General features: G+C 43.0%; 2 protein-coding genes across 3 annotated transcripts in view; both read right to left on the reverse strand.

Moving 5' to 3' along the window:
• TMEM14A (transmembrane protein 14A) overlaps positions 1–2,242 on the reverse strand; it is a 7,927-nt gene extending 5,685 nt beyond the window's left edge. The window contains exon 1 of one of the 2 annotated variants that reach the window (XM_083730974.1): positions 2,024–2,242. The gene's annotated coding sequence lies outside the window, so the exon portion shown is untranslated. Of the gene's footprint in view, positions 1–1,294; positions 1,513–2,023 lie in introns of those variants that run through there. The other variant, XM_083730975.1, reaches the window with a different exon arrangement.
• A 25,140-nt stretch (positions 2,243–27,382) lies between these two features.
• Positions 27,383–58,627, reverse strand: AGPAT5 (1-acylglycerol-3-phosphate O-acyltransferase 5). Its single transcript, XM_083730731.1, has 9 exons — positions 58,515–58,627; positions 57,982–58,223; positions 52,621–52,690; positions 51,323–51,438; positions 43,573–43,662; positions 41,253–41,343; positions 36,609–36,770; positions 32,397–32,520; positions 27,383–31,129 (listed from the first exon to the last, which is right to left on the reverse strand). Exons 2-9 carry the CDS (start codon positions 58,198–58,200, stop codon positions 30,904–30,906), a joined length of 1,098 nt encoding a protein of 365 aa, XP_083586857.1. The 5' UTR covers positions 58,201–58,223; positions 58,515–58,627; the 3' UTR covers positions 27,383–30,903.
• Positions 58,628–72,089: the final 13,462 nt, after the last annotated feature.

The following is a 72,089-nucleotide window of genomic DNA, read 5'->3' on the forward strand; positions in this document are numbered from 1 at the left end:
GGTTTGCCAGCAGTGGGGGGTGCTGAGCTGCAGTGGCGTAGCGTGGGGGGTGCAGGGGGGGCCGGCCGCACTGGGCGCAACATCTGGGGGTTAGTGTTAGGGTGCGCAAATCCACGGGTTAGGGGGCGCAAATCCACGGGTTGGGGGCGCAAATTACTTGCCTTGCCCCGGGTGCTGACAACCCACGCTACGCCACTGCTGAGCTGAGAGGGCGCCACTGGGGACACTGCAACAATGGCAAACAATGGAAGGCGAGAGCCAGGAGAGGGCACCGAATTTCAGCGCTGCTGAAATATAAAAGCCCAAATTCCGCCACTGCTCTTAGCTAATTCTAAGGTACCTTGGCCCTTTATCCCAAACTGCTCTCCAGAGCATAATAAACCTAACCACTTGCCCTACAAATCATGGAGATTTTGCAGTTTTTCCAGGCTGTGCACTGGCCACCCAACATTCTTCAAAAGTCTAACCTGGAGGTCCTGGAGGTCAACCTCCTACCTAGCAATTTAACTTCTGAAACTTTTTTACTCTGCTTCCCTGGGCCAAATTGTTTTTGTTATTTACTTTTTCAGTTTGCCCTTGGATACAAGCTTCCCTCCCAAAATGACCAGAAAGGGGAGCCCTGTTGCAGAATCCGATTGTAAGACTACAACTCCCATCAACCCTAGAACTAGCAGGACCAGTGGCCAGGGACGATGAGAGTCGTAGTCAAAGAATCATGGAATTTGATCTAAGCCTCTGCAGTGAAGGAACTTCAACTAAAACATCCATTACTGATGGCCATCCAACATGGGCGTAGCCAGGATCTATAATGTTGGTATGTGTGGCAGAACTGAGCTATCAGCGATGTGATTTGTCAGTTAGCGGGTGGCGCTGTGGGTTAAGCCACTGAGCCTAGGACTTGCCGATCAGAAGGTTGGCAGTTCGAATCCCCGCGACAGGGTGAGCTCCTGTTGCTCAGTCCCTGCTCCTGCCAACCTAGCAGTTCGAAAGCACGTTAAAGTGCAAGTAGATAAATAGGTACTGCTCCAGCGGGAAGGTAAACAGCATTTCCGTGCGCTGCTCTGGTTTGCCAGAAGCGGCTTAGTCATGCTGGCCACATGACCCAGAAGCTGTACGCGGCTCCCTCGGCCAATAAAGCGAGATGAGCGCCGTGACCCCAGAGTTGGTCACGACTGGACCTAATGGTCAGGGATACCTTTACTAATATTTTTTATTTATTTAGGGGGCGGAGCAGCTCCCCCCCCCCATGCCGTCCAACCTCTGCTCAAAAATCTCCTCTGGATGGAGAACCCACCACGTTTGGAGGGAGCCTGTTCCACCTGCGGACCCAAGGCTGAGAAAGGCTGCTCTGGACTCAGGATGACTTTGCGCAGCAGCAGGAAGATAACCCGTACATGTGACACCTCTTGCAAAACGCGACCTCCGCCGATCTTCTGAGCGCGTGCAAAAGTTTCAGTTTGGAAAACACAGGCGGCGCGCCTGCCACGTTTTACCACCAGCTGAGAGGCATTATCTGGGCGCGCCGGGCCTCTCTCTCTCCCCCGCCCCCCCAGCCCAGGTTTTCACCCCCAAATCCTGCAAGTTTCCCTTTGCTCTTTCCGCATATCCCTGGTAGCGGGGACGAGGCATCTCCCTTTTGCCCCTGCAAAGAGTTCACGCGAAAACGACACCCGGAGCAGCAACAGGGAGTGGGAGGCACCCGAGGAGCCCTCGCCGGAGCAGGAGGAAGTGACGGCTCTGCAAGGCCCTCGGCCCTGGCCGGGCTTGTCCATCGCGGCCCGGCGGGCTGCCATAGGCCAGGCGAGGCTATTGCACCGGAGAAGGGGAAGGAGGGAGCTCCAGCCCTGGCTGGCGCGCCCTGCTGTCAGTCCGGTGCACGGTGCGGGGCATGCAAAGGCGGCGGCTGTTGCTGCTGCTGCCACCTGGCCCTCTCCCTCCCAGGCCCCCATCTCCCGGGTGGGGCGGGGGGGCGCCTAGCAAGCCTCTGCCCCGCGCGGCCTCCTTTCTCCCGCTGCCCACTTACCTGGCTTCGCAGTGCGGCCAGCGCCTCCCCTGCCTTCGGGATCCGCCTCCGCCTCCATCCGCATCTTTGCGCTCTCTTGCGCGCCTCCTACTGGCCCAGAGTGCGAGGGAGGCTTCGTGGGTGGGTGTGCCTTCGCGGGCCTCTTTGCAAGGCAGCGACGGCCCTCGGAGGGGCGGGTTTGCGAGGGGGTGTGGGGTAGGGTGGGGGTAATTCCGAGCCCTTTCTTAGTACGTCCTCTTTATTTTCTTGCCCGGGTTTTTTGCTCCTTTGACCGAGGCCGGAGCGTTTCAAGGCAAGGCAACAGCGCCACCACGTGGGTGAAAGTAAAAAGCGAAAGTGCCAAGTCTAAAAGGAGGTGGTTCGAAAGAAGTCGGTTTAAAGAAATCAGTGTAAACTTGCAGCCTTTCTCAACCTGTGGGTCCCCAGATGTTGTTGAACTACAACTCCCATCACCCCTAGCTAGCAAGGCCAGAGCTCAGGGATGATGGGAGTCCAACAACATCTAGGGACCCAGAGGTTGAGATCAGGTGAGACCCAATGCATATCCGCCAACATTTCTCCGATGAAAATAGGGATGTCCTAAGGAAAAGTGAGGGACGCGGATGGCACTGTGGGTTAAACCACAGAGCCTAGGACTTGCTGATCAGAAGGTCGGCGGTTCGAATCCCCTTGACGGGGTGAGCTCCCGTTGCTCAGTCCCTGCTCCTGCCAACCTAGCAGTTTGAAAGCACATCAAAGTGCAAATAGATAAATAGGTACTGCTCCTGCAGGAAGATAAACGGCGTTTTCGTGCGCTGCTCTGGTTCGCCAGAAGCGGCTTAGTCATGCTGGCCACATGACCCGGAAGCTGTACACCGGCTCCCTCGAACAAGAAACCCCAGAGTCGGCCACTACTGGACCTAATGGCCAGGGGTCCCTTTACCTTAGGAAAAGTGGGACATTCTGGGTTCAAATCAGAAACCGGGGCAGCTTCTGTAAATCCAGGACGCTCCCTGCAAAATAGGGGCAAATACCACCTGTGCCTTGCTGAACAAGTTCAGTACAGTGGTACCTTGGGTTACAGACGCTTCCGGTTAGCAGATTCTGCTAACCCAGAAATAGTACCTTGGGTTAAGAACTTTGCTTCAGGATGAGAACAGAAATTGTGCGGCGGTGGCGTGGTGGCATCGGGAGGCCCCATTAGCTAAAGTGGTACCTCAGGTTAAGAACAGTTTCAGGTTAAGAACGGACCTCCAGAGCGAATTAAGTTCTTAACCCGAGGTACCACTGTATATCAATTCCACAGCACGTCTCCATATCTGGTCAGTGGTGAGAAGACTGGTGCCAAGCCTAGGCTAAGCCAGTGTGGCATAATGGTTAGAGTGCTGGGCTAGGACCTGGGAGACCAGGGTTCAAATCCCCACTCGGCCACGAAGCACACTGGGGGACCTTGGGCCAAACACTGTCTCCCAGCTTTACCTACCTCACAGGGTTGTTGTGAGGACAGCATGAGGAGAGGGAGAGCCAGATATGCTGCCTTGATTGGAGAAAAAGTGGTGGGATATAAAAATAAAAAATAGATAATGTTCCACCTATGAAAAAGGACCTGTAGATTCTATGCAGTCTAACACTGTGAAAAAAATTTGTGTGTGTGTGTTATGGATATGCTCATGAAACTGCCAAAATAGATTCCCAAATATAAGTTCCATCTCAGCCTTCTCCGATAAATCAGCTGATTAATGCCGATGAATAGACAAATGCATCATCAAGCTGCAACCAATTAAATCTTGCACCCCTATTATTATTATTTCCCCCTAGAGTCCGGACCATATAGCATAGGGCATATTTGCAGACCTTGGGTGCAAATGCTTTAAAATAACTAGAACAGTCAATTAATCTTTCTTCCAAAGAAAAACATTGTTCTTTTTCTTTTCTTTGTTTCTGCTTGGCAATCCATTTTTAAATTATGTTCCCAATTTATTTGTATTCCTACTACCACCAGTAACTCTAAAAGGATTAGAGAATAATTGTATAATAATTGTACAATAAAATTATACAAGTTGGTGGAGGGAGAAAGTGGATGCAGAGAAGTTTTCCTCCCTCTCTCACAATAACAGAAGCTGGTATCATCAAATAAAGCTGACTGATGGGATATTCGGGACTGGCAAACGGAAATGATTCTTCACACAATACATCATTAAGCCAAGGAATACACTTATCACAATGGCCCCAAGCTTAGATGTGGCTAGACACATTTGTGGAGACTACTAGTTATGAGGGCTATATGCTGCTTCTCGGCCATCTTCTTTGGCGATCACTCATAGCCGAGTGAGATTGGCTTCCATGGATATGTTCTTAACAGTCTGTCCGCAAGTGACAGTAGAGTAGGGTTACCAGACATCCCCGGTTCCCAGGAACAGTCTCCGGATTTGCAAATCTGTCCCCGGACAAATTCCGTGCCCAGAATGTCCCCAGATTTGCAAATCTGTCCCTGGGAAATGTGGCAGCAGCAGCCTGGAGACAGCCTGGTAGGGCAGTTGGCTCTGGCTGGCTTCAGGAGCTGCTCGCTGCTGTGGCACCTGCCATTTTTCCTGCGCCACAGCAGCAGGCAGCGAGCAGCTCCTGAAGCCAGCCAGAGCCAACTGCACTACCAGGCTGGCCCCTCCTGGGCTACAGCAGCCCTCCCGTGACTCCAGAGCCTCTCCTGATCTGTCAAAAGGAAGTGGGAAGGGGGAAGGAGATGGGGGAAGGCTTGGGAATCAAGGGCGGGTGGTGCGCCGTTGCCCAGTTTTAAAAAGAACTCTGCGCATTTATGTTTCGCAGGGTGCGAAATAAGGGCTTTGCACCTCTATACAATATGCATGTGTGCTTGGGCCCAGGGTCTTTTGTCTCACCATCCCCACTACTGACTCCCTGTTGCTACTCAGCTTCAAAAAAAAAAAAAAAAAAAAAAAAAAAGTGTCCCCAGATTCACTGAAAAAAATCTGGTAACCATACCGTAGAGGTCAATTCCTGATCTGCACATCCTTCCACAGTGGGGAAGTCCAGTGTATGTGGCAAGGGGGTGGGAGGTTTGATGAGGAAAAAAAGGTTTTGAGATCATTCAGGCTGTTCTGTAACCACAAGGATATTTCTTATATTGAAAATGCATTGTACTATTAGATAAGGAAGTGTGTTCTTTCTTTCCCTATAAGCCTTTGCCTTTGCTTGTTTGAGAGAACAATAGGGTAAAGGTAAAGGACCCCTGGACAGTTAAGTCCAGTCAAATTCCAGGCTGAGGGAGCTGGCGTTTGTCCACAGACAGCTTGAGGGAAGCCACAGTGCACAGAAACGCTGTTTACCTTCCCGCCACAGCCATACCTATTTATCTACTTGCACTGGTGTGCTTTCGAACTGCTAGGTTGGCAGGAGCTGGGACAGAGCAACGGGAGCTCATTCCGTCATGGGGATTCGAACCGCCGACCTTCTGATCAGCAAGCCCAAGAGGCTCGGTGGTTTAGTCCACAGCGCCACCTGCATCCCTTTTTAGAACAGTAGTTTCTCTTTGTATGCTTGTAACGAAGGAGGCTCAGGTAGTTCTGAGACAAACACAATCCTATGGGCTATTTCCCCACAACAATCCACAACTATTGCTCATGTAATGCTACCCATTTTGGTGGCATCAAGAGCATTCAAACTGTGTTGTCGGAGCAAACCAGAGGTTCCTTTTCTCCTGTATCCTGAATTCAGTGGTTAGCCAGAAGCCCCTAAGAAACACAGAACTCCTGCTGGGTGGGCCAAGTATCACATCAGTTATTAGGAGCTATCTTGCCAACAACAGTAATTCTGGTAGCAAATGTTGACATAGTGGTAAATATTTCACTAGTGAACCTCCTGCAATTGGGGGACCAGAAACAGAAGCCAGGCAAAAGTACAAAGAGTGGAGCCAACCCTTAAAAACCTCTTATTTATTTTTTTAATGAGCCATCTGAAGCCATTTGTACTCAGCTGAGAAAATATTTGTCAAGATCGGTCCCTGTTATTTGTTTTGTGTGCGGTATGACAATTCCTTTGTTCTGAAATGTTTCAGCAGAGGCTGAGAATTTTAAGCGTTATTTAAATCCTACCTGATATTTTCATTTAATTATGCCTGAAAGTATTCCCCCCCCCTTGATGGAACAAAGTTAGCACTTCTTCTAAAAGTGTGTAAATACAATGTACTCCTAAAATATCCCCCCCCCCAAGACTTGGGGATCAATTTCTAAAAGTATTCAAATTGGTTGTCTTTAACAAACAAACAAAGAAAGGAAGGAAGGAAAAAGTACCCAGATGTGTTTTAGTTCTAAAAACTGCAAAAATATATAGAATTGCATACAGTGTTTGCCATACTCAGAGCAGACTTATTCAAATTAACAGACATGTCTAACTTAGGTCCATTATTTTAATGTCCTACTATGAGATGAAATTAGTTGGGCACAATTCATAAGATGCCCAAGCAGTTCATAATTTATTGTTACAGTAAAATGCAAAATTAGAATTGAAAAAGAGAACAAACTAGGCACAACCAAATGAGCCAACACAGTAATATGTCAGTGATCATTATAATACTGAAAGTAATTTAAAGAATAAGAAATAAGGAAATGATTAACTAACTCATCCATTCAGTACTTCTGCACGGCCATTTGAACCTTCTAGGTCAATACTGTAGAGTGCTCCTGTTGTCTGGTTGAACATTTTCTTGTTTAAATGTCTTACTGAACCCATTTCACCTTATCTAGTATTAGAAGAATACTAGTATGGATGAATTCAGACTCCTTATTTCAAGATTTTAAAAAATGAGTGTGTGTAGATGCATTCAGCAAAGTCTACAATTGGCAGTAAACCCAACTGGGGCCAGTATAAAATCAGTGCCATGCATGGAAGTCTTGCTGGGAAAGAAAGCAAAACAATCTTTATCTGGGAGCTACATGTGTATGCTAAGGACAGAACTATCCCATGATGAAACATAATATGTTCTAGCCATAATTTCAGCCACAAAAGTTATAGTTAAGAATAGAGGTATAATTAGCATGTTGTGTTTGCAATGCCAAAGTTAATACTTTGTCAGTGTTTCCATTATAAGCACTAATTTGAGGCTCTGCAGATTTCTAACTTTGGTCCATTACTTTCAGTGAGTCTACTTTGAGTATAACATAGATGGAAATCCTCTTTCTCATAATGTGGATCCATTGTTTTAGGTCTCACCCTCTGGAGAAGCAGCAAATGAATTTGGTCATTATTATTTTTATTATTATTATTATTATTATTATTATTATTATTATTATTATTATTTCTATACTGCCCTATACCCGCAGGTCTCAGGGCAGAAAAATATCAGAATATAAAACCACAGAATACATAATCAAAATAAAAACAACCCAATAACCCTCCCAACACATTTTAAAAGGGCATTACCTATATGACTGCCCTTTATAAATAATAAAACTACTATTAAAGTAAACATCATATTTGCCTCCTGTATTTCTGTGAGTTTCCAGTGCATCGCAATATGGGTTACTAATAAAATACCTTGCATCTCCCTGTTTCCCCCACCCCCCAAAAAAAGATTTCTTGAATATTTCCAAATTATCCTTGTAATCCAGGTCTTAGACTTTAGTTAAATGTTCTGGGCTAAGATCAGAAGATCAGAAAGAGACAAAGAATTTTTTAATAATAAGATAAAGGTAAATCTTTTTAATAATAAGATTTGTACTTAGGAGCAGCTTTTTGAAATATGATGCCAGTCTTTTATCCATGAGACTAAACAAATCTTATTAACAGGGACACGAAGATGTGAAGGTGTTACTTTGGTCAAAGAAAGGAGGCTCTGTTATTCCTTGGATTACATAAGACTGAACTTTAAGCAAAAAACAAATAATTTTACATCCCAGGGTTGTTGCAAACATCCTTTCAGAACAAAGAGATGCAGTCCAACCCACACATCAATCTTAGTGCATCACGCATGTGTGAAGTCACATGCGCAACACGCAATGCAGGTCCAGTGGCCGACTCCTCCAGAGCCCTCAGCCTCCTGTGTCACACACGCATTGTCACGCATGTGTGTGATGTATGAGAGGTTACACACACACAAAATGTGCACCTCCTTGCCTACTAGTACTAGTCAGGTGTTTGTGTGGGAATGTTGAGGATAGTAGGAGAGCATATATTGATTAAATAGTATCCTTCCTCACTCACGCTAGTGAGCTAATAGCAGAGCCCATTCCCAGAAGCAAGTTGATGGATTCATTGGAACCATATAAATTGAGCAATCCAGTCTGGCTTGTCCAGATTGGATTGTTCCTGGTAAATTTCCCCTTTAGTAAGGTAAAGGGACCCCTGACCATTAGGTCCAGTCGTGGCCGACTCTGGGCAAACAGGAAATGTTGTATTTGACTGCTTATGTGATGTCACATCGCACAGTTTAAGAGTAGCAAATGGAATTAGTCCCTGGCTAAGGGTGACCCCCCTCCCTTCATGGATCACTGCCCTGTCGTGGCGAAGGGTCTTGAATAATTCAGAGAAGTTATGAGCTATGCCATGCAGGGCCACCCAAGACGGACAGGTCATAGCTGAGAGTTTAGACTACAGTCGTACCTTGGGTTAAGTACTTAATTTGTTCCGGAGGTCCATTCTGAACCTGAAACTGTTCTTAACTTGAAGCACCACTTTAGCTAATGGGGCCTCCCGCTGCCACCGCACCGCCGGAGCACAATTTCTGTTCTCATCCTGAAGCAAAGTTCTTAACCTGAGGTACTATTTCTGGGTTAGCGGTGTCTGTAACCTGAAGCGTATGTAACCTGAAGAGTATGTAACCCAAGGTACCACTGTAAATGTGATCCACCTGGAGAAGGAACTGGCAAACCACTCTGGTATTTTGAGAAGTTTTGAGTGGAAAGTGAGAGTTTCCAAGGCATGCTCTGGTTCATGGGGTCACAGAGAGTCGAACATGATTAAGATGACTAAACAACAAAAACAAAGGGTGGCCTTCTGCTAGGGATGCTGTTGTTTCATCCTGCAATGCAAATCCCCCACTGAGCACAGGGTTTCATAGAATAGAGTTGGAAGGGTCATTGAATCCAACCCACTGCAGTGCAGGAATCTTTTGCCCAACGTGGGGCTCAGATCCATGACCCTGAGATCAAGAGTCTCACACTCTACCAACTGTTGAAGTAGATGTCCTCCAGTGTCCCTTCCAACTCTTATGAACCTGTGATCGTGCTTGCCATGGTGGCAGCCTAGGGCTCCTCCAATAGAACTGATCATACTGATTCCTAGGGCACCTTACAGAATCCAGTTAATGTGTTCCATGCATTGTTAGGATCGGCTGTGCATTTCCTGGCAGAAAGAGAGTCACTGCAGGATGGCTGATGGAAGCGTCGCCCTTCTGAAAGAACTATAAGCACTGCTGACAGAATTGCTGTAAGTCATGTCTTAGCCAAACAAATCTGGTCGACAAATCCGTTCTCATAATCTGGTTTATCGCAAAGTGAAATTAGTCTCTCTTGTAACAAGAAGCAAATCCCTGACCAATAATTTGAGCGTCTCCTACTGAAAGGATATGCTTGCATTTAATCCAGTTGCTCAAAGTTTGTTTTTCAGTCGGAAGGCTCAAAAGTTCATGCATTATAAAAAGAAGGGTGGACATTCCTCGCGCGGAGTGCAGTGGTTGTTATCCTGTGTTGCCATGATGTATTTACTGAGAAAATCTTTGCAAATAAGCCACAGCCCTCAACCCCTGAACCCTTCTAAACCAGCCAATTCCCATGGGGAGTTCAGGAGTTTTTATAGACAGATACTGTTTTCTCATGAGAATTTTGTTGGAGTTCATAGACTCAGAATTGAAATCAGAGGAGATTTATGAGGTTGTACTGCAACTATCATGTCTTTCTTTCCAATACGTGAAGAATGCATAGAATGAAGCGTGTCTCAGCTGTGGAATCGAGATAGAAAAGAATAAGAGCTTCATTCGCAGAGGCTGCAGCCTCAAACACACTTCTAAGTTCCAGGGTGCTCAGTTTTTGTGCAAACAGATACTTTTTCCTCATTAGTCTGCAGAGAGACCTGGAAAAGAAAACAAATGTTAAGTAGGTAAGAAAAGCTGTTTAATGCATCAAATCTTCCCTTGTTTTCAGCAGCAGGAGGGGGTGGGAGGGAAGTAGTTTCTCTATCCCAACTACTGTTAATTCCCTTGGCTATTTCTCCGACATTCCCGTTTTACAGTTCAAGTTTAAATCTGGAACAGTGTTTGCTTTTTGAGAGACAGTTGGTGCTTTTCATGTCATGTATTTCAGCTGGAATTTGGCCCAAGCCAAATATCGTGGCTTGAGCAAGTGAGCGGCAGCGGAAGTGGTCTAAGGAGGAAGGGCTGCTTCTGGAGACCTTCCAGCTTTCCAGTACAGTTATACACTTAAGATTAGGGCAATGGTCTAAACAAAAGAGAAAGGAAAAGAGTTCTCATCATCCGCTGATCTGATTTATTAATATAATCCTTGGCACAAAAATGGGAACTTGAAAAATAATCCCTCTTAACATTCTAAAACCAAATCCTAAAGCTTTTAACTGTCCTAAAATGGATGCCCCTTCCTTGAAAATAGTTTTTTTTTTGGGGGGGGGGGGACAGATGCTTATCACCAGAAAACCTGCATCCAATTATTAGCTTTTTTTCCAAGTTCTTGCCTGAACACAGGAACATTTAGAATGGCTGCCTATCTTCTCCAGGACTTCAGAAGACTTTAATTCTAGTATTACACTGTAGAGCAGGTGTAGTTATGCCTCAGACTGGGGGTTCAAACTGTCCATGCAAAGCATTTTTTTTCCTGCCCCCCACCTCAGATTTTGGTGTCAGTGGCATTCTGTCTGTCTGTCTGTCTGTCTGTCTGTCTGTCTGTCTGTCTGTCTATCTATCTATCTATCTATCTATCTATCTATCTATCATCTATCTAACAGTGCTGAGTCAGGAGAAGCCCAGTACTCTGATGGCGGTGCAAACCATTCTCTTCCCAGTAAATAGATCAATCATTTGATGAGTGGTGAGGGGGGGGGAAATAAGTATTAGTTACTAATATTGCACATTTGCACCCTGGGTTTGGGTCATCCACTGCAGGCATCTCAAGGAGCAGTTTCCCTATCATAACAGATTTTTTTAATGCAGTTGTGGCATCAGAACAGGACTTTAGGACAGAACTCAGCAGAATGAACAGGAAGCCCCCCCCCCCACTTCAAGGCAGCAGTCCTGACCGATCACATCAGTTGGCCATCTTCAAGTGAAAGAATCTCTCTCTGTGTGTGGGAGAGAATGAAACTGGCAAGAAATTCCTACAGGCCACCCCAGTATCTGCAGAGTGGTGCGAGATTCCAGAGGTCTTGGCACTTAACCAGGCCTTGTGTTTCCTTCGGGGGGGGGGGGGGGAGGCGAAATAGGCACAGAGGAGACTGCAGTGTCTTTAAGATTTATGGCTCTATTTACACATATGTACACCTTGATGGATGCTGTACGCAGGTGGTGCTGTGGGTTAAACCACAGAGCCTAGGACTTGCCGATCAGAAGGTTGGCGGTTCGAATCCCCGTGATGGGGTGAGCTCCTATTGCTCGGTCCCTGCTCCTGCCAACCTAGCAGTTCAAAAGCACATCAAAGTGCAGGTAGATAAATAGGTACCACTCCAGTGGGAAGGTAAACGGCATTTCCGTGCACTGCTCTGGTTTGCCAGAAGCAGCTTAGTCATGCTGGCCACATGACCCGGAAGCTGTATGCCGGCTCCCTTGGCCAATAAAGCGAGATGAGCGCCGCAACCCCAGAGTCGGTCACGACTGGACCTAATGGTCCTTTACCTTTACCTTTTCACCTTGATGGAGGGAGTGCAGAACTATATCCCATGAGTATAGTTCTCTTGTTACTTCTCCCATAGCTTCAGTCCATAGTAAAAGCCAGTTGCATTCCCTAGTCTCTGTGTTTAAGTCTCTCCCAGGCAGCCCACTTGGATTTCTGCCCCCTCCATCCTTCTTGCTCCTTCCAAAAACCTCATGCAAAAGGACACTATTTTCCTGTGGTAACACCATGCCCCCTGTAACCCCAGCAACCTTCCCCTCTCAACTCTTTTGTCTCTGCCCACTACTCATGGCTGGCAGGGAAAGGACAATATTTGCATTGTCAATGTCTCTCAATGACCTGCTCTCTTCGTCTTTTAATGGCACCTCTATCAGCTGATCTCCTGAACAGGAAAACTGGTATTTTTACACTGCTAATTTCAACGTCAGTTAGCTCACCTTAATTGTCTAAACACTGATTAAACCCCAACACCTAGGAATCTGGGGGTGGGCAGGGCACCCAGAAACCCAGAGGAGTCGGGGCACCCACAAATCTGTAACAATACTATGCAGGGGCAGGGCGGATCCTGATATACCAAGAGCTTCATGGAACCTTAAAGACTAATGCATTTAAGTATTATGAGGTTTAGAAATGCATTTAAATTTATTCATTTAACAACTTTTAAAGTTGAAGAAAATAAATGTTTCTTAATGAAATTTAGAACATTAATTTAACATTTAAAAATCTTCAAGCAGTATACGTACAACAAATGAAAAAAGTTACCAAGGAAGTGTCAATAGATGCCGTGGATCATGCAGATGGAATTTGTAACCAATTTGAGTTCATGACAGAGGCAATATATGTATGTCTCTGTATTGTCTAGTCTAAATCCCCTATGGGATGAATTTCCAAAGAAATTACTAAGCCCTTTTCAGGACATTGTTGAGAGATTTTCCTGCTAACGGTCTTCGCGGAAACTCAAGCAGGCCTCAGTGAGATGAGATTATAATTCAAGATTTCCATATCCCCACCACTGAGAGACATTCATAAAACACGATCTCTTGTCTCAGTGCAACAGGGTATCTGTAAAATATACTGTATTTAAAAATAAACAACTAGCTCCTGCTGACAGTTTGATGGTTTTTAAAAAACAGCCCTTTGATTTATTTACACAGAGATATATTCCGCAGCAGGCTGTCTGGGAACTTTTGTCTCCATTCTGGGCCTTGCGTCCATATATGATACGTGTGGATGAGATTTGGTTTTGAAGATCTCATTAGTAAATGGTACCTGAGGGAGGAATTTGCATGGGTCTTGGGGAAACGATTCCACTAGTGCTAATGACTATGTAGAGGTCAGATTGGTGTCTGTGGCATCAATTCCCTATCTACTGTTACTGACCTTGTCAACTTTCCCGCTACAGTACAGATCTTGCAGATCTGGGCTGGAACCGGGGGGGGGGGGGGGGGCGGACATTGGCATATACCTCTCTGCTCTCAAACATTGTTAATTAAATTCGTCTGTGTCGAAATGCATTCTTTAACCTCCACCTTGTCCTAAAGTTTGACTCAAAGTTTCTTCTTCCCGAGGTGCCATATGCTTGCCTTTGGGTATGGATTAATAACAGGATTAAAACAAATGTTCCAGCTATAATGGAATGGCAAAGCAAGTTACAGGAATATGCAGAAATGGCACAACTGACAAACAGCTTGAGAGGCAATACAAAGCAAGTGTTTACACAAAAATGGGAAAAAAAATAAGAGATATATACGAATTCATAATAGAAGTATGTTGTCTATGGAAGCATTTGATTGACCCTTGTCTAATGAAACACAAACGAAAGAAATCAAAAGGTACAAACTGTTGTAAGAATGTATTGGAAAAGAAAACAAAGGATAAGCTAATAATGTAAGGTACATTCAACATCAGAAAGAAAATACACATCGGGAAATGATAGGAAGTCCAACTACATTTTTAAAATTTATGTTAACAAATAGATAAGAAAATAAGAGATAGTAAAAATATAAAATAAGTTTAATGTCTGTAAACAAATGGAGTATTTCTTGTATATGCTTTTCATTTATACGGTTTATATTCTTGTCTAGTTAAGAAGATATACATTATGTTTGTTATATAAGATTGTCAATAAAGTTCGAGCTTAAATTAATAATAATAATAATAATAATAATAATAATAATAATAATAATAGGTTTAAAACGACAACAACAACTGCAACACCATTTTTAATTTGCATAGCTCTGCGAATACACTATGGCAGAGCTTTCCAAACTTCTCAAGTTGGTGACACACTTTTTGAGCATGCATCATTTCGCATCACAGTAATTCAGTTTTACTAGCAAACCAGAGGTTAAACTAACCCCTCTCCAGCCCCCCTGGAAGGGCGCAGGGAGCGTTTGTGCAACACACCTACACAATGCTGCTGACACACTAACATGTTGCGACGCACAGCTTGGAAAGCTCTGCACTATGGTAACATTTGCATCAGGGTTCATCTGATCAGGAAGCCAAAACTTCAGCTGAATCATCTGCAAGGTCTCTAATGGCACATCATGAGTATCATTACTCTCACAGTAATACAGAGGTGGAACCAGACACCCAGGATGTCATCCCAGTGCAACTCCTGACAGCTTACGTGCAGCAGTTTCACTTCCCAATAAAAGGTCTCCCATTTGGTGGTACAGTCTGAAGGACAGAGCAGAAATCCAGGGCCCCAATCAGCAGAAAGTTCCCCCAAATGCATCATGCTGGTTTACATCTTTTTTAAAAATATTTTTTCTTACAAAAGTACAGTGGTACCTCGGGTTAAGTACTTAATTCGTTCCGGAGGTCCGTACTTAACCTGAAACTGTTCTTAACCTGAAGCACCACTTTAGCTAATGGGGCCTCCTGCTGCTGCTGCTGCGCCGCCGGAGCACGATTTCTGTTCTCATCCTGAAGCAAAGTTCCTAACCTGAAGCATTATTTCTAGGTTAGCGGAGTCTGTAACCTGAAGCGTATGTAACCCGAGGTACCACTGTATGCGCATTATCTCTTTCTTTCAGGCTGTAGAGTCTTTTCTACGTCTATCACAAAAGCTACAGCTGCTGAATTGCTTCTTCCTACCCAGCCTTTAATGGGACGCAGGTGGCGCTGTGGGTTAAACCACAGAGCCGAGGACTTGCTGATCACAAGGTCAGTGGTTTGAATCCCCGCAACTGGGTGAGCTCCCGTTGCTCGATCCCTGCTCCTGCCAACCTAGCAGTTCGGAAGCACGTCAAAGTGCAAGTAGATAAATAGGTACCGCTCCAGCGGGAAGGTAAACGGTGTTTCCGTGCGCTGCTCTGGTTTGCCAGAAGCGGCTTAGTCATGACCTGGAAGCTGTACGCCAGCTCCCTCGGCCAATAAAGCAAGATGAGCGCCGCAACTCGAGAGTCGGTCACGACTGGACCTAAAGATCGGGGTCCCTTTATATTTACCTTTGCCCAGCCTTTAAGACCTACCGCCTTGGTCGAGAGGGTGTAAAAATTCCTAGTGCTTGTTTGCACAAAACCCGATTAGGGTGGACTAATGGACTCTGCTTGAAGCAAAAGTGCTCATGCTCCAAATTGACTTTTAACAAAGAAAAATTAATCCCACGTGTGCATGTTTGAGCGAGCTCTGAAATCTGCAACAGTTCCTCATCTGCATTATGCACACAGAGAGAGAGTAACAGCTCCCCGCCTGCTTACAGCACAGACAAGTTGGTGTAGCCGGCTGTGCCTAATTACGCTGCTAATTGTGGTCACATAATGCATAAATACTTCCTGGATCTGCTGTGTGGCACTCTACCGGGACAGAACTATATGGAGTTTCCCTGTCTGGCTCCTCTGTTTCCCACAACACATGTCTTGTATAGTTGTCTGGTGCTTTGGATGCCACAGGTGCGATATTCTTCACCATTGTTTTTGTGCCACGCCAGGGTGAAAATTTATGTTATATCCACAATTCAACAACACAGTGTTTGATCAGCTGCCTGGGCTGGAGGGAATTTGAATGGCTTCTTTGCAAAGAGGTAGAACAAGGATAACACTGCTCATATTTTCTATCCTAAATAGATCGAGTGCACATTGAAATCTGGGCCATCTCTTACCTGAGCAATGCATCTGAACACCAGTTGCTTGAAATGGCAGGAGGGATAAGTATTTTGTGTTTAGGTTCTGCTTGGGCACTACTCATGGGCCTTTGATTGGCTGCTGTGAGAATAGGAGGCTGGATAGCCTTTTTCAGGCAGGAAAAAAGCTGGCAACTCTGATTGGAATTCTGCAGATATAGAAACATTTGTCCCTCACAAAAAATCTTGGGATTAGACTGCTCTGGATATACGGCCCCCTGATCTAAGCAGCAGAGTAAGTGGTGATGTCAATACTGAATGTTTATAGTGAAACGAATAACACCCAAAGCAGCAACTTGGCATTTTAATTTTATTTATTTCATAAAGTTTATATACTACTGCTTGATTGTATTAAAAACCCCCACTCAAAATGGTTTACACATCTTTTTGGGCACTGCAAACAAGGAGAGAACTGCAATCTTTATTTCAGTTCAGTCAATTTCTGCAGCAGTTTTGAGTCTTTTTTTAAAAAAAAAAACTACACAGAAATGTGTATGAAATTTTGTGAACATTTCTCATAATGCACACCTAATATAGATTTTTGCAAGCTGCTTCCTGAAATATACATTGCTTTCACCAATAAGCACCCTCAGGTATGCCCCTGTCCCAAGTCTTGCCTCAGAAGAGCACATTTTGAAGCCCCTGAATCCATACAGGAAAAAGTAAGAGCAGTACCAAAAGCCCAGCAAAACTAGGCTGGTACCCGTCTAAAATAATTGCCGTGCTTGTTGTTTACTGAGAATCTGCCTACTTCTTTTCTTTTTTTCAAAAACAGAAACCCACCCCCACCCCCTGCTCTCCTAAACAGAAAGACCCTTCCCTCAGGCTGCGAACAGTATCAGTACTGAACTGTCAGGACGTGGATTGTGGAGCCAAATGAATAAATATGTAATCAAATGAGGTGTCAAACAGACAAGATAAGGAAATGAAGATAAGCAGTGTTTGTGTATGTCAGAGGGCACAGTAAGTGCACTTAATTCTTCTGCAAGCCATCTATTTTTAGGGATCTCATGTTACTTGAGCTCTTCTTTTCCAGCATAGTCCAACACTGAACCTAATACAGGCCGAAAGTCTTTCCATAAACAAACTATCCTAGATTTATCATCCAGGGACATTCTTCGAAGAATGGTTCCCGCTTTTCATACGCTTCCTGCTTTTGACCACAGTTCGCCCTGTTCCAAATATGCTCTTAGCTGCTGGAGGTGTCAACAGCCTTTGCCCTCCAGATGTTTATGGTCTACAGCATCCTACCAGCCCACTTGATAGTTGAAGTCCAAAAGTTCTGGAGGGCGCCAGGTTGGCAAAGGCTGCTCTGTGTGGAGAGTGAAACGTCCACTATTGACACCAGAGGCAATTGTGTGCTGCTGAACATAAACTTTGTGCAGACACTGCAATTTGCTTGAGCAGCTTTAAACAAAGGACCCTACCCAGCCCTGTTGACCACTTAATATCCCATTCGGCATGTCTGTCTCCGCCTCTTTAACAACAAGGGACCTAAACATGGCTAATATTGGCTGGAACTTAATCTAAATGTCCCCAAAGGCAAGCAAGAATTAAACTTAGAATGGTACAATTTCTCTCTACAGAATGCACGATAATTGGCAATCTATAATCTGAGATCTGGAGGATGTCCCAAAATATATGAATGACTAGGCACTAGCAGCAAAACACCACCAGCTTTTTCTGTCAGCTCAGATATCTTCATATTCACCAAGTGTGCTCAGTAACTTAAAGGTTAGTCAGCTCACCTTATCATCTGTAGAGTTCAGCCAAGTGACTAACGCTTACTGCAAAATCCAGTTTTTGGACCACTGAAAATGACCCCTTAGTCAAACTGCTTTTATTCTATCGTATAAATCTATTCTTTGCTTGCCTTTTCAGGTTCATATTGAGGCTTCATTCTGCATAGGCAAGATCACAAATCATTGTATTTTAATGATTTTATCCATATCTTGATTGCATGCTTGTACTTTTTGTGGGATTCAAGCTATATTTTATTCCTGAACCCTTATGCACTTTGTGAAAGCAAGCAATTCATCAGAAAAAAGTATAGGGGGGAAATGGGGAGGGATGGCTCCATGATACGAGAGAGCATGCAGGTAGTGTTAGTCCTTGTTCTCAAAGAGATTAAGCACAGCAGCTATTTAAAAAGGCAGTGGGAAATAGAACTCTTAAGTATTGAGGCCCGGACCAAGACATTTGGCTGCCTGAAGTGAATAACAATCCCATGTGCAGAAGCCAGGGAACTTTACATCAATATCGGCTGTGGGATTGCATCCCCTAACACAGGCATGTCCAACTCCCAAGAGACTGTGATCTACTCCCAGTATAAAAAAACTGGCATTGTCATTGGAGGGAGGAGCAGCATGTGTGTGTGGGGGGGGGGTTGGATTGCCCAGAGTTATTGAGCTTTTTCGGGGGAGGATTGCGCAGAGATTTTTAGCTCCCCCCTAACTTTTTGTACACGATAAGGATCACGTGATCTACCAGGATCAGCCAGGGATCTACCGGTAGATTGCGATCTACTGGTTGGACACCCCTGCCCTAATACAGCTGAGGGAGGCAGACTAGCTGAGGGAGGAGAAGGCAGGCCACATGGCACACAGTCCTGACCATCAACACCACACTCTACCCAATGGTAGGGCCAGCTCTGCGGGGAACATTCAGTGGAATTCCCTAGTTCGAGGTGGGTATTTGTATACAGTATCTATACAGTGGTACCTCTGGTTAAGAACTTAATTCGTTCTGGAGGTCCATTCTTAACCTGAAACTGTTCTTAACCTGAGGTACCACTTTAGCTAATAGGGCTTCCCACTGCCGCCGCATGATTTCTGTTCTCATCCTGAAGCAAAGTTCTTAACCCGAGGTACTATTTCTGGGTTGGCGGAATCTGTAACCTGAAGGGTATGTAACCTGAAGAGTATGTAACCCGAGGCAGCATTGTCTATCTATGTGATCCAGGGTGACTGCATGCATTTCCTTCTCATTTGGATAAGCTGGTGATTTTTCATTTGTTAAAACCCTATCAACCAGAAGTAAATGTAATGTGTGTCAAGGCTATGGATGACCTGTACTTCTATGGCAACACTTATTCACCCAAATTTAATTTGTGGCATCATCTTCCTATGAGCTAAGTGATGAACCCTTCAGTATTCAAAGGTAGCCTTCGTCTCCCCAGCTTTTACCAGCATTCCTGGGCACCACCACCTCCCAATGTTGGACCAATTCAGTATGTGTTCCCAATGTCATAATTTCCTACTACTTTCTCATGCAAAAAGAAAAAGAAGAGGAGGAGGAGGAGGAGGAGGAGGAGGAGGAGGAGGAGAAGAAGAAGAAGAAGAAGAAGACGACCATAGTTTATAGTTATGTTTCTGCTGTGTCGGCTGTGGAATTCAGCAAAATTTTTATTTTTTTCGTATGTGTAGCTTACCACCAGATGGTGCTAAGAATAACAGCTCTGTGATTTCTACACCTGAGGTCTCTTTTTCACTCCCACTACGTTAAAATGCTTTAAAAAATACTTTCAAACCTAGACTTCCTGAAACGTGCTACTTCATTTCTCACCTCCTGCATCTATTTCTCTCTTCAAAGAGTACTCTCCTTAGGAGTTGTTACCCGAGAAATGTTTTTAACTGGCACAAATCTTTGTAGCTGTTTCTTCCACTGCTGCAGCACTCCCAACAAAAACGCAGCACTTGCCCCAAAACTTATTTTTTAGCAGCTGTTTGGCACACCAGATGTCTGTTCCGACAGAGAATCTGGAAACAGTTTTCCATGACTGCATGAAATAAGGGGGGGGGGCGGGCGTCACAGATTCTCCATGGGACTAGGGTCCAATGGATTCAATCTCTAAATAGATAAGTGTGTTTTGAAGTACACCGTGCCACTTCTACAGGACAAGGTAGCTTCAGCAGGGCAGTTGCACAACACAGTAGGTAAGGTAAAGGTAAAGGGACCCCTGACCATTAGGTCCAGTTGTGGCCGACTCTGGGGTTGCGGCGCTCATCTCGCTTTTTCCCTCCCAAGTGGGCAAAATAGACTCAAGTGAGGAGAACAGCCTGGTTTTGCCCAGGTAGGCTATGTAACAAATGGTCATGTAAATCCAGCCTGGAATAGCAAGCAAAGATAATTCACTATTCATCAGTTTAGGTAAAGGTAAAGGGACCCCTGACGATTAGGTCCAGTCGTGGCCGACTTTGGGGTTGCGGCGCACATCTCGCTTTACTGGCCGAGGGAGCCGGCATACAGCTTCTGGGTCATGTGGCCAGCATGAGTAGGCTGCTTCTGGTGAAACAGAGCATCGCACGGAAACGCCGTTTACCTTCCTGCCGGAGCGGTACCTATTTATCTACTTGCACTTTGACATGCTTTCGAACTGCTAGGTTGGCAGGAGCAGGGACCGAGCAACGGGAGCTCACTCCGTCACGGGGATTCAAACCACCGACCTTCTGATCAGCAAGTCCTAGGCTCTGTGGTTTAACCCACAGCGCCACCTGCGCCCCCCTAGCAAGGTAGTTTTGCCTTAAATATGCAACTGTTGAGGATTTCATAAACCTACAACTTATCACCCCAAATTAACAGATATTCCATTTTACAGTTTTGCGCTATTCAGGGGGAAATCACCATCAGGGGGATAGTAGGCCGGCCTACTTGGTGAGGCTCCACTCACATGCTGGAATGATTCATGAGTAGGACCTCTGATAGGCACACGGTTGAGGGGTGCTGCTTTTAGCTATTTTCAGATGTTGCTGGTCTACACTATCACCATCTCTCTCCATTGGCAGTGCCAGATTTACATGTAAGGTAAAAAAGCTATAGCTTAGGGCCCCACTCTCTTGCCCCCCCCAAAAAATTATGAGTCTTTGAAAATTGTGTTTCTAAAGGAACTTTTGTTATTGCCAAATGCCAATGTTTTTGCATTATTGTATATTATGAATAAAAAAATCATTTTAAGTTAGAGCTTAATGATTATTTCACTATTAATATACTTCTTCTTAATTGTATTTCACTATTAATATTTTTTGTTGTTGTTGTTGTTTAGTCGTTTAGTCGTGTCCGACTTCGTGGCCCCATGGACCAGAGCACGCCAGGCACTTCTGTCTTCCACTGCCTCCCGCAGTTTGCTCAAACTCATGCTGGTAGCTTCAAGAACACTGTCCAACCATCTCGTCCTCTGTCATCCCCTTCTCCCTGTGCCCTCAATCTTTCCCAACACCAGGGTCTTTTCCAGGGAGTCTTCTCTTCTCATGAGGTGGCCAAAGTATTGGAGCCTCAGCTTCAGGATCTGTCCTTCCAGTGAGCACTCAGGGCTGATTTCCTTCAGAATGGAGAGGTTTGATCTTCTTTCAGTCCATGGGACTCTCAAGAGTCTCCTCCAGCACCATAATTCAAAAGCATACTATTCTTCTTCTTAATTGTATTTCAGTTCAACAATTACTTTGATGAAATACATATTTTGTTATGTGCAAATGGCTTTAGATACCTGTTAGGTCCATAAATTACCATATAGCATATATTCAACACAAGAAATAGCGACACTTTGTTGTTGACAAAGGACCCTTCACCTTGTTGACAAAGGGCCCTGTTACCTTCAGTAGCTTACGGCCTCATCAAACCTAAATCTAGCCCTGACCATTGGCCATGTCTGCTGCAACTGACAGGAGGTTGGGGGAAGCTGGGTTAAAGTATGAACAGCAAATAGGAAGAAAACCCTGAAGGGAACTCTGGGAACGCCCTTAGGAAGCATTAAAGCTCTTCCAACACTGAAAATGCACTTTTGGATAGCTGATGTTTATGAGATGTTTCAGTTCAGTTTCAGCAAACGTTTTTGACTCCACAGTGAAGGATGTGCATTTTGCCAGTTAAACCAATGCTTCCCACATTACATCTGCTTGTTTGGAGCAGCTCCAAAAAGAAGTGGAGTGTGACAACCGAGAGAGAAGAGAAACTGGAGGATGATCTCTCTTTCCAGCAGCAATCCCTGACGGGTTGCCCGCTGAGACATCAGGTTACTCACTGACATTGAAAACAGCTCAATTGATCTCCCTAGTTGAGCAGTGTTAAGAGCCAGGGTTTAAACATAGCTTCTTGGCATGCCTTCTCTGAAGGGCAAAAAGGCACCGAGGGGAATAAGGTTTTCATTCAGTCAAGTTTTCTTGGTCAGATAATGAACCAAAGAACTCAACTTTCCCCTTTAGGCTTTGCATTTTGTGGGCAACTCCTCCTTCTCCCCATCAAGGGCTGCATTTACTTTGGGGTTATCTGCAATAAGTCACATTTTGGCAGTAGGTAGGCCAGATCTGATGGTGGGTGGATCTAGGGACAAAAGTAGCATGGATTAATTCAGAATAAATAACACCCTGCTTTGGTTTTTTCCATAGCTATCTCAGATTAGATTTCCTAATCATACGCACGTCTATTAAGAAGTAAACCCTGTTGAGTTCCATGGGGTTACTCTCAAAATTTATACAGTGGTACCTCGGCTTAAGAACTTACTTCATTCTGGAGGTCCATTCTTAACCTGAAACTGTTCTTAACCTGAGGTGCCACTTTAGCTAATAAGCCCTCCCGCTGCCGCCACACAATTTCTGTTCTCATCCTGAGGTAAAATCCTTAGCTTGAGGTACAACTTCTGGGTTAGCGGAGTCTGTAACCCGAGGTACCACTGTATATATATCAGTACAATAAGACATCTACCGTTTGGGAAGGGAAAGGAATTCCTTTCCAGTTTTAATGTGCCACATAGGCATATAAAAGAAGCCTGCCAGCTTGTTCTCAGACTGCAGGACGGATGGACTCCCCCCCCCCCCAAGTCACACAGCTGAGAAAAAGCAATTTATCATAAAAAATACTGCCCCTTCAAATTGTTCTGATACTACATAGAACAAGGAAGAAAGAATGTTAGAAAGCCAAGAAAACTTGTTCCAGTGGGCAGATTAAATAAGTATTGGAGGATGCCTAAAATGAGGCAAGCTAAACTCTAAAACAAACTCCACACCAAATGTTCTAGGAGACACTAAAGTTTTCTTTTACAGTGCAAGTTTTATATTGCATAGACAGTAGTAAGCTGAGGGCACGTATCTAGTTACAAAAAAACTTGGAAGACATGCTGAAAAATTATTGTCTGTGCAATTCTACGTATGCCTACTCAGAAGTAAACCCCACTGAGCTAAATGGGGCTTACTCCCAGGTTTGCTGCTTTTAGTCTTACAATTTGTTTCAGAACACGTATTAAAGTTGCAAGATCTGCCACAGTCCTAACATGGGGCTGTTTTTAGATGTGACAATGAAAAGGAAAATAATCTGCCATTAAGTAACATTTGAAATGCAATGGAAGCGAACGATGTATCGCAACATTTGAAATGCAATGGAAGCGAACAAATGTATCAATTTGTTCACTACTTCACTACTTTGAAGATTCATGATTCGCAAGGGAAGAAGTATTGGGAATTAACAAAAAACGTGCTGATGGAAGCTTAATTTACATCTTTATAACAGGGATTTTCTAGTCTTCCCTGATAAGTTATGTCCATTTGCAAGCCATAAAAGTGGTGCCAGATCTGTCCAACGAAGTTGCTCCCAGAGCTGATTTAACGATGTGTGCACACATGGGAGTGGGAGATAACCAACATCTTTGCTGGATTTATTTAATGCTGCACTAAACAAGCCTGAGTTCTCATGCATTTGTGTACAAGAGTACAAAAGGTCTTGTACTCACATGGAGCCAATCCATCCACACCCCAAATTCACATATATGTCGGGAGGAAAGAGAGCTAGGGCAGTCGGTGAGGCAGAAGACAATGCGGGAAGGAGACTGGTTCCTGTAACCAAAAACTAAAGGAAAAAAGAACTCTCCTGCAGATGTGTGCCAAGTATGAAATAGATTTAAAATGACTGAAGAAGAGCAGTATACTAATATGACTCTATTTCTATAGGATCCTCCCCACCCACCCATTTCTATGTAGGAAATATTAAGAGCATGGGTAGGCAAACTAAGGTTCTGGGGGTGGGTTCTGGCCCAATCGCCATCTAAATCTGGCCCACAGATGGTCCAAGAATCAGCATGTGTTTAGATGAGTGGAATGTGTCCTTTTATTTAAAATGCATCTCTGGGTTATTTGTGGGGGTCTAGGAATTCGTTTCCCCCCCAATATAGTCCGCTCCCCCAAGGTCTGAGGGACAGTAGACTGGCCCCCTGCTGAAAAAGTTTGCTGACCCCCGATTAAGAGCAACCCAGGCTGTGGATGTAAGACACCGGTAGACCACTGTAGACTTAAGACATTGATGTTCTGTTGCACTGGGCAAAAAAAAAAAAAGACTAGGAAACATATTGGACCCACTATATTCATTTTACTGGATACGTAAGCCAAGGTGGGTGAAGGAGAGCCATATCAATATTTTTCAATCAACTACCGTAATCTAATATTTAGGAATAACTTCTATAAATAGGTGACGGAAATCTAGTGCTCACCAAGGAGGAGGTGGGAAGGAACAGTGTGAAATCACCTCCATGGCCTTAGAATTTAAGAATGAAAACCAGCCTCTCCTTCCTGAAAGAATTTGCTATTCTGGAAATGTTACTTAAATGCTTGTACTGTACGAATGCTATCTGGTGAACTATAACATATTTAAGAAGATCAAACCTATCCATTCTGAAGGAAATCAGCCCTGAGTGCTCACTGGAAGGACAGATCGTGAAGCTGAGGCTCCAATACTTTGGCCACCTCAGGAGAAGAGAAGACTCCCTGGAAAAGACCCTGATGTTGGGAAAGAATGAGGGCACAAGGAGAAGGGGACGGCAGAGGATGAGATGGTTGGACAGTGTTCTCGAAGCCACAAACATGAGTTTGACCAAACTGCGGGAGGCAGTGAAAGACAAGAGTGCCTGGCGTGCTCTGGTCCATGGGGTCATGAGGAGTCGGACACGACTAAACGACAACAACATAACATAATTTATGATAAGTGCCTTAACAGTTCCACATTTGCAAGTCAACTCACATCCAGTTTGTAAAGCATTTGAAGCATATATTGTTTTATCCAGGTTGCCTGTTCCTTTTAGAAGAAGAAAAAAATAACAATCTTGCCAAAACTTAAGCCTTGGCAATCCAATGTCCTCTTAATAGGTTCCAATTAAATGGCAGCCCAGTGTCAAACTGGGTCAACATCCAAAGACAAGGCTTACTCTCCAATAACATTTCCCCACTTTTGCAGTTAAAGGAGCTTAATTTCAGAATGCTGACATAAAAACTGCAAGATTTTTTTGCAGGTGCTGCCACAATGCAAGTAGCAGCACTACCATGGTGTGGGTGCATTGTGAAGGAATTGTTGTTCTTAAATAATAAAAATAAAAATAACGTGTGTGTCTATTATGTGAGGTGCATTAAAGCAAAGTGCCAAATTCAGACTGCTGCTTTGGAGAGCTTCGAATCTCTTTGTAGCTGAATAGCACAGTACTTTCCTCTCCTTTTTTTGTAAAAGCTAACAATACAAAGCAGTGTTCTGGCGAAGTACTCTTCTAGAAATTTAATCCTGCCTTGCTTAATTTCCCCTGCAGTTTTACTTGGCTGTGTTGGCGGATATTGCTGTGTGTGGTTGACTTTTTGTACAAATAGCTTTCAAAGCTACTCAGGGGCTCTCTACAAAATGTTTCCTATGCTCTGGGGAGACAGGAATGCTACGTCCATTTCTAATGGAAGTAACTGTTTGAAGGGTGATGTTGTAGAAATGCAGGGGGTTGCCCAAAACAATTTTTTTAAAGACTTACTTTGAAGATGGGAAACACTTGCCTCAGAATATTGATGATTTTTATACAATGAAATTTCCACAGCATTTTATTCGCTCTCTCCCAGCTGCCCCAGGAACATTACATTGATGTATTCAAAGGAGCTTTCCATTCTGAACACAAAACCTTTCTGGGAGATTCATCTTTCTTACTTTGGTTCCTGCTCTAATAAGCAATGTTTCCTTTGCAAGTCAATTCATGCCTCTAGAGTGCTTCCCAATTAGCTAATTACTGAGGACCCCTTATTTTTCCAAAAACCAAGCCACAGACTCTCTACTCTATGGTAGTTACCTGTGCAAAGCAATTGTTTGAAGAAGATGTGGGGTGGCCCCTAAAAAGCAAAGGGTTTTTGGTATACTGAAAAACAGACCATGAAAGTTGTGGAATTAGCACAAATTGCCTATCCCTAGGCAGCAGGAAAAACCTGGCTCCATTGCTTGACGGAATAATAAGAAAAGCAATTGTGTCCCCAACTTGTAAGTGTTCTGTATGTAGAAGGCTTTTTATATGAGAAATTAAACATGCTATTCCTTACTTGTAATCTGAGATGGTGCACCTTAGGAAAACATTGCAGCATATGGTTCTGCTAACTGAGGGATCCTTCAGGGACATAGATGAAGGCATGGTCAGGGCTTGATAAAGTATTTGTGAAGACTGAGTGGGAAACAGGAGAAATTTTGTAATGTTGGTAATAATAGTAGTAGTAGTAAGGTAAAGGTAAAGGGACCCCTGACCATTAGGTCCAGTCGTGACTGACTCTGGGGTTGCGGCGCTCATCTTGCTTTACTGGCCGAGGGAGCCGGTGTACAGCTTCCGGGTTATGTGGCCAGCATGACTAAGCCACTTCTGGAGAACCAGAGCAGGGACCGAGCAACGGGAGCTCACCCCGTGGCGGGGATTCGAACCGCTGACCTTCTGATCGACAAGCCCTAGGCTCTGTGGTTTAACCCAGAGCGCCATCCACATCCCTTTTAATAGTAGTAGTAATTTGTTATTATTAATTAGTCCTCCTGTGTGCAAATTTCATCCTAGGCTTAAAGCGATTAATTGGTTAAAAACAGTACTTATTTGGAGTGAGGTTGTGGCTTTCACTATGCAATTAACAAAAAAAGTGAGTCCCTGGCAGGGGATGGTGCCGTGGACCCCCTGAGTGTGTTCTGCAGACTCTCGGGGGTCCCCAGATCCCTAAATGGGAACCACTGCTCTAGAGAACCCAAACCCTGTTAAAGCCCCACTTTCTGAACCAGAATAAAACAATGTAAATCTTCACATTTTCATTGTGGAATGTGTGCAATTGTGATAATGATGAACACTATGCAGGCCAACACAGTTGATAAACACCTCCAAAAAGAAAACACCCAAATCAAACCAAGATGAGCCAATGTAGTGGTCATGAAGAAATTCTGAATACCTTGAAACATCACAGCTGTGCCATGCAATATACATGTTTGTTAAAGACTTAAAGCGCACTTTAAAACCAAACATCGCCTTGTAACTATTGAGACTGACTTTTCACATGACAGAATGGGCCAGACACAGCAATCATTTGTGAAAGTTTGTTCCAGTTTCAATATTTACTTACGATCACACACATTCAAAATCAATAAAATAATCCTTCAAAGAAGTTTCTACTGGAATGTATGTTTAATTTAATCCTGGCATCAACTCTTTAAGTTTCCAGAATGTGAACAAACAGTATCTCTTCCATAAGCACAGATCATAACCCTTTCAATGAGAGAGAGAGAGAGATTTCACATTTAAACTGACAAGAGAAGCTGTCAGTTCATTTCCCAAAGAAATATTTATGTGAGCTGCAAGAAACATTTCTGTGAACTACATAATTACCCCAATTCAAAATAGAGACTTTCTATGAATGCAAAATCACCAAACCGCTCTTTGGTACTTGTCTCTTACCTCACTGCTTTTGCAATGCAGTTTGAACTTATTACCAGCCATTATTACCAGCAATATTCGAGACCATTTACGGAGTGAAACTCTTTCCGAACAACTGAGACCAAACCAGAAACACCAATTAGCAAAATGAATATGGTGAACACAACTATTATCGAGTAATGCTGGCAGGGGGAAAAAAATCATTTTCAAAGGAGCCTATTTTCATTGCACATTTACAATCCCCTTTCTAATTATGCTTTTGTGATACTCAAATGAATTTAAGCAAATTAGAACCAGGGGTCTCAGGCAAAGTGACTTTTGAAGCTTTCACAGCCATTTTTTAAAAAATAGATGTGAAATACAAAAGTACTAAGATTTATCCAGTGGAATATCGAGAGCAGAACAGGCAACTATGCCAATTGTACTCCAAGTTGCCAATAGCATCCATGCCTTTAAAACTCATCTGGCTCTGCAAGAGTGTGGGACTTGTTTCCTCATGGTGTAACCCCAAACTAGTGAGAAGAATGAGGGTCAATCCACCATATGGGTGGGGCTAATTATGTGCATCTTTCGTACCCAATCACTTTGCTCCTGGCTCAGTTAGTGTTGCCAATCTGATGGTCCCTTGATTCACACAAACCTCTGCAGAATGAGATCACACTGTGAGGAAGTGACTCCCGTATGTCTATGGCTACATGTGGAATGTGGCCTTGCTTACTCCTTGCCACAAATAAATGCTCCATCAAAATTAGGCGATTCAGTTCTGGTATTCCTGTCAGGCAAGGCAAAGGGACAATCACATTGTCTGCCCTTAGTTTTGTTCTCTTACAAAGGCCCTCTTCAGATGTCAAAAGAGCCATTTAGTGTGAAAGTCTGAAGGGTGTGCATGTTCTCTGTTTTTGCAGAATTACAACCCTGCGGATGAAAACTTGTATCTCGACTGCTGTAGCAGCAGGGCATCCAATAAAGTTATATTTATTGACCCAATTTACATTAAAGGTTAGTGGTGACCTGTCCATATAGAGTAAGATATTAAAACTCTGAAAGTTCAGAAACAATAGTAACAGGCAGTAGGTTGTCACACTGCTTTTAAAAAAATTGTAAGTCACTATCAACTTATGTTCTGAAATAGCAGCCAATGCCTCAAATTAATAGCAATTTTTAAATAAACAAATCATGGGGGAAGCTACAGCAACTTGCCAAAGATATTAAGTTTAAAATAAAGCTTCGCGAAGGAGATGATTTGTGTCCCAGATAATCTGGAATCTGTGAACAGTTAAAATGTTTCTGTTCAACTTCCAAAGAATTGTTCTGCCTCATTAAATTTAAGCAGCTTGTTTTAGTTGTAGAGTTGAACCCATAGGTTTCTGGGCTGTTTGATAGGCAAACCATTAACAAAAAAAGCTTTACAGTAAAACTGGAAGGCAATTCCACAGGTCTAGGACACAGAGATTGACAGCATATCCTTTCTCAGAGGCTACAACCCCAACACATTGTTCTTCCATAGATTATTCCATTAACCAGCAAATCTGCTCTAGTTACCAGAAGGCAGCATAATGAAGTAGATGAACATCTGAAATGAAGTATACTATACAATTTCAGGAGAACACACAAGAACAAGGTGTTTCTTACTCATCATAGCTGAAGCTAAATGCATTTAATATTTTAAAAATCTAAGACAAGCATTTTAGTTCATGTTGGGTCTTAAACAATTTCAAGGCCGACAGAAACTTCTTGTGAAAAAAACTCGGAAAGATAAAAATAGCCTCTAATCTTTTTCCATTTTGATAGCGGAATCTTGATTTTTTGTTTTGTTTTTACAAAATAATAGATACGAAATAGAATCCCTTCCCTTAGTTGATACAGAATAATTAGCCCCATGACAACAGGAAATATTTCCCCAATATATCACCAAATAGCAACAAGAACCACTGGTTCTTACAAAACACATTGGTGAGTGGATTAAATACTAATAGAATATGCATCTCTCACTATTATTCTACAGTGCAAAACTGCATACTTCAAGTTCAAGTGCACGCCAACTGTGAAAAGCTTTGGAAATACCCCAAAATTACAGTGTTAAATGAGCAGGCTGTGAAATATTAGGTTAAATTTAAGATCAGTAGATTAAAAAGGCACATAGTCTACATTTTGGCAAGAACACATTGATGTTCCTTGTTACCATAAAATATACTCCAAGCTGCACAGCAGCATCAATCATGGCAATGCACATTAATTTGGTTCCATGTGGCTCAGGACCACTTCACACAAGTCAATGTTTTACCAACACTTGTTTCCCGACTGGTGTATTCACAGCAAAATATTCACAAGTAACACTATATGGATGCTCCTGATAAAAGCGATTGTTTTCTTTGTGGACAAAACACCCCGCGTGAAATGGTCCTGGGGTAACAGGAAACTGGAATGTGCACTGCTGTTATGGCACACATATTATGACTTAAACTAATTGTGTAGCTGAAATGTACCAATATGCTCTTTGCGAATCTAGGTAGGTTACAACCAAGACAGCCTCAATTATCGACTTACTAGTTGAACATATTGTATATATAAAATCATTTATGCACCAACACGTGGTGTTTTAAATCAAGAACACAAGCCTTTTCGAGAATAAAATTAAACATGTTGCAAACAAAAACTAAGCCATCTAGTAATATAATTAAATCATGCATATGTTAAAGTAATTTCCACATGAAGAGTTTTTACCCATATTTTTTTCTTAAAAAATAGCTTTTCATGTTCTACCAATTGTTTTGTAAATTTGAGAAACGCCATTTAAAAAGGGAAAAAAGGTAACAAATGTGTTGGGAGCTATTAGCTTTGGTTTTTAGTTTGTGAAGCAGGTGTGATAATTTCCATAGTGAACTAAAGAACGTGGGTCAGGAATAAATATATAAACCTAAAGTAATATCAGGAAATACATTCAGAGGTCCACTTCAGCTGTTTATCTATAACCACATGTTCTATTAAATCATGTGCAGATAGATAGATATCCACCCATAGAGGGAAAATGCATTATAATTCTGGCTCTCTGCTGCTTTTTCTGAGGGGAAAAACCAGGAGCATAATTACATATACATGTTCTCCACACTGACCATGGCAGATTTAGGTCACAAGTCTCAATTCATCCAATGTTCCATTAATAAGGCTTTATTTACATTTTATAAATTCAGGAAAGAGTTTGATGAGATGTGCAAGAAAGGAGAATAACGTCATTGGTTGTAAGTGCAGAACCTTACGCTTTAACACTGACCCACAGACAGCCAAGCAAAGTTCCATAGAGCCATGTTTTCACGTAGAGTTTCCGTCCAGATTCTGTCAGCAGCATACTAACAGTCAGCCCACTTAAAAACAGCAAAGATGGCAAAGTTTTCTTGAGACTTAGTTTGGAACGGACACATTTCCCAGGGAACTTGTTCCTTCTTTTAGAATCTTTTGCATCATAAAATTCTATTAGCAACCTAAGAGCAAAGAAAGGATAAAAAAAAAGGTAACAGGCTTATCATAGTTTGGTGATGAACAAAAATGTCACACAAGTTATCATGTGCAAATAGTAATGGGCAGAGGTAGCTGTTGCACTGGCAAACTTCATTATGTGAATTGGACACTTTCCCCCTCCCAAGTGGGCAAAATAGACTCAAGTGAGGAGAACAGCCTGGCTTTGCCCAGGTAGGCTATGTAACAAATGGTCATGTAAATCCAGCCTGGAATAGCAAGCAAAGATAATTCACTATTCATCAGTTTAGGTAAAGGGACCCCTGACCATTAGGTCCAGTCGTGGCCGACTTTGGGGTTGCGGTGCTCATCTCGCTTTACTGGCCGAGGGAGCCGGCATACAGCTTCTGGGTCACGTGGCCAGCATGACTAGGCCGCTTCTGGTGAACCAGAGCAGCGCACGGAAATGCAGGAGTGGTACCTATTTATCTACTTGCACTTTGACGTGCTTTTGAACTGCTAGGTTGGCAGGAGCAGGGACTGAGCAACGGGAGCTCACCCCGTTGCGGGGATTCGAACCGCCGACCTTCTGATCGGCAAGCTCTAGGCTCTGTGGTTTAACCCACAGCGCCACCCATGTCCCGATTCTTCAGTCCTAAAATGTATGCTCTAAAGACATTGTGCTTTGTAGTTTTTGGTGCTTAAGAATTTTATAGTCCGAAACACCCATGGAAATAAATGTAACCTGAGAGAAGGTGAGCCAACTCACAGCCACTAAGAAGCTTACTATATGAACCAAGATTTGAGGCTCTGCTTCCCATATCCAAATTCAACCCCTTGTCCACATTGGATATATTAACTTCCACACATTTATAAAATATAAGCAAAGGGTCTGCAGGAAACATTTTAGACTGGATCCAAACTTTGTTCCCACCAGCAGAAGTACCAGCTGAATGAAAGCAAAGTCTACTTTCCCTACTCCTCCCGTAGCATACAGAACCACCTCTTTCTTGTTCCGGGAGGTTCTCCAACCTTTCAGAAGAGCATAATAGGTGGGGCTAGAAGAAGAGGGAACAGGCAAAATATATCTCTACCTTCTCCACCAGCAGCACCCTTTTGCTGAATCAGAAGCTTTTCCAGAAGGTGCCTTTCCAACAATGGAAGGCAAAATCTGGATCCAACCCTTCACTGATGGTATGCAATAACCAGTTAAGATTTTGTTGAGTTCTGTGGAATTTTCAAGCCATATTAATGCTGCTCCAGAAGCAGTGTCACATCACTGTATTTACTTACTTATCCTTGATTTCAAAACGTTCGTGAAGCCATCTTCTCATATACATCTGTTCTTCAGGAATATCTTTGAGTGCAATGCGATCAACATAAATATGGATTCTTGGACACTCCTTACAAAGGAAGTCTACAAAACCCAAAAGAGCATCATGAATACCCTTGTCCCATCATGAGCAACTCCACTGTCGTTCAGTAAAATTAAAGCCAAGTTCAGTAATTGTGCAGTGTTATTCGGCATTCTTTAAAAGAAACAGGCTTTTGAAAATTACTCCAAGGTCGGAACTTTGAGTAACAAGATCACAATTTGTTTTATAATATTTTTTTATTAAAAAAAAATTTTTTAGGTTGCTTTTCAAGTTTAGTACTCTCACAAGGCAGAGTATAACACCACTGTTTCCATCCATGTTCAGAGACATTAATGTCTACTAAAACCTTAAATAATGTATGAAATGTATATATTTTTTCTTTTAAAATACTTTTCCAATCTAAAAAAGAGGGTAGGAGTGTTACTTTCATAAGTGCCACTGAAGTAGACACACACCGTATTTTTCACTCTATAAGATGCACCAGACCACAAGATGCACCTAGTTTTTGGAGGAGGAAAACAAGAAAAAAAATATTCTGAATCTCAGAAGCCAGAACAGCAAGAAGGATTGCTGCACAGTGAAAGCAGCGATTCCTCTTGCTGTTCTGGCTTCTGGTATAGCTGCGCAGCCTGCATTCGCTCCATAAAACACACACATTTCCCCTTACTTTTTAGGAGCGAAAAAGTGAGTCTTATAGAGCAAAAAATACGGTACATTCATTCTCTCTCTCTCTCTCTTTGGCTGTTGCAGTCAAAATCACCACCTTCTTCTGAAACTTGCACAAATATATGAAACTGTTAGGAAGAAAGAAGAGCACTTCTAGATCATGCCAAAGGCCCATCAAGTCCAATATTTTGTTCCCACTGTGGCCAACCAGATGCCTAATGGTTTACAGTTCAGTACAGAAGATGTGAAAATCAACACACACAAACTAAAAACCCAACTTCAGGTGCACATATGAAAGCTACTAAATCCATTTGATCTTGAGAATCACAGTATAAAGTAGTATTTAGGGTGGCAGGGAAGGGGCGAGAATCCTGAATAATTCCACAGGGTTAAAGTTCAGAGCCAGCAGGAATGAGATATGACTTGTAAGTCGCAATGAAATTCAGGAGTGCAAAAAATGGAACACGAGAACCATGGTATGTATCGTTAAGTGGATTCTGATACCAAGAGCACAAGGCACAGCTGAAAGGATTTTAAACCATGACCTTAGTTTTACTTTTATTGATGGTTTGTTTGTTCTGGATGTCCATTTATCACAAAATACCATTCTGCACAATATAAATAATAATTTGCATCCTTCTGATTTTATTTAGAATGTAACATGGAAGAAATGTGGACAGTGGGGACTTCTGCACTCCTTTCCTTTTTTTTTCTTTTATCTCGCACCCTTCAAAAGGAGTATTTGAGGTATGTGCCTCTCCATACTTCTGCCACACACTGGTAGGTCAGCAGCATCTATCATTACAAGAGTTGCATGTTGCCTTTGCCCTAGCTGAGGTTATTTTAGGGTCCTGGGCAGGTGCAAGCAATGCAAAGCAATCTCATTTAGCTCTTCGCCATCCAAGGGCGAATTTGCCCTGCAAATCCTTGAAATGCATTATATCTTGGGTTGCCGTTTCAACCGTGTCAGTGCTGTACTCATGGGATAAAGCAAAAAGGAAGGCGCAACATAAAATCAAAATTGCCTCATGGCAGTCCTCCAGCTTTTCTTCCAAAGTGTGGAAACCACTGTGGGAGAAACTGCCACTCTCACTCCTGCATACTATGTTACCCTTAGCCTTAATACCATTCTATATTTTTTTTTAAAACCAAACAGTCAATGCAGTTGCGAGAACGAAACTCTTGATTATATCCAGTTGACCAAGGAACTATTTTAATTGTACGCAGTTCATCTTAGCGAGACTAATTCATTTTTTTCCAAAAGACACAATGTCACTGTAACTACTTTGGCTTACCAGTGGATAAGAACAATTTATGGCATTCCTGTTTTTGCGGAGGAACAGCTGGATTCTATCATAAGAGCCACTAAAGGTTGCGTAGTCCCATGACCCTTAATTTCACATCGGCTCAACTCCCTAAAGGCTTATGTAATTAAGCTAAAAAAACCAAACCCCATTGCAACAATTCATTAAGTACAAATTACATCCAACTTCAGGAATATTGGCTTGAAATGCCAGCATTTGATGGGTTGCTTAATTCTTCCAAAGTTGCCAAAAGGCTATTCTTGGAAGGACGAATAAAACAAAACGCTCCCTCCGCAAGAAGCAACATAATTAAGAACCATACATTACCCCTCAAGCTTTTGATTAGGGACAACTTTCTTGCTGTGAATCAGAAACTGATTAGAATGTGTTAGGCAAATTCTCATGGGAACAAAAGCGCAACCAACTTGAAAGGAACTATTTCTAGGATGGCTTTCAGTCATAGGAAATAAAAGGAGTAGAAACTAAACATCAATGAGCATCTGTGTTTGCTTGCAGAAGTACCATAATCATGAGAAACGGGAGGAAAAACTAAGATAATTTCTGATAGATTAAATGGCAAGAACACCAAAACCATTAGCACTACAATGTTTCTACTACTGGTACTGAGGAATGGGAATGAATCGTAATGGCTGTGACACAGTGTTCTTCACCCATTATCTCCAAAGAAGGATAAAAAGATAGCAAAGTACAAAACTATCCAAAAGGTTACAGGCTCAGAAACAAGTAGTAGTTTGAGTCTTGTCAAACGGGTTTATGTTTTGTGTAATACATTAAAAGACTAATACTAAAATATAAACTAGCTTAAATGCATTACGTTTTTTGAAACAGGAAAAATCCCGCCTAGGAGTACACACAAAATCACTGAGGTCACCCGTTTTGTTTTGACAAAAGAGGCAATATTCTTAAATATATTGGTAGTCCCTGCACCCGATTTCATCACAGGCCAAGAGTTGACATGTAGGTTTTAAACCAAAACAGTGATTGAAGGGCTGTTTTCCACTAGTCAGATCTTGCAAGTATGCCAAAGGCAGAGTGCAATAGGAGAGAGGGATGATTTCGAAGTTTCTAGTATTTTGAGACAGAGAAGTGACCCAGGAGATAGGGACAGATATCCACAGTCCTTTAAAGAGGGTTTAATCTCCCAAGGTAGATGCTGCAATCACCCTGGCTATCATTGCCACATTGAAAGATGCTGCGAATCACCCCATGATCACTCACAATGAAAAAGGGGGTAAGGTTCAGATAAATCAGATGTGGGGAAACGCTGGCCCTTCAAAGGTTCTTGTACTACCACTGGCCATGTTTGCTGATGGGAGCTGCAATTCAACAAGACCTGGAGGGCCAAAGTCCCCCAGGTCTGAGGTAAATGGACCCGACATTACTTTCTAGTCAGGAATAACGGGATGGACATTAAGTACCAAAATTAACATCAGAATAGGGAGAGCATGTGACTTCCCACCAGTCTCCTGAACAAGAAGTATATTAAAAAATATTTTGGACCGTCCTTCATCCCCATGGATGAGAATAATCACAACAAAAGACTAAGTCGAAATCTTCATAAAACCCATTTTGAGACAGCTAAAAATTACGAGGAGAAAAGCCTCCATGAACTTAAAATACCTGGTCAGAGAACCTCAGAGGCCACGCACTTGCTGACTGCAGGAAATCTGTTGCTACCCAGTCTCTGCTAAAAAAAACCTCTCATGAAGATGATTCAAACACCTGGTAATCAGTTTTCTCCCAAGCACTGAATGAAGGTGAACAGTCACAACCATCTCAAGTTTGCTTGCCCAAGAAGGGGATATTAGCAACTGGGCAGTAGTTGTCACAAACCTCAGGACTGTCCTCTTGAGGGCTTACACCACTGCCTCCTTTAAGGCAGCTGGCACAGAAGCATTTAACTTCTAGACCAACCCAATCAACCTCTTCTGGCTGGTTTTTAAAAACTATGATGGGCAAGAGTTGAGATACATCATTGGCCCAAACCTTCCACAAGTGCTTTGTTCACATCCCTGTATACTAGGCCCCGCCCACCTGTCAAATATGGCTTGTGGAGGGTTGGCCACAATTCGGTCCAACCCTCTGTCCAAAACAGACTCCCCCTTCTTGCTTAAATTAATTCAACATCACCAACTCACCTGTCATGGATGGAGCCACTTTCCTTTGTCCTTTCTGGTCCACAGTACCTTCATATGCTACCGTAATGTCATAAACTGCATCTAAGTAGGTTCTCATCGATTCAATTGCAACATGAGTAGCCTTCACCCGTGGTGTCAGTACATGTTTTAATACAGCAAGTCCTAAGCAAGAGAAAAAGTATACTGAAAATGTATTAAAAGTGGCTTTTTCTCCTGGAGAACTGAAGCCTCCAGAGTATGATGATAGTGTGACATATTAACTCCTGTTTGTCTCTAGTCTGCAGGTCACATTAAATTAGGGGTCCAGTCCGCACGTAACATTAAGCCAAATCATGTGGGCACCCAAAGCCAATTTTGCAGCAGCTTTGCTCTTCTTCCAGTCATTGTGCTCTAGGACAGGGATGGCCAACTCCTAAGAGACAGTGATCTACTCACAAAATAAAAAATGGCAGTGATCTACCCCTTTGGGGGAGGGGTTCAGGTCAAAGTGTTGTTGAGATTTTTTTAGGGAATAAAGTTCTGTTTTTTTAGGGATTCAGGGAAAGGTTGCTGAGCTTTCTTAGGAGGAAAGTTGCTCACCAAAAGATCACTAAGGAAACAATCAGCATCATTGCAAAAGCTCTGTCTTCCGTTCTGGAGATCGTGCAACAATGGAGGATGGGGTGAGGGGGTGGGCCCGATTCTATTTTACCACCACTGAGGAAAGGGAACCAGCGATCGACTGCGATGTACCAAAACCTCCCGGGGATCTACCAGTAGATCGCAATCGAACAGTTGGCCATCCCTGCTCTACATAACATGTTTAGAATACATAACATGTTTAGAACCATAGCACAATATTGAAACATAAAACAACATAATGCAACTGAGAGGAATAAAACCTGTTCAACAAGAGGAAAACAAAATAATTTAAAATGTGAACTAAAGCAAGACAAAAGTTCTTTAGTTAAAGAAGAGACAGCCTGATTTTATTTTTGGAAACATTAACTGGAATTCCAGTATCCTGCTGTTAACAAAATGCCACCATCCAAAATCAATATTAAAATAATAGGGAGGTCTCAGTCTTGCCCTTATTTTGTGTAAAAAATAATAATCTGACAACATGACTGTGAGTATGATATATTAGGTTACAGCTCAGTGCTCCAATGATTCTACTACAGACAAAGCAACTGGAATAAAAGAGGGTTGCTTCAAATCCTCCATTTACAGAGTAGTTAAAAGACAGTTCATTTTCTACACCAACAGGCATGTGCTGCATCTCTTAACCAACTTTCCTGCAAACAATATCTCTCTTTTTCTCTTTTTACTGCTTCCACCAAACTTTATTCCTTCAACACTTGTTACAACCAAGGACAACACTGATGTCAGGTCCATCACAGCCATTCCAGAAATGTTTACTTATTCAATACAAGACTATGCAAATATTTTGAAACCTAACACAGCTTTTCAGCATGTGAATTTTGTATCAAAAGTGCCACAGTGTTTGTGTTGCTGAGATGTTGTTCCAGCCCGTGTGTGCCGGACGCAGTGTTATGACAGCAATTGTTTTTTATTACCAAGCATTCAGTTCGGCTAATGTTGCCCCAAGCTTTCGATAAAACATCCACAAAATAACACAAAAAACCACACGTGAAAATGGCTAGGAAGGTGAATGGTCAGCATAACCAAGGAAAAATATGTACCTCACTTGCAAAGAACAGGTTTGCAACTTTAGCACATACATATCTGAATCCCTTGTGGCCTTCCAGATGTATGATGCAAGAATGGGACTGTTGTTCTGGACATGCATCACAAAGGGCTAGTCAAATTACAAGCCTGATTTGGCAGTAAGCACTGACTACCACGAACACCTGCTTATTATTTTAGGAATCCATGTCCAATTGTTTGACAGGAATTCCCTTTCCTCTCCTGCCCCTGCAACCCCCCATGTCTGCTCTGAAGGGTGCTTGGTGTGTGGAAACAAGTAGATATCACACCCCCCAAGCCTAAATACTGAGTCTTGCCATGTTGCTAAATAATACTTGTAAGGGACGCGAGTGGTGCTGTGGCCTAAACCACCGAGCTTCTTGGGCTTGCCGATTGGAAGGTCGGCGGTTCGAATCCCCGCGACAGGGTGAGCTCCCGTTGCTCCCAGCTCCTACCAACCTAGCAGTTTGAAAGCACACCAGTGCAAGTAGATAAATAGGTACTGCTGTTTCAGGAAGGTAAACGGCATTTCCGTGCGCTCTGGTTTCTGTCACCGTGTCCCATTGCGCCAGAAGTGGTTTAGTCATGCTGACCACATGACCCAGAAAGCTGTCTGTGAATTTTAACAGAGCTCTGTGCCTTCGTAATAACTGGCAAGATTACCAGACATGTTGTTGAGAACTAAGCATTTAATTTTTGGTGTTCTAAATGGAGGCTCTCAAAACATTCTGTTGTTTATTTGCTTCTGTTTGAATAAGTTTTACCTTGATATTCATATTTATTCCTAATGTTATTTCGTCTGTGATGTAGCCTTGTAAACCACCAGATTTGCCTATGTATTAAAAATGGTTCTTTCCCACAAGGTGGATTCAAGGTGGCTCACATAAGAACACGTAATAGTAAAACATAAGAGAACAAATTCAAACAAGTGCCAGTCATTAAGTTGGTACATATCATTAAAACAAGGATAGTGGAACCTGCAGCAAGAACTCAGATCCTGAACAGTGTGTTCAAGACGAAACAAAGCAGAAAAATGAGACACCTAAGGTATCCAGGTCGCAATGCAGTTGGCTTTAAAAAGTCAAATTAGCACCTTGATTTGAGCCCAGAAGCCAATTAGCATTCAATACAGGACAAAAAAATGGTTTAGTATGTTCTCAAAGCCTAAACCAAGCCAAAACGCTAGCAGCAGTAATTCTGTAGCAATTAAAAGTTTCTGAATGCTTTATTGTGTTTAGACTAGGAAAGGAAGTCCGATAACCAGCCACTGTTGCTCCAATTTCTTTCCACTTGAAAATAAATTCTAAGTGAAGAGCAATGAAGCTCTGTAGTACAAAGCTTGTACTGTTAGGCTGAATGTTACAACTGCAGAAAAATTAAAAAGATAAGAGAGCCTGGCCTCTTGCCTTGCCAACTAGATGGTGATCCTTGAAACCGATACATGATTATCAGACTTGCAGCTAAACCTTTATGTACTCAGAGTACAAAGACGTCAAGTAGCAGGTTTGTTGCCTGGAAAGTTGAACCTTGTTTTCTGAACTACCAAAGTGCATGAATTTGTTACAGGAAAACCTGGTCCGGTTTATATTAATCTGAGCTTACTTTTCATTAAATAAGTAACTAATAAGCGCAGCAAATAATAATATTAATATATCATAGAATCACAGAACTGGAAGGGATTCTAACCCTTTGCAATGCAGGAATCTCAACGAAAGCATCCAAGACTGTTAACAATATTCAGAAGCGAGAAAATATTCACTGTATTTAAGCTTCTAAAAAGGAGCGTGGTCACCCAAAAATGCCTGGCAAATTGCATTTTAAAATGTTTACTCTAAGTTCTTTGGGAGTAATTCAATGCTGCACTATGATAAATGTTTTGTCTGTGTAAGAATTTCAGCTTGCGAGGTAGAACAAATCTCCTCATGAGCAAATTTCAGGGGGTGCAGCGGGGGAAGCCCCGTTCCACAAGGGGAAGTCCTTGCACAGGGCTTCTGCTAGAAGGTCCTGTTAGGTGAATCCTGCCCGTTGGATTAGTTGCCATTTTTAAAATACTGACTCAAATATATATATGTGTGCACACGGACATGTGAGATATTCTTGGCAGAGCGCTCAGCCAATCAGTGTTATACTGTAACAGAACAGCTATACGTATATGCCTGTGTTCTGAGAGAGTCTCTCTGTCTGTGGTGGTTATAGTGTGAGGGATTGGTTAATGGCAGTTTGCTGAGAGAGTGTACATGCTGGTAATACTCTGTATCTGTACAGTGGTACGTCGGGTTACATACGCTTCAGGTTACAGACTCCGCTAACCCAGAAATAGTACCTCGGGTTAAGAACTTTGCTTCAGGATGAGAACAGAAATCGTGCGGCAGCAGTGCGAGGCCCCATTAGCTAAAGTGGTGCTTCAGGTTAAGAACAGTTTCAGGTTAAGAACAGACCTCCGGAACGAATTAAGTACGTAACCAGAGGTATCACTGTATATAGTAATCTATGTATTTATTATTGTTTACTACAATAAACACTAGTTGTAGCTTTCAAGGTGTTCTTTCCTTCATTGTCCAGAAGGACAGACAGTGTTCAGACTTCAATCGGCTTCCAATGAAATTGCGTTCTCTGCAAAGCTCATGCCAGAGGAATCGCGTGGGCACAATATTTATTGCATGCAAGCACAGTTTTCTTGCAATGAATTTCTCATACTTGTGAAAAGTTTCCTTGTTTGACTATACTTTAAACATTAATGCTACCTGCAGTACCAATGAAAAGGAACAAACACCAAGACCACACATGTTATCTTTTATGTGTAGATTCAGCACCCACCTATGGTCAAGCCTCACTCTTTTTCAACTAATGTCCCTTTCTCCTTGGTGATCCTTAAACTGTAGGGCTGTGTCTACACAACAGTGAATGTTATCTGTTCAAAGTTCCCTGCTTCCCAAAATTCTTTGAAGTTCACCTTACCTGCCTTATCAGCATATGATTGACTGTCTGCAATGGTTTTTGGTAGTTCTGGGTTGTACCGTGTTCCCTCTGGAAAAATCACAAGATACATCTGTGGAATTAAAAAATATTTATATGCACAATTTTTTTTCAAAAGGAAGCATCACAACGCGATCTCTAAGCTACAGTATGACAGCAAAGTATGTGTGCACAGTATGTGTGTGCGCAATGGGGAGGGGAGAAGTGGATTGAATAAAACACAGAGGACATGTTTATAAAGATATGCAATAACAGTCGTTTTCAGTTAAGATGAGCAATCTTGATATTCAAGGAATCCGAATTTTCAAGGAAAAATTAAGCAGCAGAAGCAACAAAAATTGTGTGTAAGAACATACTAAATGGTTCAAGTCAGAGAAAGTAAACCAACACAGTTTAGTGAGCAAATCTCTCTCTCTTTATATCCTGTCCAGAGATCCCTAACCAGTTGCAACTGAATGTACTGCAACTTTAAATAATACAAAGACCAAGAAATACAAGATGCCTTCTCAACTAGAACAAATTAACCTAACAGCCCTGGCTAGCAAACCTTGCTTGGTGTGTGACAGCTATAGGTATTGGCAAGCAAAGAGAACATGCTATCCTTTGTATGACACTCAGCTGACAAGGAAGGAAGGAAGGAAGGAAGGAAGGAAGGAAGGAAGGAATGCTGCTGATTTCTTCCTGATCCCAACATGCAAAAACTGATGCTTTGGTGGGTATGATGAACACTCGGTTACAAGGTTCCAGGTAAGCTGTAAGACTGAGCATCCACATGACACTCTATTGGGAGTTATGATAGCAATCACCTCCTTTTTTAGCCTATATGAAAATTCATATTAGCTGAGCAATCGAAGCATTATTTAATTTGCAAAAACAGCAACAACCACCAGTCCTAATTCAGAGAAAGTTGATACTGCAGAAATAGGTTTTATATTCTGACACCAAGAGTTTTCTGGGAGGGTACAGTGCTATCTACTAACCACGTGGAAGACATCCGTTCACAGAAAACGAAAGTGTGTAAGGCAAAGCGTGTTCTCTCTCATGGAGAGCACGTGTTGCAGTGGGGGCTGACAAGACACCTCACTGTTGCTGGGCAAAAGAGTTTGGCCATCTTTAAGCAGGGGCGGGCTGTTACTGGGGAGATTTATATGTTGCCATTTATTGATTGACAGCCCTGTTGGTTAAATACACCGCACGCAGTGACGAGCTTCCTCTTTCGCTGTGTGCTTCGGATCACCCGCCCTCCCTTCCCTAATGTTAGGCTGTTTGCTTGACCTTGCTATGCCTGTCATGGGGTCGTCTGCTTTGGGGCAGGGGCATGATAGGAATTTTGTCCATTTGGCTGATTGGCTGGTGCCATTTGGTTTTTGTCTACTGCGTAGCAAGTCATCACAACTTGTAAGGTTCGGTTAGGCATTGGTTTGGGAATTGGATGGTGGAGGGGTAAGGACTGGTGGTGCCTGCCCCTCCAAAATGCTGCTGCTGCAAGGGTTTTCTGTTAAAGGAACCCAGGGGCTCCCCATGCTTTTGTCTGAACCCCCTGGCAAGGGGCTAGGGCCACGCAAGAGCCCCTGGGAGCATTCTGGGGAGAGGTGAGGCATGGTTCCCAGTCCCGTCTCTCTCCCCAGGTGACTTACCCTTTCTGACTTCGCGGGGCGTGCAAATGTCAGAGCTGTCCCCGTGCGGGGTCAGTTTAGTCGCTACCAATGCCTAAGCAACCACTCACATTGCTGTATTTTTAATAAAGTTGTGGCCAAAATTATGCCAAAAACCTTAAACAAAAATCAAGTGTCATTTTTTTCTTATTTGTGGTGTTTTGGGGACCTCGACGCGCAAAAGCCAGTGTGGTGTAGTGGTTAAGAGCGGTAGTCTCGTAATCTGGGGAACCGGGTTCGCGTCTCCGCTCCTCCACATGCAGCTGCTGGGTGACCTTGGGCTAGTCACACTTCTCTGAAGTCTCTCAGCCCCACTCACCTCACAGAGTGTTTGTTGTGGGGGAAGAAGGGAAAGGAGAATGTTAGCCGCTTTGAGACACCTTCGGGTAGTGATAAAGCGGGATATCAAACCCAAATATAAGATTCCTCCATGCTGGAAGCCATTTTGGCATGCATATGGTGTATAAACCAACCAACCAACAGACAAACAAACGAACAAGCCAATCCAGCCACTCATCTGTTCAGCAGGGGGAAGAAAGGTGAGCCATGCATCTGGGGCAACATATGAGACAAGCATTCTTGTCACTTTCATTTTTATGGCAGTTATAAAACACACATACACACACATAGGAAATATATAATCTTACTGGAGTTCCAGCCTTTATCTGGGTTTGCAACTTGTTCCTCATTTTCCTTTCATTAAATTTGGCACTTCGTTTCACATAGACTCCTCCATGCTAGCAAAGAAAGAAAGAAAATATACTGATGACAATAGTTTATGAAACAAAGTACACAGATTTTCAATACTCTAAAAAACATGAAATTAGAAATGCCAATTTCTTAAAAAATAGAAATAAGGTCCCTCTAAAAAGACCCGTTATTACACTTAACGCAAAACTCGTTCCACATTTGTGTCCATATGAACACAACAGCTTAAACTGTTACAGGTGAAACTGTAGCAAGGATATTAAAGAGCTAAAATTCATTGGTGATATTCAGTGTCTCCTGAAGAAGGAGGAGTGCTCCAGAGAGAGAAAGCAGAGAAATCGGGAAAGTAATAGAAGAACTGGGACACTGACAGGGAGCTGAGGGATAAGCAGAGAGGCTGTGTTGCCATTTGCTAAGGTGAAGGATTATGGATAATTTATATACAGAAAATCCCAGGTTCAATCCCTGGAAGGTTCAGTTAAAAGGATCCATTACCAGGGTGAAATCCTGGAGGGCTGTTACCAGTCAAAATAGTTGATATTGGGCTAGATGGACAAATAAGTCTAGCATAAGTCAACTTACTAAACTCCTCAGCTTTGCTTTGTCTAATGCTGCACCTGCCTTTTAACAGTCATGGCTTGCCTCAAAGAATCCTGGGATGTGTAGTTTGTTAAGGGTGCTGAGAGTTGCTAGGAGACCCTGAGTTCCCTCACAGAACTGCAATTCTCAGAGTGGCTTAATAGCCAATCCCTCTTCTCAGGGAACTATGGGAAATGTGGTTCTGTGAGGGGGAATGGGGGTTTCCTAGGAACTCTCAGCACCCTTAACAAGATGCAACTCTCGAGATAAAGTACAGTGGTACCTTTACTTATGGACGTGATCCATTCTGGGGTGCCGTTCACACCCCAAAAAGTCTGTAAGTGGAGCGCCGCTTCTGCAGGTGACGCAATAGATCGCTCCTGCACATGCACAAAGCGCACAGATCGCTCCTGTGCATAGTGGCAAACCCAGAAGTAAACACTTACAGGTATGCTGTGTTCGTAACCAGAAAAAAATGCAACGTGAACCTAACGCAACTAGAGGTATGACGGTAATACTACGTTAAATGTAGAGTGCAGATGGAGCATAAATGGGAGCACACTTTCCAGTTGTGCTTCATGAACTACACCTAGGTTATATTCTTCTAAAAGCACAGCCAATTCTATATGGAGACTAATCAAACGTTCCAAGAAAAAGTCATTTAAGTATGGTATTTCCTCCTCCCCCAATGGAATACAAAGCAAATAATATCAGCTAGATCAGGGGTCGGCAAAGCTTTTGTGGCTTGGGCTGTTTCACGGTCCCACAGACGCCACAATGGGCCAGAGTGTGCGCACCCATGCGCAAACGCTATTTCCGGCACTCCTTCTGGCACAGAGGAGGCGTACGCAGCTTCCCATTGGCTGCAGGAGCTTCCTGCAGCCAATGGGAAGCCGGCCAGTGTTGTGGAAGGCCAGTTTAGCGCGGCGCACGAGAGCCAACCGAGCAGGTGGCGGGGGTCCATGGGCCGGTTAAATAACCCCCATGGGCCGCTTGTGGCCCATGGACCTTAGGTTGCCAACCCGAGCTAGATGCATGCGTAGTCACACTACAAAATGCTGTTGAACCAAGCAACCCACCTTTGAACACACCCACAGTTATGTTTATAGACATGCTTACAATGAAATAAAACCAAAAAAGGGGGCACTATATAAGCTAAAAGTATTTTAAACCAGTGGGCAGTAAGCAACTAAATTAATGCAAGAGTGTGAAATAACTTATAAATGTGCAATGGGACTCCATCTGTATTCCACCTTCCATCCCCAGCCTGGGCTATCCTCTCTCAAATCTGCTCTGGAAGATTAGGGGAGGGAGAAAATCCAGAACAGATTTAGGGGTGAGGCATGGGGGGGGGGGGAATAAGGAGAAGCTGTTCTATTTGTGCAAAGCACTATTTAGTGCTTAGTTGAATGCAACCCATTTTCAGAACTGCAGATATATTGGCTAATTCTTGAACTGGTTCCCCAAGCGCAAAATGGAAAGGAGAGAGAAGGAAAGGGAAAGGCCGATGGCTTCAATTAATACCAGATGCCTTGACATAAAAGAAGCAGTTGTAATGAATTCATGAACACATCCATGCATAACAGTTAATTAATAAAATGTCCTATTGTGCCAAGTTAACAAAAAAAGAGTTACATTTCAAGTATGGCATTAAAGGATTCTATTTCCCAGCCTGCTGGTACAGTACTCTGGCGCAACAGAGAACAAAACTGCTCTATCTTCTGCACGATAGCCCTTCAGGTATTTGAAAACAGCTATCACGACTCCCTGTAGTCTTCTCTAGGTTGAATATACTCGGTTCTTTCAATTGTTCCTCAAATAAATTGCAATTCTTATCCCTCAGCATCTTGGTCACCATCCTCCAGAGATGCTGCAATTTGTCAATGTCTTCCTTAAAATTACAGCACCCAGAACTGGACATAGATGTGGGTTGATTAGTACGTAATAGCTTTTCCCAACTTTGGGTTGCCAAATATTCTTGGACTGCAACTCCAATCATCACTGCTTCTGCTAGCTAGGAATGATGGGAATTGCAGTCCAACAACATTTGGGGACCCACGCTTGAGAAAGGCTGATGTAGAGAATACAAGAGGGATTGCCTCAGAATCAGGATTATAGCAGACTTCAGGGGTCACATACAAGTAATAAAATGATTATTACAGTCAATTAAGATGAAAAGCTGCTAATGTTTAATCACTTTATCGCTTTGTTCCCTAATTTCAACCTTGGCCAACTGCTTCAAAGCATTCAGCAGCCCTTGTCTGCAAAACAAAGACAGCTGGCTCAGCATGCAATGCCTACTCAAGAGAAAAGCAACAGGCACAATACTGGATTGTATCTGATTAAGTCAAACTCAGAGCAGACCCACTGAAATCAAAGGACTTAAGTTTATCACGTCCATTGATTTACTCTAAGTATGACTTTGCCAAACACAACCCTAACTTTTAATATAGGAAACTTATTATAAATGGGCTTGACCAGCTATAGGGTAAAGCATGTAATAACAAGAAGTAGAGGGTTGAAACAAAATAATTACAGGGAGCTATAACATATCTCACAAAGGAAAATGTTAAAACCATCACCTCTGATGAAGTTACTACGTGTTTTCAAGTTCTATATTCCACTGAAATCCCCAGGCCTTCCTTCCAAGTAAAAATGTTTGCAACTGAGAGATCAGTTTTCTATAGAGTCAGGTGGATCAGGTGATATTTTTCTGCCACATTTTAAGCTATTGCTTTTTATCTACATACATGTTCACTTCACAGCACTGTGTTGTGTATGTAGGACTTTTCTGGGAATCAACATTAAACTGAGAATCAACAAAGAGTTAGAATACATTTCCAAGAAGCTGATAAATACCTTATTAGCTTTTTCATAGTTATTCTCTAATGCTTTAAGAGTGTTTTTTGTGCTTGGGGAGGAAGCATACAGAAGTGTTTACTAGCGTGTTTTCCTTAAAAGTTGTGTTCTGCTTTCTACATATTCAGATCCTACACACATATATTCCACAACAGGATGTTTATCTGAGGTAGGAAATATGCATTCCATCACAATTCTGTAATTAATTGTCACTGGAAAGTTTTAGTGGAGCGCGAGTGACATCACCAACACAGTATCAACAGGAAGAGGAGGAAGTTGTTTTTTGTTTTGTTCTTGTACCATTTGGCATGTCAGGGAGAATTAAAAAAAAAAAAGAATACCTGCCAACTGACTCCATATACTTTGCATATCCTTATCAATAGAATTTCCCCTTAAATACCTTTAAGTGCCATAATTTGCAGATGTGATTTGCGACACTGACTGTTGGCCAAGGTGTCCACTGAATTCTCCTATTTGCAGCATGAAAAGCATCCACAACCCATGATCTAAAGCTGCCTTTCTCAGCCTGTGGGTCCCCAGATGTTGTTGAACTACAACTCCCATCACCCCTAGCTAGCAAGGCCAGAGCTCAGGGATGATGGAAGTTGTAGTCCAACAACATCTGGGGACCCACAGGTTGAGAACTGCTGATCTAAAGGAAAACCCAGCTTTTTATCTCCTCATCATCCATGGGAATAAGACTGCTTGGCAGACTAGTATTTTTTGGAAGTTAACTGGGAAAACTGCGGATGAATGATCTTGAACAACTATGGGGAGTAAACAAAATACCTATCCTAAAATGACAGCAAGTAGAATTATTTACTGTGGTTGCACAAGAGAGGAGAAGAACCACCTGGTCCTAGTCACTTGTCAGGAGGAAAGGGGTTGCTTCCAAGAGGAAAGGGAGCACCAGGAATGGGCATTTTCAGTCTGGTGATAGCCACTGGCAAGAAAACCAACAGCTGCTGGCTGTTTCCTGTGGGAAACTGAATTCTGGACTAAACAGGCCTTCGGCCTGATCCAGGAGGGCTCTTCTTGTGTTGCTAATTTGCTGCCTCTTCCCTTCCAGAAAACAAGAGCATTATCCTGATGAAATAATCTGTTATCACATGGCTACAGAGCAAGGAGGAGGAGGACAATTTGGTCTCAGCCTGAGGATGAAAAATACATAGCCACAGGCTGCCCTGAAACCCACTTCCAGAGGTCATAAACACACCATACATTTAAAGCACATGAATTCCTCTAAAGCCGTGGTTCCCAACATTGGGCACAGGGCCCACAGGGGGGCAGTTTGATTTTCAAGGGGGGCAATTTGAGAATGAGTTAGACCAAGTTAATGGCCTTTTAGCTTCCTCCACGTAAACAGGAGTTCACTTTTTGAATAATAAGAATTATATGTCACCGGGGGGGGGGGTAGATCAGGATTTTAGAGATGCTTAGGTGAGGGGCATGGACAAGAAAAGGTGGGGAACCATATCCTTGGAGCTGTAGTTTGTAAAGGATGCTGGGAATTTTAGGTCTGTGAGGACCTAAAACTACAGTTCTCAAAATTCTTTGGGGAAAACCTATGAACTATTAAAGCAGTTCGAGGATTTGTGGGACTACTTAGATTTTGGATTTTATTGTGAGATTTTTAAAAATCTGCAAATCACTCAATTATCTCTGGAGGGAAGCAGATAAATTGGACAGGATTGCAGCACCTGTATTGAGAAACAAGGGAAAAGAGGCAATGTAAAAACAATGCTGTCCTTCCTTGTTCCCTGGACTCGACATCTTTCCGCAGGGCCTGCAAGACAGAGCTGTTCCACCAGGCCTTTGGCCAGGGCACAGCCTGACTCCCTCCTCTGGCAATCTTCACAGAACTCTACCCAATGGTTGCCATCAATTTGATTTGAAGGAATTTTTTTAATGAAATGATTTTAAAATGTTGTCTTATTTTATTGTTGCTGAGCCCGGCTTCGGCTGGGGAGGGCAGGATATAAATAAAAAATTATTTATTATTATTTAGGCCAAAGGAAAACAACTTCACTGGTTCAACTCAAGGCCTGATTTGTACACCAGCAAGTAAATTACTACAGTTCATGCCATATTGTTTACCATGAGTACCATTTTTCTCTCAGTGTACCTGCTAGATCAAATGCTGGTGCATACCAGCTAACAACCATGTGGGAATGATTTGCAAAATCATTCTCTGCAGCGCTTGTCATACAGAGGAGTCAATTTTCTTATGTCTGTGAGAAGTTTTTTGTTTTGTTTTTAAACTTATTGCTATGGAGAAAAATAGCCAATCTTATTTCTCAAGCTTTTCAACCCACACGGTGACACACTCAATGAGCAGTCACATATTGTTTATGAACACGCAGGGTGAGATTTTACCACAGAAGCAACAGCCATGAAGAGCAATTGAAAGCTTTCTCCAGAGGGAACCTATTTTCCATGCACCAAACTTGTAGGTCTGAGTCAAACACTGTGGTTCTTAAGAGAAGGCAACCAAAAAAAGGATTCCATGGGGGAACTGCAACATGTGTACGGTTACTTACCACTAGGGTGACCATATCAATAATCCCAGTTTACTGACCACATAGATCAGGCTGGATCTCTCCAGGGATCTACTCCCAACTTTTTGAGTGGCCTTCACACAGAAGCAGTAACATTAGAAGTGATTCTTATGGTGGCCATTTCATACATTGGATTTGGCAAAACACAACTCACCCTGATAATTAATATTTTCTATGGCAGCACACCCATGGAAGATCAGTCACTACCTGGTCTGAACTAGAGTTGCCATATTTCAAAGGGTTTTTTCCGATTGACTTGCCTAAGATCCAGGACAAAGCGCCGCCTTTCGGAATCCCCCCCCCCCCCAGACATCAAATCCGCATTTGAAATCCTGGTAATTTCCAGATGTATGGCAGCCCTAGTCTGAACGAATGACAAAGGGGAACCTACAAGAAACTAATGTATGAAAATTCTACCCCTCAACCCCGCCTGGCAGCAGAAAGCAACTCCAAAATATATAAGGGGTTCATTCATTTAAAGTGATTGTATAGAGTGGCGTTTGAAAAATGGAGGTATGTGCTATGCAGCTTGTGTTTTTGCATCTGCGAACCAACATCTTGTGACTTTCGGGACACAAGATGTGAATTATGGGACCATATGCAGAGAAGTGGAAAACTGTCATTATAGCTCTTATCTCTCTCTGCTAAAAATATATGTCACGAGTTTAGATATGGAACCACACTCACCTAGTGAGAAACACTACCCCTTGTCTCCCAAAGATCTTCTGAATTTCAACTATTGTGTCTAATGGAACACAGCTCACTAGATCACCCTGATAGCCTACTAGGATAAAATCCATATGAAGCTCAACTAGAGGAGCAAAAAAGCAAAAAGGAAAGAGAATAAGAAAATATAAGAACATATCTAAATCAAGTCATTGACATAAAAGGGCTACTTGGTTTTTTTAAAATCAGAAACTTCACGGTGACAAAGACATAAAAGCCACAATTCAGCGAATTTTAGCATATGCAGACATCTATCAAATTATTCTTGCTTTCTTTGGAAACACAACCCAATTTTGCTAACATGTTATGAATATGTGCAACAGCAAGGATATTATCCCATAAATAAACACAGTCCATGCACTGAGTCAAACCCAGGACTAAAGCCAGACTGAAATACGTAACTAATTTAACTAAAGGATAAATGTTTCAAATGCAATCCTATATATGGTTACTAAGAAGTCAATACCACTGAATTCAGTGGGACTCAATTCAGTACGCTCAAAATTGTCTTAGGGTTCATCCTGGACCCACTTACCTGAGAACTCCATGTCACTTACTTCTAATAAATAAATAAATGCCAGAATTGCACTGTTAATCGTGTAGGACACGGACACATGGTTTTTGCATCTTAGCGGGCATTGTCCCAAGTTCAGTGAGTTACTTTTAGTTTGCTAAACACCTGACTGGAAAGCCAAAAATACCCTCCTAACCCTACCAGATAAAATCTGCTAACTAGAAAGAGTTGAAGTTTCACTATTCTGTTTCAAATATGAAACAAAAACACATTATCAAGACAGAATCATTGCATGGACCTGACTTCAAGCATGCCTTACAGTACTTGGGACTAAGTTTTACTGAAATAAATGGGATTTATATCCAAGTAAATATGCTCAGGATTGAGGCATGTCAAAATTTAGCAGAAAGTACTAGTTATTTCATGTGACATGGAGAAAGGATTAGGATTTACCTGAGAAAAATACCACCCGTATAAAGGAAGCCACTTTAACCCGTCTTTCAAAACATATCGAACATGTCCCAGAGCATTTTGCCTGACGGCCAACATATCTGCTATAATCCAGTCAACTGCAAAACAAATAAACAAAACTCAAACATTTATGTCCCTAGGCTAATGTCAAAATCCTTCCCAACATTATTTAATGCTCGTCTAGTGCTTATGAAAGATGAAAGATGAACTGCGGTCAGTGGCAATGCAAGGTAAGTTCTTTCCACAATCATATTCCCCTATTACTCTTTAGTATTTTAGCACACATTTCTTCATTTTTTAAACAAAGCCTGTACTGTTTGCATAATACCACTACATAACTGTTAATCTCCTGCCAACACAGAATAGATGCATATCTTGAAGGATCTGGTGAGAAACACTGACTCAACAGACAATGAACCAGAAACACACCTTCATGTTAAGTAGTGTGCCCTTAAAACCAGAATCAGAAGAACTAGAATTAATGGGACTTCTTGAAATCACCCCCCAGGGTTCCAGTATTTACCACATTTTTCCGTGTATAATGCGCCCCCATGTATAAGACGACCCCTATTTTTGGGGACTCCAAATTTACAAAAGAGTTGAGAGTTGCTGAGCTTTTTTTGGGGGGGGGGAGGAGATTGTCGAGAATCGCTCAAACATTAATTTAAAAAATCGTCTTATACACGGAAAAGTGGCGTAATATAATTCATGAAGCCAATCAGCCAAGTTCAAAACAGATATTAGACGCTTGGCAAAAAAATGAGTAGCACACAATTAAAACTGAACACTGTATGCAGATTTCCAGTGGAAATCACTTTTGCTCATGAAAGGCAGAACCCCCCATTTTTCACCAATCCTACTGCATCCCTCTTGAGTGTTACAATACCTTCTTCCATTGGTTCCTCCTAAGCTTAGGGGTGGGCATTTCAGTGGACTGCCATGAGCAGGACTGGAAAAAACCAATGGGTGTCTTGCTTTGTGCAAGAGCCGCCAATGGATACAACTGTTTGTGTTGGTTCAAAAACACTTCCAAATTCGAGGCACCTTGTTAGGAAGCATGTGGGGGCTGTTTTGCAAAGAAACAGCTTAAAAGACCCATTATCCTGCTCATCTATCAGGATCATACCGTGTATTTTTGTTTATTTAATCTTAACATGCAATCCCAAGTATCTATATCCAGAGAATTTCATTCTCAGTGGTTATATTAACACTTTTTGTTTTTGCTTTTAATAATTATTTAATTAAAAAAACTCTTACAGGTAAGGAAATTGCATACAAACCTGTACACTGATGATTTGATATATATACCACATTCTCCTTATTTTTTGGCAGATCGCCATACAGAATTATCTAGGAAAGAAAAAAGGTACTTGATTTAACAGCCTGAAGAACACCAACAAAACCTAGGATCAAGCTTTATTTTATTTAAACTCTTGAGAGAGAAGATTTAACAATTCCCACATTATGACAGGACTACCTTTTCCCTTTCTTTCACCTTGATGCCCCAACTTAATCTACCCATGACTTTATGTGGCACTTTACTGAAGTCAGAATGACCATGTATAACTTAAGCGTTCACCTGAGTCTATGAAACTGAAGGGATGTACAACTAAATTGGCTTATAAAAGTGTACTCTTACATGCAATCATTCTTTTACAATGAGAGGAGAGAGAAAATGTTTATCTTGCAAAATCATGACATGTTCATGTTAGTGCGGTTCAGGTAAAGTCTTAATACTGATTTGATTCATAGTATTTCTAGGCTGCTATTTATTCCAATGAATTTCAAAGCAGTTTACAAACAAACAAAAAAATACAATTACAGCAAAAGTCATACGCAATACCCATTGAAGCAACAGTAGAAAGATGGCAGCAGACATTGTCTTAAGTGTTTCTATGTAACAATCAGTACCTGATCAGTTCAAGAACCAACATGTGAAAATAATGGAATTATTTCACGTGAGGGAATGTATTATGCTTTAAACTGAGACCCAGCTTCCATCTTTGAAATCCCTTTTAAAAGATGAAAACCCCTTTAGCACACTCTCCCGATCTTCCTGCGGAATTAGTAGCAAACATGTATGCATATTTATAAAGCAAACATGATCCAAATATGTAAAATATATTTTTCTTAACACAACCTGATTGAGGTAAGGTACACAAGTGAGAGAGGGTTGGGTTTTTATTTTACTATCATCATAAAGATAGAAATGGCAGGGGAGGAAACAAGAAAACATTACCTCATGAATGAAGAGAAAGCAATGAAAGTACTTTAAGCAAAAAACTGAAAAGTTTAACAGGATGCAGAAGTCTTTGACTTCTGGATGACTAGTTTAGTCAAGCATACTCAATGAAAGGACCATCTAACATCAGTTTGGCACCCTTAGTTTGAAACATCTGCTTGCTGGCAACAGTGCTGAAATGAACAGTTGATCTTGAAAAGATTTGCCTAAATACAATTGGCCGACTACAAGCTTCCTTGGAACTCGCTTCCAAACTGGCATGTCCAAAGATCAGGATACTACCATCCCATTTAGCGTTCATCTCAAAAGATTTTTGTTTGCTTGTTTGTTTAAACGTATTATTATTTTATTTTTATGTATTCATTAAATTTATATACTGCCCTTCATCCGAAGATCACAGGGCGATTTACAAAAACACAAAAATATATAAAATAATAATTAAAAAAAACAGAAACAATATCCCTGGGTCCCAGCCCAATTTAAGAGGCCTTAGATTTAATTAGATGTTTAATTAGCCAAAGGCCTGAGGGAAGAGGAATGTTTTTCCCTGGCGTCTAAAGATCTATATAGATATATAAGCCAGGCAAGCTTTCACAAGCAGGGAGACACTGCAGAAAAGGCCCATTCTCATGTTGTTACGCTTTGGGCCTCTCGTGGAGACACACAAATAAAGGGCCTCAGGTGATGATTGCAAGGTCCTTGTCAGTTTATATGGGGAGAGGCGATCCTTGAGGTTCTGCCCTCAGATGTTTCGGCAGCCAAAAAAAGTTATCACTTCCAGATCTCCAACGAAACTACATGCACTTGCCCTAAAGATCTCTCATTTTTAAAAGCAGCTATTAGTTTGGGGAGCCATTCTAGTTTATGATCGGGAAACTACACTGTAATACATAGCAACTGGTAGTTCTCATCAGTGGAAAGGATTTGCTGCTTCTGTTAGCACGCGTAGTTTGGTGAAGACATTTTAAGACATCAAGCAGGCACTTGGTGTAGCGACAGGCATAATGGACTTTTAAGAGTAATATAGCTTATATTATTTAATAAAAGTGTCTTTGGAATGAATGTACTGACAGGTTGCAGGTATGGAATTGTATGATCAAATGTACCACCAGTGAGAAAACAACTCCTCCCAATCCTGGCCCCAAACCATCATGTGAAACAGATAAGCTTGACTGAAATTAATCTCTTTGTCATTGTTAGTATGTTTTGCTTTCAAGTGGGGAACAGACCATTGAATCGTGCAATTCCCCACTTACAATCCGAAGTGGTACGGCCTAGGAACAGCTTTACCACGTGATGAACTGATGGTTTAGAATGAAACTAGAAGTCATCCTCTGGATATCAGACTTAGGTAGCACAACTCGGGGAAGAAAACATGCAACACAAGTTGTTGAAAAATTATGCAAATTGAACTCTTATTAGCATCTTTAAGAGTTTCAACGGTTTAATTACTAAATGAAATTGGAGGAAGAGACAGATAATTTCAGTTGGGTGCACCAAAGACATGTAGATGTAACTCCTCCTTCTGATGTTGAATGTATGGGCTTGGATTGAATGTTAACTGGAAGTTCACGGCAAGTTAAACCTATGCGCCTTGTTTCATATTAGAAAGCAACAGGTAACAACATGGAGTGCTACAACAAGGGACAAGTCAAACCACAATGCCTTATTAGAGAAGTGGGACTGCCGATTTATGGATCTATTTAAGTCTACTGTTCACAGGGATGTGGGTGGCGCTGTGGTCTAAAGCACAGAGCCTAGGACTTGCCGATCAGAAGGCTGGCGGCTCGAATCCCCGTGATGGGGTGAGCTCCTGTTGTTTGGTCCCAGCTGCTGCCCTCCTAGCAGTTCGAAAGCAAGGTAAATGGCATTTCTGTGCACTGCTCTGGTTTGCCAGAAGCGGCTTAGTCATGCTGGCCACATGACCCGGAAGTTGTCTGTGGACAAACGCCGGCTCCCTTGGCCTACAGAGCGAGATGAGCGCCGCAACCCCAGAGTCATCCGCAACTGGACCTAACGGTCAGGGGTACCTTCACCTTTTACTGTTCACAGAGAGCTCATACGTCTATGCCTTTCCTTAGATGGGTGGCAAAGACAGCTAGGAAGGACCATGCTTGCATAATTTGCTCAAATACCAAGCCATTCAAAGGATTACAGGGACCCTGCAGTCCTCCAGACACTGTGGAACTCCAGTCCTCTCCGATCAGCATGGCCAGTGGTCAAGGATGATGGAAGCATGTAGTTCAGCAACATCTGAGAAGCTACATGTTCCCCACTCAGGGGCTACCTTTCAGTCCAGAAGGATAGCCCTTTCTAGTGCCGTATTCACGTCACAGCCACTATTGAAGATCTGCCATTCAACATATATGCACGAACCACCGTTTCAACCACGTTGTCTGAACCAGTGTAGCTGCAGTTGAGTGCGGCCGACCAGAGATGCACACAAAACACCACCTTTTTAAAAGGTGTGGTACCTTGATGAGCAACATGCAATATCATACCTTTTCCTTTTTTATTCCTCTATGTCAAATTCCAGAAGGGCAACCATATTATTCTGTTAAGACTTAACACCAGGCATGGTACCTTAAAGGCTGGCAGGTTTACAATGGCTAGCTTTCATTGGCCAAGTTCACAAAGCCTTATGACACAATAAACCCTTTAAGTCTTTAAGGTGTACAGAATCCTCATTGTGTTATTCCCCTTTCACTCTCTAGTTGGGAGGAGCCCTGCACTTGTTTCCCGAGTGCCAGTTAGACAGTACGGTGGATGGTAAGGCAACTTACAAGGTCCCAGACAAGTCAAGATAGTCTCCTGCAGATGATAAACAACCGCCAAAGTTGGCAGGAGTAATCTTGGAAGGCTCGGACTCTGCTGGGGTGGAAGAGTCTGCTCCTCCCCTTTAACCCTAGAGAGGTGGAGGTCTTGCTGGAAAAAGGCAACGGTTGCCAATACAGATACTGTTTGTTCACCTGCTCACCTACCAACATGGGTAAACAGTGGCCTTTGCAAAAGAGCACCAGCAATCCATATTCAACTGCCCTCTCTCTGTGCTGAGAATAGAGTCCAGCCCAGGCATGGAGGTGGAAAGGAAGAGCTGACTGTTGCTCCTTACTACCTCTGCTCATTTCCCACCTGCTCGCTTGCCAGCCTCTCTAGGTTGTGCAACCTGGAACTGGGTTCAACAGCCAGAGATTCCTCCCTGCTCTACCACCCACAGAGAGTGGAGAGCAAGTTGAGGCAGGGCTGTTCCTGATAGCTACCTCTCTTCCTCGATCATTCACCCTCCGAGTGATGCGCTAGCCAGAAAGGAATGGCAGAAGTGCACCGTCACAATGGGACAGCAGCAAAGGCTGGGTGCATCAGACTGAACGTGACACTCAAAGGGGCATGGCAGGTAAGCTATGGTGGAGAGGCAGACACTGCTAGGAGCAGCCACTGCCTCTGGTAGATCACCTCTTTCTGGGAACCACAGTTACAAGGAAGACTAGACCAACTGTGCCACCTTGTTATTTATATGCCGCCCATCTGACTAGGTTAGCCCAGCCGCTCCAGGCAGCTCCCAACAAAAAAACACCAAACATTAAAAGCTTCCCTATACGCCTTCAGATGCCCTCTGAAAGTCAGATACAGTGGTACCTTGGGTTAAGTACTTAATTCGTTCTGGAGGTCCGTTCTTAACCTGAAACTGTTCTTAACCTGAAGCACCACTTTAGCTAATGGGGCCTCCTGCTGCCACCGTGCAATTTCTGTTCTCGTCCTGTAGCAAAGTTCTTAACCCGAGGTACTATTTCTGGGTTAGCGGAGTCTGTAACCTGAAGCGTATGTAACCTGAGGTACCACTGTAGTTGTTTATTTCCTTGACATCTGGTGGGAAGGCGTTCCACAGGTCAAATGTGACTACCAATCAGGGTCCCTTTCCCCCCCACCCTCCCGGAAGGAAACTGCTGGCTCCCCAGTGCAAGTTAGGCTTGCTGTGCACAACCTTAACTGTGCTGTACTCAACCTAGGTGTTATCAGCATCGAGGAAGTAGGCAGAGCCCCAGCGCTGACTGGGAAGGATCGCTCCCACCTGCGATGCCACCCAGAGCCTGGGAAGGTGAGCAAACCGAGGGGGCAACCCCTTCTCTGCTGGGAAGAGGGAGAGAGAGAGAGAAAGCGCGCTGCGAGGAAGGCGCAGCCCCTGCCTCCGCTCGCTCACCTGCGCGCAGCCTCGCCCACCTGTAGCCAAGTTGCCCGAGTCCCTCTCCGGCTTGGCATCCAGAGACGCGACATGGTGGAGAGGTAGGGGGAGAAAGGTGACGTGGGGTGGGTTCCTATCTCCCCAGCACCCCCCCCCCCCAGAGAGGCGTGGCGCCTCCGCCAGCCCCCCCCCGCCCCCAGCAGCAGCAGCCGCCCTGACCTGCACGCCGGTGTAGTTCTCGAAGAAGAAGAGCACCATGCTCTGGTAGAGGGTGTACAGCCGGTCATCCACCTCGTGGTAGACGCGCGCGGGGAGCAGCGTGGAGAGCAGGCGCCAGGCGCCCCAGGCCAGCACGTAGGTGGGCGCGGTGCCCATCATCAGGGCGGTGGGCAGCACGTAGCGCATGGAGTAGGTGTGCAGAACCAGCGACAGCAGCATCTTTCCGGCCAGAGTTGGGCTGACTTTAAAAAAGGGAGGGAGAAAGAAAGAAAGAAGAAGAAATGAAGATCCGGCTCCTGGGCTTCGCGACGCCGCTAGCACATGAAGGAGGAGGAGGAGGCGGCGCCTCTTCTCACGCCTCGCAGCCTGCAGGCGCCGCCGAGGAGGAGGAAGAGGAGGGCTCCGCAGCTCGGCCGCATGGCCCGCGGGTGGCCCAGGCAGGAAGCAGCGTGGGAGGGCGCAGCGGAGAAGCAAGGAGCAGCCAGCACCGGCAGCTCCTCCTCCGGCTCGGGAAGCGCACGCGAAGCCCTCACCTGCCCGCCACCCCCGTGCCTCTTGGCCGCGCACCGAGGAGCAGGAGGAGGAGGAGAAGGGCGCCGGCGACGAGGCAGCTCCGCCTCCGCTTCGCCGGAGACTTCCGGGGGTTGGCCAAGGCTTGCTCCGCCCGCCTGCCCGGAGGAGGCGAGCCTCTCCCCGCCTCGCTCTCGCTTCTCGCCTCTCGTGCGTAAAGGCGCCCGTAGGGCTTAGCTCATTATCTTTTTTAATTGCTCCTCCTGTCAATGTTTTGCAGATTCCAAACGCCGCATTAATTCGTTAGTCTTTTTTTGCTGTTGAGCGCGCCGGAATTACTTATAAGCTAAACAAGCTATAGCTTAGGGCCCCACTCTCTTGGGGGCCCCAAACTTTTTAAAAGAAAAAAACCAAACTGGATGTACCAATTTCCAAAATATAAGATGGAAAACAAATAAAGTAAAACCTTCATACAGCAACAGTGTTTTGTGTTGTGTAGGTTCCTAGGATGTAAGCAATGGACTCCACCTGCCCCCCTAAAATATCACTTGTTTGCTCATTTCTATATATAGGGTGGCACTGTTTGAAAGCACGTCAAAGTGCAAGTAGATAAATAGGTACCGCTCTGGCAGGAAGGTAAACGGTGTTTCCGTGTGCTGCTCTGGTTCACCAGAAGTGGCTTAGTCATGCTGGCCACATGACCCGGAAGCTGTACGCCTGCTCCCTCGGCCAATAAAGTGAGATGAGCGCCGCAACCCCAGAGTCGGCCACGACTGGACCTAATGGTCAGGGGTTCCTTTACCTTTACCTTTATATATAGGGTGCCTACATTCTGCATGGACTGGTTGCATGGCAACATGTGCAAATGGCTTTAGATACTTATTAGGTTCATAAATTACCATATAGCATATATTCAACACAAAAACACAGTGGCGTAGCATGGGTTGTCAGCACCCGGGGCAAGGCAAGTAATTTGCACCCCCTAACCCGTGGATTTGCGCCCCCTAACCTGTGGATTTGCGCCCCCTAACCCGTGGATTTGAGCCCCCTAACTCTAACCCCCAGATGGTGCGGCCGGCCCCCCTGCACCCCCCACGCTACGCCACTGCAAAAACAGCGATGATTTGTTGTTGATAAAGGACAGCTGGACATATAAAGGGCCCCATTACCTTCAGTAGCTTAGGCCTCATCAAACCTAAATCCAGCCCTTTGTTTACATTATTATTATTATTATTTTATTTTGTTAGTTGCTGCTTCGTTAACAGTGCGTTTATACACCACATTTCAATAAAATAATGGAAATGGTTTATGGAATATTGACAGATGAATTGTAAATGTAAAAGAACATTGGCAGGATTATTGTAATAACCTAAATTTTTATAAGGGTATATATTTAAAGTAGATTAATAAATGAGCAAATTAAGTTAATTTGGATATGCGGAAGATATTAAAAAATAAATTTAAGGAACCGCAGAAAGAGAGGGAAGGAAGTAAAGTTTTATTAAGATAAAATCAACAGTGTCGTTAATCTTGAGTGATGTAAAAGTGGAGAACTGAATAAAATGGTTATAGTAAAATATTGCAGGAACAAAAACAAACAGAATGAACCGTGGAAGGAGAAGGAGGGGGTTGTTGGATATTTAACAGTATGTAAAATGTTTATTTTGAGATGTATAATTGAAAATTTAATAAACATATATAGGGGGGGGGGGGAGGAACAGCTATAAGCTGCACTGAGTCCACAGAATAGATCAGGATATAAATTCAAGAAATGATAAGGGACTTTATTATGTGCTTACTATACATGGACTGTAAGTTGGTATTGCAAACACTAATGGTGCTGTAAAGCTCACATAAATGTCTCATTTAGCCGGGCACTTGCAAAAACCATTTGCTGTGGACAGAATGTTGGTTTTTCTACAGAGGAGACCTGTGTTTTTAAGTTTGCACTTGACCATAAAGCTTAATGGGTAATGTTGGGGAGGGATAATAGTAAAGCACATACTTTGGATGCAAAAGGTCCCATGTTCGGACGCTGTCACCTCAAGTTAAAAGGACCGGATAGGAAGTGGTGTGAAGGATCTACACATCAACAAGGCTATGAGGCTAAATTGGGGAAACGCTCAAATACACTGTCCTGCAGTCCTTTGTGGAAGCGCTGCATAAGATAAACGAATCAGTCATGCAAGAGAAAAATTCAGGAAATGTCCTGACAAGGACACTGCTGACAGACAGTTGCTTGGATTGTAGTAGTTGTGATAGTCTCAGTTGTGTAGACCAGGGATGGGGTTGGCATTCAATATCTCACTGGCCAATGCTGAGGATGATGGGAGATGTAGCCCATCAATATTTGGGACACTACGGGTCACTCATCCCTCGTGTAGACTGAAGCTTCTAGAAGCAATTGTACCACGGTGTCACTTTTTGCCTTGCTATTATAGACCAGTGCGGCATTTCTCTCTCATAATTTCCTTACCTTTTATTTTCCCTCATAAGAGCTCAAGATAAATTAGAATACCAACTGTAAGTATCCCCCCCCCCCAAGTCATGCAAGGTAGGAGAGAGATTTGCACATGGTGATCCAAGGTATCTATACTGGAGATCCATAACTTGGCAGGAGTTTGAACTTAGGTTTCATTTTCTGGCAGGTTTAAAAAGGTAAAGGTAAAGGGACCCCTGATTATTAGGTCCAATCGTGACTGACTCTGGGGTTGCGGCGCTCATCTCGCTTTATTGGCCGAGGGAGCCAGCGTACAGCTTCCGGGTCATGTGGCCAGCATGACTAAGCTGCTTCTGGCGAACCAGAGCAGCGCACAGAAACACCGTTTCCCTTCCCGCTGGAGCAGTACCTATTTATCTACTTGCACTTCGTGCTTTCAAACTGCTAGGTTGGCAGGAGCAGGGACCGAGCAACAGGAGTTCACCCCGTTGCGGGGATTCGAACTGCTGACCGTCTGATCAGCAAGTCCTAGGCTCTGTGGTTTAACCCACAGCGTTTACGGTGCCATTAACAAGCTGAGAGACAGGCAAAAACTCAACAGATAAAGCATTCTGCTTTGCCTCCTTTCCACTCCAGCAACTGTATTCTGGCATATAGGGGTTTTTTATATATATAAAAAAATTATTATCCAACATTCATTGCTGGACCAAGCATGGGAAGCTGCTCTGGGAATGCACTCTGTTTATGGCGTAATGTTTAGAAGCACATACTGTACTTTAGGCTACTGTATAGAGATGGTAACAAAAAGGAACAATTCTACTATGCCCCAGCACTTTTTGTCCTTCTTTGTCTCAAAAGAGCAAGCCTGTATTCAAAATGCTATGCTCCTATAAAAGGGACTGACTCAAGGTTCAGCACATGTGGCTGTTTTCTTATCTCTTGCCAGGGACACAGGTGCATCGGGAAGTTTTTAAACATTTGACGTTTTATTATGTTTTTGTATTCTTCTGGAAGCCACCCAGAGTGGCTGGGGAAACCCAGCCAGATGGGCGGGGTATAAATAATAAAATTATTGTTGTTGTTACTGTTATTATATTGTTCCAGGTTGTGGGGAAATCTAAAATACCAGACTACCATGAAGACCAGAAAATGTGATTTCAGGTGTGGAATTAGGAGGAAAATTGGAAGCATCTGTTCATGTTTGAAATGGGTACCAGGAGCTCCATCATTTCCTGCAATTCAGCAGCTGTAGTTTTTGTGATAGACGTAGAAAAGACTCTACAGCCTGAAAGAAAGAGATAATGCGCATACAGTGGTACCTCGGGTTACATACGCTTCAGGTTACACACTCCACTAACCTAGAAATAGTACCTCAGGTTAAGAACTTTGCTTCAGGATGAGAACAGAAATTGTGCTCCGGCGGCGCGGCAGCAGCGGGAGGCCCATTAGCTAAAGTGGTGCTTCAGGTTAAGAACAGTTTCAGGTTAAGTATGGACCTCTGGAACGAATTAAGTACTTAACCTGAGGTAATATAATAATAATAATAATAATAATAATAATAATAATAATAATAATAATAATAATTTTTATTTATATCCCGCCCTCCCCAGCCAGGCTCAGGGCGGCTAACAACAATAAAACAGTACAATATTCTAAAATCATTTCATTATAAAAGTAATTCCTGAGGTACCACTGTATTCGGAAGCATTTCTGTCTCCATCTGTGCAGGCAGAGCAGAGACACCAGGGCTAGCAGCCATTGATACCCCTTTCCATGAAATCGTCTAGTCCTCTTTTAAAGCCATCCAAATTGTTGGCCATCCCTGCCTTGTGGGGGAGTGAGTTTCATAGTTTGACTATATGTTGCATGAAGTAGTATCTGTTGCTACTTCTCGATACCTTCTTTTTTGTCTACGGTAAAAAGGAATGGAATGCCGTTCCCAATAAGCCTGTCTTCCTTTTGGCCCAGACCCAGGCATGGGAACATATGGAGAGAGACCACTGGTCCACCTAGCTCAGTCTTGTCCATTGACTGACAATGGCTGTCCAGGGTTTCAGACAAGGTCTCTCCCAGTCCTTTCTGGTGATGCCAGATGCTCTGCCACTGAGTTACATCTTTTTGTAAAGGAGCAGTCTTGTTTTTAGCCTGCTGTTTTATTCTACTTTGTGTGGGATGTGATACATAGATAGCAGTCAAGTACAGCATTCCTTGTTTTCGTAGAGTGAACTTCCAGGGAATGTTTGGTCCAGTCAGTAGAAAACTTTCCTCCTGACTGGCACATACTTCCTTTTGCATGTGACTAGAGGTGGGTGTGACTTTACCTGCTCAGGTAACACAAAAGGACAGGCACGCTGTACACACCATCTATTTCATTTTGTCCATTGTAGGAGCAACAGCTTTTTAGCTAGAGGTGCTGTGTTGGCTTTCAGCCAACAGAGGACAAAGGGACTATTCCTATATGGGATAGATTCCACATGTATATACTCCATAACGAAGTGCCTTCAGAGATCCATCTGTGAACTGAATGTGTGAGTAAACTTCTTTTATATACAGTGGTACCTCAGGTTACATACGTTTCAGGTTACAGACTCTGCTAACCCAGAAATAGTGCTTCAGGTTAAGAAGTTTGCTTCAGGATGAGAACAGAAATCGTGCTCCAGTAGCGCAGCAGCAGCAGGAGGCCCCATTAGCTAAAGAGGTGCTTCAGGTTAAGAACAGTTTCAGGTTAAGAACGGACCTCCGGAATGAATTAAGTACTTAACCCGAGGTACCACTGTATACTTTACACAAGATTGTGTTGTGTCTATTCTTTTCGGAGGGATAAAAGGGGAAATGACCAGGAATCTAATATTGATAAGCTTAAACAAGCTTGCAACAAGCTAACCGCTGTGCGTTTAAAAGGGGAATGTAAAACTAAGTTATATAACTTGCTAAGGCAAGTTAGGGAGGATATTATTAAACAATATATCCTCTCCTGCCTCCCTGAACATTCCCACACTTCTGCTGACATTTTTTTTGTAGTTTTGTTTTATGGATTGTTGTACCCACGTAAGAGTATTTTTTTTTACTGAAGTTGGGACTGCCATAGATATTATTTCATGCCACCTCTTAACATTTCTGGTGTCATTACTTCACTCACGTGGCTACCAGTCATCAGCATGTAGTGTAAAGCTTGGAAATTAAAATAAAATCAGTAACAAACCAGCCTACTGAATTCTACCCAAAGAGGGGAGCTCAGACAAAAAAAAATGTTGGAGAAGTGCCATCTGAGGAGCTCTATGAAAGAGGATCACCTCTGAAGAACAAATATTTGCATACCAAAAAGAAAAAAGAAAGAAAAAGAAAAAGAAAAACAGTTTTGTGGATCATGGAAAACATTTTTGGAGTAACTCCACTTTATCTGTTCAATAGCAGTAATGAGAAGTTCACACTTCTCTGGCTTGCCCAAAGAAAATACAGCATGATTGTAGAAAAGATACAGCAACAAATATGCTTTTTTACCTGTATATTCTGAGGAATTTTCCATGGATGGTGATTTAGGGAATGCTGTTTGCTGGGATAGAACCCCTTACATTTGCTGGATGATTCCCATCAATATTCAGCTATCAATATTTAAACAATCTTCAGGCAAAGTTGCAGGGGGGATGAGAGCATAAAATTGCAATTTATTCTGGTGTCATAAAGGAAATAGGTGAAGTTCAATTTATGGCTCAAAGGCCTTGTCTAAAGTGTTTTAAGAATCTCTTTCAACCTCTACCCATTCACGTTCAGATGAAAACAGCAGAAAACAGAAAAAATACTTTAAAATATCACTGTGGTATAATCTAATAAGAAATAGATTCATCATATGCTGATGACTAGTCAACCAACAAATGTAATTTCTTTTAAGCAAACAGTAACAGTATTAATTTAGGCTATTATATATTTGCACATCTGTCAACTTTATTTACATTTACTTTCCAGCTGGAGAGTCACAGTTTCTGAAAACCTTTATATGAACTAGCTGAACATTTAATATGTATTGAATCTTTGCCGCTATAAATTTCTTTTCTCCCACTCCAATAATATTTTGGAAATGAAATCACTAATTCTTTCACAAAGTGTAAAATACAGTTTGTACTGATTGCTTACTTGCTACCCCAGGGACATCATGCATCAAGCATTCTGCTAGCTTCATAATTTTACTACTTCTGCAAAACATGCTGTGTATTTTCTGACACCCGTTCAGAAAACATTTCCCCTGCAACCACACTTTACTCAAGACCACCACCCCAATTTTCAGAGACATTTGTTTCATCTCCGATATCTTTTTTAAATTATAACTTTTTTATTCAAAATTAAAACAAAACATATTATCCAGAAACATATCATCCTTATTTCCCCCCCATTTTTCCTCCCTCCCCCTCCCTCCCCCCACAGAACCCACCCACCCCCAACCCCGACTTCCCTCAGTTCCAGTCTTTGATTTCTCTAAAAACGCTGTTTTCTGCATGTTACACAGTTGTATAGATCCTCAAACTATTTAGCTGATTATTATCAATAAAAAGTTTGTGAATGTTTCTTCAAAACCAGCCAAGGAGTCCAGTTTGCTTTGTTGCGTCTTCAAATACTTTGTAAAGGGTTCCCATTCATCTTTAAAGTCACAGTTATCCTAGTCCCGTAGCTTGTATGTCAGTTTTGCCAGTTCTGCATAGTCCATCAATTTTTCTTGCCGTGATTCTTTAGTTGGGGTTTCTTCAGCCTTCCATCCTTGTGCTATTAAAACTCTTGCGGCCGTTGTTGCATACATGAAGATGTTTTTCAGCTTTTTTGGCAGATCATCTCCGATATCTTAATGGTTTCCCCACTGAGTTAAGAGTCTACTGTTTGATAGCTCATAGCCAAGTGTCTGCTCTGCCCGTTAATAAAAACATAGAAACAGTGGTTGGATAAATACAACAGTGGTTGGATAAATACACCAAACCAGGGGGAGTTATCAGATTTTAAGAGGAAAAGGAACCCTCAAATATTTTAGACAGACTTTAGGCATAGTTTTATACCATTTGTAAGCAGTTTACTGATTTTTGTTTTATGTTGTAAGTTGATTTTTTTCTTTTAAAATACAAGCAAGATTTGTTGTCGTTTAGTCGTTTAGTCGTGTCCGACTCTTTGTGACCCCATGGACCAGAGCATGCCAGGCACTCCTGTCTTCCACTGCCTCCCGCAGTTTGGTCAGACTCATGTTTGTAGCTTCAAGAACACTGTTCAACTATCTCGTCCTCTGTCGTCCCCTTCTCCTTGTGCCCTCCATCCTTCCCAACATCAGGGTCTTTTCCAGGGAGTCTTCTCTTCTCATGAGGTGGCCAAAGTATTGGAACCTCAGCTTCACGATTTGTCCTTCCAGTGAGGACTCAGGGCTGATTTCCTTCAGAATGGATACGTTTGATGTTCTTGCAGTCCATGGGACTCTCAAGAGTCTCCTCCAGCACCATAATTCAAAAGCATCAATTCTTCAGCGATCAGCCTTCTTTATGGTCCAGCTCTCACTTCCATACATCACTACTGGGAAAACCATAGCTTTAACTATACGGACCTTTGTTGGTAAGGTGATGTCTCTGCTTTTTAAGATGCTGTCTAGGTTTGCCATCGCCTTTCTCCCAAGGAGCAGGCGTCTTTTAATTCTGTGACTACTGTCACCATCTGCAGTGATCATGGAGCCCAAGAAAGTAAAATCTCTCACTGCCTCCATTTCTTCCCCTTCTATTTGCCAGGAGGTGATGGGACCAGTGGCCATGATCTCCGTTTTTTTGATGTTGAGCTTCAGACCATATTTTGCGCTCTCCTCTTTCACCCTCAATAAAAGGTTCTTTAATTCCTCCTCACTTTCTGCCATCAAGGTTGTGTCATCTGCATATCTGAAGTTGTTGATATTTCTTCCGGCGATCTTAATTCCGGCTTGGGATTCATCCAGCCCAGCCTTTCGCATGATGAATTCTGCATATAAGTTAAATAGCAGGATATAAGTACATCAAAAGTACATTAAAACAGCAGGATATAAGTACATTAAAAGCAACAATGAAGTCTACATGGATTATTCAGATGTGAGCATCTCACACCTGCACTGTACACATTCACAGATTGTGCCAGACCTACTGATGCTTTGTTTTGACCTCCCAAAGTCATGATGTCAGATTCAGCCTGAGCTGGATCTGCCTGTCATTCTCCTCTAATAAAGAGCATGCTCACAGCAGTGAGGGGCATGGGGCAGAGCCCCTAGGGTCCCAGGCCAGCTATTATTAGTGCCAGAAACAGCTGCTTTGGAGTGGCTAGCTTTTAAAGCATGCCATACTGCTCAGCTATTTGTGATCCTTAGACAGGAGGGTAAGTAGCTGTGCTCTTTTCAGTTTATCACGGTTTAAAAATTACTGAGTTAGGGTAACCTGCCTTGAGTCATCAAGAAAGTACAGCCTTGACCATCAATGCCAACTTGGTTTTATTTTATTTTTAGGACGCATATTTGCTATTTGGATATGTTTTCTCAGGGCTGAATTAAGGTTATTCAGGCAAGCAATGTGAGCCAAGATGTGGGTGGGAAGTTGAAAAACTATGATTTCTGACATTGCTGCATGTAATACTTTACATTGTTGTAAGGGCTGAAAAGATACTGGTAAATGTCACATTAGAATAAGTATGCTGCTCAACATTGAAATAAACAGAGGCAAATTAGAGCAACTTCTATATGTTCCTTTTTTAAAAAAATGATTGAATAAAATTTAATACAGTCTCCGCAAAAAAACCAAGATTATGTAAAATGATGCGAAAAACTCAATGCTATGTTTATTATTTTTGTGTGTGGAGACTATTTGTTCCCGCTAATATGTTTCTATACTAATTGGACATCTTCTAGGCTTAATTGGGCACCCTCTAGGAAAAAAGACCACTAACAAATTTCAAAAATAATATAATACAGTGATACCTTGGGTTATATATGCTTCAGGGTACAGACTCCGCTAACCCAGAAATAGTACCTTGGGTTAAGAACTTTGCTTCAGGATGAGAACAGAAATTGTGCTCCGGCAGCGCAGCAGCAGCGGGAGGCCCCATTAGCTAAAGTGGTGCTTCAGTTTAAGAACAGTTTCAGGTTAAGAACGGACCTCCGGAACGAATTAAGTACTTAACCCAAGGTACCACTGTATTTAAATGTATTTAAATGTATTTAATGTATTTAATTCTAAATCACTTGGCCACCAAGTATGCTGACAATGGCCTAAAAGCCCTCCACGTCGCCTTTATAGACTTTAAGCAGGCCTTTGATCTAATTCCCAGGAACCAGCTATGGGCAAAATTGGCAGCGACATCTATGGACCGCCGCCTTCTCCTGCTGATTATTAATTTGCATACTAATACCTTCCTGAGGATTAGGTTAGATAGCAAGGGGCTAGTCTCCAATCCGGTTGCCACCACTAGGGGGGTAAGACAGGGCTGTTTGCTTGTCCCTGCCCTGTTTAATTTCTATATTAATTCGCTAGTGGTGCATATGGCAAATACTGATTTCCATCCACCAAAACTGGCAGGACGAGCCTTGAATGTCCTGCTGTATGCGGACGATGCCGCCCTATTAGCTACGTCCCCCATCGGATTAAGGAGGATGCTTCGAGCTCTTCATGAATATGTGACCCAACATGAGCTCCAACTAAATTATGCCAAGACCAAAATAATGGTCTTTGCCGCTCGACCGAAACCTAATTTATGGTCAATTAATGGTATTCCTTTAGAGCAGGTCAGTTGCTTCAAATACCTGGGTCAGGTTGTTAGATCAAATAGGTCCTTCTTGGCGCACAGAGAATACATAGCCTCGAACGCATCGAAAGCAGCCTTGGTGATTAGAACTCTGTACTCTAAGAAACAGGCACAAACTGTCAAAGTTGCCTTGCGACTCTTTAAAATGAAAGTCCTCCCTCTTCTACTGGTGGGCATTGCCTTGGGCTCACGTAGGGACTTTGAAAAATTGGAATCTATCCAAACCCAATTCCTCAGGGCCATACTCAGGATCCCCCCCTCCGTGGCAGGTGCGATCATGAGACTGGAAACCGGTTGCCAAGCCTTTAGGTATGTCGCCCTGAAAGCGAAGTTATGGCTTTGGCTTAAGCTTTGTTTCAGACCGGTAGGTTTGGCCCCCTTGATTCTGAGGGATAACTTTAAATCTCCATGGGAAGGGGAGATAGTGGAGGAAGTGCAGAAGTGCGGGTTGTCCTCCCTTTATATAGAGTCCATGACGTATAGCCACGCAAAGGCGGTGATCGCCCAAAGATTAAGGGATATTGCGAGACAGGAGGACATAGCCCGTGTGAAACCAGGGCTGTTTCTGGGGCAACAGATGTACCGAGCTGCTCCAGCTCGCTACCTGGCGGATATCCACTACGTGGAATACCGCAGACTATTTACCGCGGCTAGGCTGAATGTTCTTGACTCGGCGGTTCTGAAGGGAAGATATGGAGGAGTCCCATATGACCAGAGATTATGCCATTGTGTGTTGGGTGAGGTAGAATCCACAGAGCACATTTTACTGAGCTGTCCCTTCTACAACGATTTAAGACAGTATCTTATAACCCCATACTTACCCCAGCTTAGTCCCCGACAAAGAGGAAAGCAGACAGCATATCTGCTAAATAAGTCTTCTAGGAAAACAACTTTGTCAGTGGCTAAATTCCTTTTCCTGGCACTCAAGCGTCGGAAACGTACAATTGAATGCCTTGATGTGGGTTATCTGTGAGAGGTTTAGTGCTGTGGCCCTACCTTATTCATGTACCCCTATGATGTTTTAGTTCATAATTCTGTATTGTGTTTAATTTCTGTGTTTTATTTCTGACTATCGGTCGAATAAAGGAAATTGATTGATAAATGTGTGCAATAATAGGTCTGCATGATATTGAGATACTTCACCATTTCATAATTTCCTCTAACATAAAAAGCATCTAGACTTAGTGTTTACAGCGTTTAGAGAATTTTAAAATATTAATCAGTATGGAAATGTTTTTAAATAAATAAATCCTTAAAACAGACCCATTGAAATCAACTGAACTTATGTTACTCGCAACTAAGTGTGATTAAGTCTGGATCCAGCTTGATATTAATATGTAAGTTGCAACTTCTTTTGCTTTTACAGTAAGCCACATTTTAAGTTTTACTGAGACTTCTCTTTCTCCATCTTTCAGGTCCATTCCCACATCTGGCTGTTTGCCAGCTTCTTTTTGCTATTTGTAGTTTCCCATTCTGATCCAAATAATTATATATGTCTGAATAATCCTTTTGCTATTATAGGACAACTGCCAAATCATGCCATTTCTTCAGCGAAGCTAGCATTAAGGGTTTAATACGTTGCTTTTAATAGCATGTTTGCTCATCCTTGAATCTGAAAGCTTCAGCAAACAGCTAGATTGATCTTAAGCTTGATCAGCAATTCAGCTTGCTGAAGCTCTCATGCAGCCAGGAGCCACCTTTTACCAGAATTTTGGTACATCATTCCAATGTGCCAAATAAACCATTTGTCCAAGATTAGATAAATGGTTTAATATATATTTGCTTCATACTAGGGTCAAAATCAGTGGCGTAGCGTGGGTTGTCAGCACCCGGGCAAGGCAAGTAATTTGCGCCCCCTAACCTGCTGTTGCTGTCAGCTTCTTCTTGCTGCTGCCTGGTCTGGTCTGGTGTGGTTTTCTCCCGCGCTCAGCGCTGCGCTGGGCGGCCGCTGCACTGTCCCTCCCCCAGATAGTCCCTCGCTCTCTCTCCGCACCACACGCCTGGCACCCACCCCGTCCACAGTGGGCGGCTCGGATCGGATTCGCACAGCCAGCACTGCAGTGAGAGAGAGTGAGTGAGCCAGGTAGGGGCAGAGAGCTGCAAGTGCGAGCGCGCCCCCCCCCGATGTTGCGCCCGGTGCGGCCGGCCCCCCCTGCACCCCCACGCTACGCCACTGGTCAAAATGCAGTGCTAAAAATGGATGAAGTGGTAATAAGTTATATTTAAATTAGCACCAGTTCTCATGAGGCTTTAAAATTATTATAATTTTGCCTCCTTGGTTTCCCCTTCTAAAGATGGTCCATTTTAGACTTCCGGGTTGGCGCCATCGCCGAATGGCGGACTCCCTCCGAGCTCCGGAGGGAGTCTGCCCGGCAGGGGTTGGGGTCCCGCCGCGCCGGTGACGCGGGGACCCTCAAAAACCATGGGGCGGAAGCCCATGGACCTGGTGACTCGGCGGGCACCGTTTGCGCCCCCCGACCCGCGAAGGAGCCTTTTTAAAGGCTGCGGAGCGGGGGACGGGAGGTGGTGCGGTGCTATGAGTCTTCTGCTTCCCCTGCCGAGCGAAGCCGCATGCCATTCGACGGAGAGCGCTGACTTCTTCTTTTGAAAATTTGGACTAAAAATAATAACCCGTAATTTGGAAATCGGACCTAAAAGGGAAAATTTCTTTTGGATTCGGTACGAGCGGGGGAGGTGCAAAAAGGAAGTCCGTCTCCCCCCTATTGTAGATGATTTAAAGCAAGGATTTGACAACTAAGGTCGAGAGAAGAGTCCGTTTTTTTTTATTGATAAAAGTTATTAATTTCACGATGGGAAATCACAAGTAACTGTGCTGGAGGAGAAGAGTGGATTGTGAGAGCTAAAGTGCAACCCCCCAGGAACCGGGAGTGATCCGTGAGAGAGCCTGGTGATGAGATAGAGATTTTGACAGCTGTCAAAGTTGCTGTCAAAGTTGGAGAATAAAAAGAGAACTTTGTTATGATGACTTTGCTGGTTAGATTCGTTACAATTTGGATATAAATTGTTGAAAACAAGGGATAACAAGTTAGCTTGACTTTTGGGTGTGATCTGGAAGGAAACTAAGTTACCATAATCTCTCTAGAGGGGGTTTTGGGACATTGCAAGAATGGTTGTAAGTGGAAAAATACTCATGGAATTGAACAGGACTTTTTATCTCCTGGGAAAGCTGCAAAAATGAAACATTATTTTGTCTACAGAGGTTTCTACACTAAAGGAGACAATAGACATATCTATTGAAGAATGGAAGGGACTTGACGCAAGTTTTTGTTCCTGAACAAATAAAGCCTCTGTAGAGGAACTAGAAGTTTTTGAATTAGAATGTTTTTGCAGCGGAACAGGAAAAGAAACCTGAGAAAAG

The sequence above is a fragment of the Podarcis gaigeae genome (genome assembly GCF_964106915.1).
Source record: "Podarcis gaigeae genome assembly, chromosome: 3".
In the NCBI taxonomy this organism is placed as follows: domain Eukaryota; kingdom Metazoa; phylum Chordata; class Lepidosauria; order Squamata; family Lacertidae; genus Podarcis; species Podarcis gaigeae.

Coding starts and splice junctions, on each gene's coding strand:
- AGPAT5 (XM_083730731.1), bottom strand. CDS start 58,200: ATGCTGCTGTCGCTGGTTCTGCACACCTACTCCATGCGCTACGTGCTG. Junction 52,691..57,981: donor AGAACTACACCGGCGTGCAG/GTCAGGGCGGCT, acceptor TTTCTTTCCTAG/ATAATTCTGTATGGCGATCT. Junction 43,663..51,322: donor ACGGGTGGTATTTTTCTCAG/GTAAATCCTAAT, acceptor TTTCTTTGCTAG/CATGGAGGAGTCTATGTGAA.